This window comes from Neoarius graeffei, chromosome 7 (assembly GCF_027579695.1).
Source record: "Neoarius graeffei isolate fNeoGra1 chromosome 7, fNeoGra1.pri, whole genome shotgun sequence".
Classification (NCBI taxonomy): domain Eukaryota; kingdom Metazoa; phylum Chordata; class Actinopteri; order Siluriformes; family Ariidae; genus Neoarius; species Neoarius graeffei.
The window spans coordinates 8,116,504-8,188,592 of record NC_083575.1 but is presented as its reverse complement, the minus strand read 5'-3'; the positions used below and the strand labels follow the sequence as shown (position 1 = coordinate 8,188,592).

At 41.7% G+C, this 72,089-nt stretch overlaps 2 protein-coding genes across 2 annotated transcripts; one reads left to right on the top strand and one right to left on the bottom strand.

Annotated features, from left to right (window-relative positions):
• Positions 1 to 21,674: 21,674 nt before the first annotated feature.
• On the top strand, positions 21,675 to 58,269 carry sh2d4ba (SH2 domain containing 4Ba). Its single transcript, XM_060924589.1, has 10 exons — positions 21,675 to 21,813; positions 22,395 to 22,421; positions 26,791 to 26,814; positions 28,608 to 28,764; positions 29,002 to 29,149; positions 31,114 to 31,252; positions 38,838 to 39,132; positions 49,682 to 49,809; positions 51,831 to 52,051; positions 58,177 to 58,269. Exons 1-10 carry the CDS (start codon positions 21,675 to 21,677, stop codon positions 58,267 to 58,269), a joined length of 1,371 nt encoding a protein of 456 aa, XP_060780572.1.
• Positions 58,270 to 59,098: 829 nt separating this feature from the next.
• LOC132888545 (immunoglobulin lambda-1 light chain-like) lies at positions 59,099 to 61,850 on the bottom strand. Its single transcript, XM_060924588.1, has 4 exons — positions 61,747 to 61,850; positions 61,184 to 61,469; positions 60,874 to 60,911; positions 59,099 to 59,598 (listed from the first exon to the last, which is right to left on the bottom strand). The coding sequence occupies exons 1-4, from the start codon at positions 61,796 to 61,798 to the stop codon at positions 59,270 to 59,272; spliced, it is 705 nt and encodes a 234-aa protein (XP_060780571.1). The 5' UTR covers positions 61,799 to 61,850; the 3' UTR covers positions 59,099 to 59,269.
• Positions 61,851 to 72,089: the final 10,239 nt, after the last annotated feature.

Here is a 72,089-nt window from a genome sequence, read left to right as displayed (position 1 = left end):
CACACCTACGGTCAATTTAGAGTCACCAGTTAACCTAACCTGCATGTCTTTGGACTGTGGGGGAAACCGGAGCACCCGGAGGAAACCCACGCGGACACGGGGAGAACATGCAAACTCCACACAGAAAGGCCCTCGCCGGCCCCGCGGCTCGAACCCAGGACCTTCTTGCTGTGAGGCGACAGCGCTAACCACTACACCACCGTGCCGCCCGACATACCACTAACATTACTTTAATGAGTCAAAACGAACTCATCTGCCAACACAGCAGCTTCAGCGGCAGTTTTAACTTTCCGCTCAGTTAGACAAGTTGAAATTCGGTCAGGTATAGTATTTTTAAATTGTTCTAACAAGACCAAATCACAAAGCCCTTGGAATGTACTCACCCCCACAGCCGTACACCACCGATTGAAAAATGTAATGAGTTCGCGAACGAACTCGGTATGCAGCTGTCTATCTCCTTTCCTCCAATTTCTAAACTTCTGACGACAGGCCTCTGGAACCAGCTCATAAGCCTTCAGTATGGCTCCTTTAACAAAAGCATAGTTTTTTCGCTCTTCAGCACTCAGAGCAACATAGGCATCCTGAGCCTTCCCCGTGAGAACACTTTGCAACACCAAAGTGCGCTCCGAGTCTCCCCACCTTCAATCATCAGCAAGACTTTCAAACAATGAAAAAAAAAAATGTATCGAGGTAGCGATCGTTAAATCTAGGCAAAAGTTTAACCATATTTGATAAATTACCTTCCATAGATCCAACAACAACAACGGCAAAAGCCCGTTCTTCCAACTGCCTTCGCCTTTTAACCTCCTCACGGGTCCGTGTATCATCCGATCATTCAAGTATTCCATTCAATCTGGAAAACGAAAAACAAAAAAAAACACTCAATATTTCGTTTTCCTGTTTTTCTGTATGACCAAAAAATGAGGGATTGGTGTTTGTTTTCCTTTTTTCAACTCAAAACAGAACAAATAATAAACAGGGAAACCAAAACGAAATAATAGCTCTAATTTACGATTATTGATTTTCTCTATTCCCCACGCTACATTAGCCTTCCCATGATCCTCAGCGACAGTCCATCATCATCTCTGCGTCTATGAAACAGAAAAATTGCATGTGCATGTATATATCAAGTAATTTATTCATACATCCTATTCATTTAATATATTAAGCTGTTAATGTTAAGCTGATGATCTCTTAATTATTATTATCTCAATATAATAGTAATCTGTACTCGAGTTGAGGGGGGATGGAGGGGATGCCATCCCCCCTGGAATAAAAAATGGTCAAAATCATCCCCCCTCTAAAACGGGCATCCCCCCTCCCTTCCCTTGAGCAATTTTATCAATAAATGTGGACATTACTTCTATTTAACATTAGAATTAGAAATGCCATTCCACGTAGCTTTGCTGAAACTGAACATACAGTAAGCTACCGCGAGAGAGGGCGCGTGCAAGCGAAGCGTTTGAGGAGGTGACATTCAGTTGGGGTTGCGTTATTTTTGATTTCATTCGGCGTCAGTGACAGCAGCGGATTGCAGCATCATGGCCAAGCGGAGTGGACAGCAAGACCTAAGCAAGTTCGGATTTAAGATCGCAAGAAAAAAAACATTTCAGGGGGTAAGTCAAGAGTTACGAATATCAGTCCCACTTTCTGTGAGCCCACTATCACGCTGTAAAGTTACCGATATGTGGGCGGCGGATAACAACACAGCTATCATAATGAATGTTAGTTTGGAGTCTAGCCAGCTATCGATAGCTTACTCAGGTTCATGTTAGCTTTGATTTCTTGTATAAGGCCATTAATTTAATCAGCCTGGACGTTCGTTTGTTATTCTTCAGGCAACAAAAAGTGTTATTCAAGACAGGAAGGCTAAAATAAATGACACTAGCAGTTTTGAAGGCTTCATTGCCTCATTAGAGAGCCAGTCACAACATGTAAGGCAGAGCAGGATTGGTGTAGGACTCGACAAAGTGTCTGCTAAAATGCAGCTTTCTTTTTCTTCGTCAGGCTCTTCTTCTGTCTCCTCAATGGGCCTTTTCCAGAGGTGGAAAGAGTACTAAAATATTATACTCAAGTACAAGTACTGTTACTCTGATGAAATTTTACTTAAGTACAAGTAAAGTTACCAGACAAAAAATCTACTCAAGTAAAAGTAAAAAGTAGATCATTTAAAATGTACTTTGAGTAAAAGTAAAACGTTACTTTTAACAATGGGTGTTTTCTGCCTCCATTGTGTTGTGCAAAAATGAAAAAGAAGAGAAAACAAGGATATATGTACATCTCAACCCAGATGTTTTATTTAAAGGAAGTGTATCAAATTGAATGCTTAGGATAATGCTGCATTAAAACTGAGACAAACAAAAAAGGTCAATACACACAGTCATGTCGTTTACATCGCCTTGACCACACACAAAGCATTGTACACGAAATATGAAAGTGAAATGTTGCACCGAAATCTCGTAGCTTGCCTGTGTGCACTGTGTGTTATTGAACAATTCAATTCAAACATTATTTGTTTTGCTTAGTATTCCTTTCTGGCCTGTTGGATGTAGAATGGTAGGAGGACTGATCACGTCAGGTTGGCGAGCTAACTTGCTTGCATGATTAGCCAACCGAATAACAGACTAGTTACCGTTATGTTACAGTACCAACAGGTTGCTACTTCAACATTAGCAATGCCATCCACTATTTTTGGAATATAACCAGCCTATTGTCGGTTTTACTATGGAAAGGAAACATTATGATCAGGGGCGCAGATACGTTTTTTGAACTGGGGGGGACAAAAAACTGGGGGGACAAAGCTGCCAGCAAACCAACCCCAACCCCGATATGCCTGTCAAACTTGTTGTGGGTAACCATAGCAACCAAGCTCGAGCTCAAAACCTGTGCAGTCTGCGCAGCTCAACCAACCGAATATCAGTCTTTGTTTTGTTTTATGTGAGTTGTTGCAACTATGTATACACTGCTGTGCACCTCAATAAACCGAATGGTAATTAGTCTTTTGATTTTTCCGTGAGGTTTGCCTTATGCAAAGAAAGACGGCATAGACGTTTTTTCCTCCCTATAAGTAGGGGGGACCGAACGAGGTGAATTTAAATCTGGGTGGGACGAATCCCACCCGTCCCACCCTCTATCTGCACCCGTGATTATGATGCCAATGACAATACTTACCTCAACATGCTTGCGCAGATTAGACGTCGAATTTTTGTATGCCGCAATGGTTGTCTTCTTGGGCACACATAATCTGCATTGCATAATGAAACTGTCACCCCTTTTCTCTACGAAGCTGAAGTGATCATGTACATAGGGCCAGGGGTGCACTTCATTACTGGAAGAAATTGCGTTTTCTGCAGGGTCGTCCACCACAGGTTCCTCGGTCTCCTCCATGTCCGCAGGGGCGCTTTATCAACACCCGTGGCCCAGGGGCTAGGCCCCTCATAGGCTACCTGTCAACCCTACCCTTACCGTTGGCCAGGAAAACACTCTTATTTTATTTGCAATACGTGTCAAGCATTTACAGTGTAAGCACGTAATTAGCCTAGAAGCCTACGATAGGTTACATTTGGCTCAGCGTAGCTGCGCAAGGCCCACGCTCACATCGCTCAACACATCCGACCACAGAGGGAGAGAAGAACGCGCGCATTATCATTACAGAGCCAGTTCTGATTATTACCACGGACAGGACAGTGATACTGCGTAACTTTCACGCAGGGGCATGGCCAGAGATAACCACACAAGCGTGCGTGCGCTAATGTAGACCTATGTGTTGTAAACATAAAACACATACACCTACAGACAAGTCCTTTTAAAAAATAAAATACATAAAAATAGCTCGGCGGCATGAAAACAAACATTCACTGCAAGACAAGGTGCCCTAGAATCGGCATCAGTTTTTAAATATCTATATGGACTTTGTTGTCAGGATTGCACAGCATAAGATATCAAAACTGTACCCAGATACAGGCTTCAAATTCAGATATTGCATTCCAAATGAGGTATCCACAAGAGAAATGCGTACGAAAGCACAAGCATCAGGAGAGGGTTGCATAACAGAGATTCTATACGCAGATGATCAGGCCATACTCGCTGGATCCATTGAGGAGCTTCAGAATATTCTTCAGTTGTATGATAAGACCTACACCCACTTTGGTTTACAAATATCATATGTCAAAACAGAAACAATGGCTTTTAACGTCAATGAGGATATCAAATGTAAACCAAGTATCATTTCCCTTGGCGGCACTAATATTAAAAACGTCCGCACCTTTAAATATCTTGGTTATAATGTCAGCAACTGTGATGAATCCTCACACTTCCTGCATGCTAGGATAAGTGCTGCATTCATTAAATGGAATGAACTGAAACACATTCTAACCGACCACTGAATACTACTAAAAACCCGTATAAAGTTCCTAGTGGCATGCGTTCGATCTCGTCTCCTGTACAGCACACAGGCATGGCAACTATCATCCAGTGAAATTCACAAAATTGAGGTAGTGTGGCATGGCTTCCTAAGGAAAATGATTAAAGGTGGATATAAACAAATGAATGCCCCTGACCAAAAGAACACTACAAATGAAGATATAGACTGGAGCTACAAGATGTCCAATGCTGACCTCCGGAAACTGACAGGAACCCAGGATATAAAACTATCCTGCTACGTACAACAACTAAAATATATTGCTCACGTTTGCCGGATGGGCAATAACCAAGTGCAAAAGCAGCTCCTGTTTGACAAAAATGGTTACAAATGGATGAAATGGGAAAATCTGCTGGGCATAGACACCCAACAGATAAGACGTATGATGATGGACAAATCAAACTTTGAGCAACTGCTGCAACTGCTACAGCAGAAGCACCCCTAGAGAGTTTAACTTTTGACAGGGGAACATGATGATGATGATGATGATGATGAAGGTACTTGGCTCGGCGGCCACATGAAACGTAAACGCCATGGACAGCGGCCAAACTCATAACTCTACAGACCAAAATACACGAAACCAAGTCCTACTAGGGTCTATTTTACCGATCTATGTTCAAGCATCATGCAAGTCTTCCTTCTCCTTGAATAAGACCGTGCATTCAACTGCCTTTTTGACATGACTGCATCGAAATACCACTTGCAACAATATTTCACACACTCCATCAAGAAAAAAGTTAAACATGATGAACACGGGCATACTGTTTTGAGCATACAATTTTTTAAAAAGAAACTAGCTACATCAAAGTCCTTCAATAAACCCATCCTTTAGCGCAAATGAGCTTAACCTAGTTCAAAGCATGACGCTAGCAGTAGCTGCATAAGGCAAAATCGTGTGGGCCTTTCGTCAGCAACAAGCCACGGCGGGCAAACAATAATCAAGCGTCCTTACCTTAAAACGTTGTCTTGACCACTGAACTTCTCAAGTATTTCACTTAAATCCACACAGGTTAACAACACACCCAACACAGCTAGCGAGAAATGTGGATATGCGCTAGCTTTGTATTGCTATTCCCCTCAGTATGCTTACACTGTCTGCTGCCCGAACTGTGAAAATTATAGGCTACAATCTTTTCATCAATTTCTTCAGTAGATGCCGTTTTAGACATTTTATTATCCCCATCGAAATATGCTATTATACTTACAGGATTATAACTCAAATCACACGACACGTATTCAAATCACAACTGATTTATTTTACTGTTGGACAGATCATAGCATATCTAGCCTAGCTGCACATAGCCTAGTTGCTGGTAGGCTGATAACTGATAAGTAGCTGATATTCTGAACAGATTGGTGATCCTTACCTTAAAAAAGTCTGTGACTTTAGGCAACGATTCTATCATTACCTGCATCTCTCTCTTTTTTTCCTTTTATGCGCCCCGCTAACATGTGAACGCTTCATCTTTCAAAGTCTCTAAATTTGTGTCTCAGTAGTCTGCAGTCTTTGGCGCGCTTTCGTGCGTGACGTTACATTTTGTTACATTTTATTCTGGTCCAGTTGTGGGTGTTCGTTTCGCGAACCACATCCACCATGTCTCTTACAGCAGGCTACTGTGCGCTCATTTATTTCTAACCTTATTTCTATCCGTACATTAATGTAGGCCCACGATTCCGACAGTTTATTATTTTATTAGTATTACAAGGCCCCTGATTGGCTGTGGCCCAGGGATTTGAGCCCCCCGAAGCCCCCCCCCCCCCCCCTTAAAGCACCGGTGCATGTCCGCCATCGTCTGTGTGAGACTCGCGCGCGCGACAACTGTCCTTCCCGTGATTCATTTCCAGAACGCATTTCCCCAGGGGCGTCAGAAGCATTTTTAATGTGGGGGGGACACACTGGCGGGGGGTCCTCCGCCAGAAAAATTTTAATTAATTTTCAACAATAAGTCCTCATTCAACTAGTCCATATATTCATCAGCCTGTTTTTAAACCCACCGCTACGCCTAAGATAATGAGATGAATGTGACACAATTTATCACCAACAATGACTTTATGGGTGCATTTTACTTTTTATTTTGTGTTTTCTATTTAGTTTTAGATGTAACACAACATGCCACTGGGCCAAGCAATAGTGACACTCAACTGTATGTTTAAAAATAAGAATATTCATAATCTCACACAATGAACAGGCATGACATGGCATCATGCAAACTTCATAAGGGCAATTCCATGTAAATGTCAACCTCACCATGCAAAAATAAAGCAACATGTAATACATCAAAACCACTCCCAGAGAGATCACCTAGGCCTGTATTTTACAGATGTGAATAAGCTGAACCAATTTGTAACCAACCTAATATGTCACTGTCAGTCTTTCTTTCTTATAATGTAAACCCCAAGCTAAAATCAACTTTGATCATGTACAATTCTATATTATTGCCACAAGCCACAGAAATGTATGCTAAAATCCACAAAACAGCAAAACAATAGCCATCCTAAATATTATTTAAGAACTTTGATAGTTTTAGCTGATATTTAGAGAGTTTTTCAAAGGGTTATGGTGGTTAAATTGCTGATTTTCTAAACATATGCCATGTCTATTTCAGACGCGTCACATCCATAACGGAATTTCGTCACATCCATAACGCTGACTTTTCCTTCCGAAACTCTGCATGAAGTACAAAATATTTTAAACAAAGATTTTTTAATATTCACCTTGGACCCCTCTATCAAATGGATATCTCCATTTCGACATTAGGTTTACAATTTCACAGAGTTTGATAAAAATGTACAGTCACCCAAGAAAAGTGTTACTTTTTCTGTCACATCCATAACGCATCTTTTATTGGCGTTTTCTGGCATGCCCTAGATGTACTATGGGAATTGTTCTTGTTCTATCACTTCTCCAGTATGGTACAGCCTTAAAATATGCAACACCTGTTTAAATACTGGGAGACAATAAAACATGCACTGGGTCATTTGTTGCCATTTTGAGTTCAAGTGTCACGTCCATAACGCTGGAATTGCTCATAACACAAAATCACACTGTGTCAAGCAACGGTGACACAAAAAATAACTTCACACAATGAACAGGTGCAATTTTGTTCACCACCAACAGTGACTTTAGTGAGTGCATTTTACTTTTTTCCGATTTAGCGATACTCATAACAAAAATGGCATGGCGTCATGCAGTCTTCATAACACAAAATTACACTGGGTCAAGCAACGACACATAAAAGAGAACTTCACACAATGAGCAAGTGCAGTTTTGTCAACCTACACGCAATGGTGGTACTACAGTAGCATTTACAGATTAGTATAACAAATAGATTTATAGATAGAACTCCTTCTTACATTGGTGCCACCACAATTTCTACCACTTCTTAACTTTTATCCCCCTTTCCTTCACAATCCACGTGGAATAACATCCATCTCTCTCCATTGCTTTCCTTTCTACTATTCCTTCCCCATACACTGATTTCCCATCTTACTTTCCAGAAAACTGCCAAAGACCAGACAAAACAAGGAATCAATAAATATCATCAGAGCAGACTTGACCTTATTCTTGGCATTACAGTAAGGCAGGCCTACTGGGTTTGAATGAAATGAAAGCTAACGTTAAGCTAGGGCTTTGACCTTGGCCCAAAAATCATATTCGAAGTTCGTTTGGAAATTAATCTAGACATTCGAATAGTATTCGAACTTTTATTAATTATATTATTCTTAAATGCCTCACTAACACCTCGGCATCAAAATTAAATATGATATTCAGTCCACCAGGGGGCAGTGTCAAAAAAATCAGTCAATGTCAATAAGATTACGTGCAGGAAATATGAAATATTCAGGCGTGTTTTTACAACCACTACTAATGAAACGTGCAGTGTCGTAGTAATTGGCATTATATCGGCTGACACTTTTAACGTTACATAATCCACAAACTTCGTCGTTTGTCCGTTGCCTTTTTTGTGTGAAACGCTGTTCCTTCGGTTTCCTGGTTGCTTGTACTGATGAAAGCCTTTAAACTGTAGCCTCACTGACAATCAAAGGGGAACGTTTACAAAATGAGCAGGTACTGCTAGGCCTACACCTAATCTGTGAGTTTATAACACTGCCGTTCCGAGCCCATTCGTGTTGGCTTTTGAGAATGTTTGTTTTGAATGAGACCGGTGTCAGCGGTCATGTCACTGCTTCCTGCTCGCGTCTCTGATTCACAATTCAAACAAACACGGACACGATATGTTATAAGATCACAGATTAGTTTTACGTGCTCACTTCGTTAACTTATGAACTTCATGGTATGTAAATTCCACCATGTGTAGGCTAAATTAATTTAGGCCTATAGGCTACTTGCGCTAGTAAGCTAATAGTTTTTTTTTATTTTTTTTTTAGCAACTATCCCAAGTTGACAAAAATAACAGCGGATGAAAGCATTACTGCGCAGTGTCGCATAGTCTACGTTAGTAATTTCATTTCTTATGTTATAACATCAGGTGTACAAAAATCACAGACCCCTCTCGCAGCCCCCTCTCACCTTCTGGCGCTCCCGCGTGCAATGTCTTCAAGTGGGCCCTCAAGTTTGAAGTTGTTGATTGATAGGCCAATTTGTTTCCACATATTTTACAGGTAACCTTTTTTTTATCGCATTCTCCATCTTTTTTTTCGAATCCAAAATAGCGCCACACATCACTTTTTAAATTCTCCGGAGTGCAAATCTCCAACGTGCTAGCATCTGACTCCATTGTTCTTCAATGCGTGCCAGCTTGACGCTAACATCTACAGGTGCCCAGATAAGACAAAAGACAATGACCTTCGCGGGGCGGCACGGTGGTGTAGTGGTTAGCGCTGTCGCCTCACAGCAAGAAGGTCCTGGGTTCGAGCCCCGTGGCCGGCGAGGGCCTTTCTGTGCGGAGTTTGCATGTTCTCCCCGTGTCCGCGTGGGTTTCCTCCGGGTGCTCCGGTTTCCCCCACAGTCCAAAGACATGCAGGTTAGGTTAACTGGTGACTCTAAATTGAGCGTAGGTGTGAATGTGAGTGTGAATGGTTGTCTGTGTCTATGTGTCAGCCCTGTGATGACCTGGCGACTTGTCCAGGGTGTACCCCGCCTTTCGCCCGTAGTCAGCTGGGATAGGCTCCAGCTTGCCTGCGACCCTGTAGAAGGATAAAGCGGCTACAGATAATGAGATGAGACAATGACCTTCGCGATTCACATAAATTCCACAGACGTTAAAAAAAAAAAACCCTGCGACCTGAACTGAAAACGTTTACAACCACATTCACAAAAATAAAAGAATTATGCCTAATGATACCATATACAGGTTCGAATATTTAGAGCTGCCTAATATTCGTTCGAACATCTCTTTTTTTCACAACATTCGAATTGTATTCGAATATCGAAGTTCGAAGTCAAAGCCCTACGTTAAGCTAGCTGATACATCTCCTAACATTGACTAGCCGGCTAACTGCACTAACATTTCCATTGGGACAAAAAAACCCTGTCCTGTGGGGACATTCTGACTGACTTTCTGCTTCTTTGTAAAGAATGTCCTTATGTCCATTGTGTCTGGGGAGGAGCAAATACTGCAAACAATTCATCATCAATCAAGAATACCCCATTAGGCGAAGCTTATTTCACTGTTTAGTTGAATATTAATTTAACGTGTCCTAGGGTTAATTTTGAGGGCACATAACAAAAGAACAAGGTTTTAGCAAAAGCTAGGCATTGTGAGGTTGCAATGGGATGACGTCACTTCCTCCACTTTCCAGCAGCTGCACCAACATTTCTGTGCTCGCGCTGAGATTCACTTCCCTCGCGCGCGGTGAGCTGTTGTAGTGAACGCCCGGAAACCCCGGAGTGGATTTTCAGTGCTCTGTGTTTTCTCTTATCGATCAAGTGGAATGGATTCTTTCACGAAGCAATAGAAACGGCGCTGGGTGAACTCATATTTTATGTTAAATGTGGGCGGGTCCAAACGAAGAATTATGAAATGTGAGGGGGACACGCCCCCTTCACATTCAATGGTGGCGACGCCCATGCATTTCCCCTTCTCCGTTTTAGCCTTTTTTTTATTTTTTATTTATATTTTTTTTTACTCAGTAACGGTTGTGATGTAAAATGTACCGAAGTACACTACTTAAAAGAAAACATACTTAAGTAAAAGTACACTCTTTAAAAATTACTTGAAAAAGTATAAGTACGGGCGGCACGGTGGTGTAGTGGTTAGCGCTGTCGCCTCACAGCAAGAAGGTCCTGGGTTCGAGCCCCGTGGCCGGCGAGGGCCTTTCTGTGCGGAGTTTGCATGTTCTCCCCGTGTCCGCGTGGGTTTCCTCCGGGTGCTCCGGTTTCCCCCACAGTCCAAAGACATGCAGGTTAGGTTAACCGGTGACTCTAAATTGAGCGTAGGTGTGAATGTGAGTGTGAATGGTTGTCTGTGTCTATGTGTCGGCCCTGTGATGACCTGGCGACTTGTCCAGGGTGTACCCCGCCTTTCGCCCATAGTCAGCTGGGATAGGCTCCAGCTTGCCTGCGACCCTGTAGAAGGATAAAGCGGCTAGAGATAATGAGATGAGATGAGTATAAGTACACAAAAAAAGCTACTCAAGTACAGTAACGCGAGTAATGTAATTCGTTACTTTCCACCTCTGGCCTTTTCTCCTTTCCAAAGAAACTTTCCAAAGATGCCTGCTTTTAATTCATTTTGCTAGCTTGTATCCAGTATGTAACATTACCAGGTATGGTTGTAACACATTTTTCTTCAGCACATAAAACTCTCATTTCTTTTTAAACTACAGTTGTAGAACTTTTAGGCAAAGTACCCACATTTGTCTACTGCAGTTTGCAACCATTTAAATCTCCTCAACTACATCACAAAATGTGTCTGATTATGTCAAATACAGAGTGTACCTTTGTTACAACCTACCCCACTACTGGGGTAGGTTGCAACACGTATTGGGGTAGGTTGTAACAGGTAGTTAAAACACAGAAAAAAAACAACAGAAGTCCATTTCATATGGCGATTTATTGCATGAACATGGAAAATAGATTCACCAACTATGTTGTATGACATACAATCCACTCTCCATATTGAAAATTAAGATCATATTAATGTTATAAACAACATATAAAAAGCATAATGTTTACACTGTGTATGTGTGTGCGTGTATTTATTGAAAAGTCACACACACAAAGATGAACTGAATGAGCATGTCTGTTAAGGGTAACATGGCAGATGCCATGGTTTCTTGCCACTGCCCTTACAGATGTACCTTTCCTAATCTCTTCTGCTGCTCTTTTTAGTAGTTTAGCATCCACTCCACGAGTTGTTTTCCTCACCCATGTTCTAGGCATTCTGCAGATTATCAAAATCACAAAAAAATCTTTTTTGTATGTAAGGGGATGGTTGTAACACTTTCAAAAAACTTGTTACAACCTACCCCACCACTGTCATCCATTGCTTAGCTAGCTGTATTAACATGGTGCTTTGACATTAGCAGGGGATAAGTACACCATTCTTTACCTTAGAGACTGTAGTTTGACCTGATGTAACTCATACAACGTTACCTACAATGTGTAAAGCACTAGGAAAAAAAAATAATATTAAAAAAAAGTTACTTTCTTACCTCAGACTTTGTTTTTTTCACTTCTCTCCATGAGAACTTGCGCCAACGATTTCCAAATGTCCATGCGTGGTCAAAAAGGAACTATGAAGAGATTCTAATTGCCACATGACTTGTATCTTATCCCTGATTGGTGGAATTAGTGGCGTTACAACTCCCCCCGTGTTACAACCATACCCGGTTTCCTATCAAAGTGCTGCTACAGTGGTGCTTGAAAGTTTGTGAACCCTTTATAATTTTCTATATTTCTGCATAAATATGACCTAAAACATCATCAGATTTTCACACAAGTCCTAAAAGTAGATAAAGAGAACCCAGTTAAACAAATGAGACAAAAATATTATACTTGGTCATTTATTTATTGAGGAAAAGGATCCAATATTACATATCTGTGACTGGCAAAAGTATGTGAACCTCTAGGATTAGCAGTTAATTTGAAGGTGAAATTAGAGTCAGGTGTTTTCAATCAATGGGATGACAATCAGGTGTGAGTGGGCACCCTGTTTTATTTAAAGAACAGGGATCTATCAAAGTCTGATCTTCACAACACATGTTTGAGGAATTGTATCATGGCACGAACAAAAGAGATTTCTGAGGACCTCAGAAAAAGCGTTGTTGATGCTCATCAGGCTGGAAAAGGTTACAAAACCATCTGTAAAGAGTTTGGACTCCACCAATCCACAGACAGACAGATTGTGTACAAATGGAGGAAATTCAAGACCATTGTTACCCTCCCCAGGAGTGGTCGACCAACAAAGATCACTCCAAGAGCAAGGCGTGAAATAGTCGGCGAGGTCACAAAGGACCCCAGGGTAACTTCTAAGCAACTGAAGACCTCTCTCACATTGGCTAATGTTAATGTTCATGAGTCCACCATCAGGAGAACACTGAACAACAATGGTGTGCCTGGCAGGGTTGCAAGGAGAAAGCCACTGCTCTCCAAAAAGAACATTGCTGCTCGTCTGCAGTTTGCTAAAGATCATGTGGACAAGCCAGAAGGCTATGGGAAAAATGTTTTGTGGATGGATGAGACCAAAATAGAACTTTTTGGTTTAAATGAGAAGTGTTATGTTTGGAGAAAAAAACATTGTATTCCAGCATAAGAACCCTATCCCATCTGTGAAACATGGTGGTGGTAGTATCATGGTTTGGGCCTGTTTTGCTGCATCTGGGCCAGGACGACTTGCCATCATTGATGGAACAATGAATTCTGAATTATACCAGTGAATTCTAAAGGAGAATGTCAGGACATCTGTCCATGAACTGAATCTCAAGAGAAGGTGGGTCATGCAGCAAGACAATGACCCTAAGCACACAAGTTGTTCTACCAAAGAATGGTTAAAGAAGAATAAAGTTAATGTTTCGGATTGGCCAAGTCAACGTCCTGACCTTAATCCAATTGAAATGTTGTGGAAGGACCTGAAGTGAGCAGTTCATGTGAGGAAACCCACCAACATCCCAGAGTTGAAGCTGTTCTGTACGGAGGAATGGGCTAAAATTCCTCCAAGCTGGTGTGCAGGACTGATCAACAGTTACCGGAAATGTTAAGTTGCAGTTATTGCTGCACAAGGGGGTCACACCAGATACTGAAAGCAAAGGTTCACATACTTTTGCCAGTCACAGATATGTAATATTGGATCCTTTTCCTCAATAAATAAATGACCAAGTATAATATTTTTGTCTCATTTGTTTAACTGGGTTCTCTTTATCTACTTTTAGGACTTGTGTGAAAATCTGATGATGTTTTAGGTCATATTTATGCAGAAATATAGAAAATTATAAAGGGTTCACAAACTTTCAAGCACCACTGTATGTATCGAAGCAAAGTATCAAAGTATCCAAGGTGGCTCCTTGGTAACCGTCAACGTTAAGGTGTCACGTGACCTAGATAACAGCGGGAATCAACGTTACAGAAAGAATCCGGTCATTTTTCAAAGCTCAAATCCTCATCTCATCTCATCTCATCTCATCTCATTATCTCTAGCCGCTTTATCCTTCTACAGGGTCGCAGGCAAGCTGGAGCCTATCCCAGCTGACTACGGGCGAAAGGCGGGGTACACCCTGGACAAGTCGCCAGGTCATCACAGGGCTGACACATAGACACAGACAACCATTCACACTCACATTCACACCTACGGTCAATTTAGAGTCACCAGTTAATCTAACCTGCATGTCTTTGGACTGTGGGGGAAACCGGAGCACCTGGAGGAAACCCACGCGGACACGGGGAGAACATGCAAACTCCACACAGAAAGGCCCTCGCCGGCCCCGGGGCTCGAACCCAGGACCTTCTTGCTGTGAGGCGACAGCGCTAACCACTACACCACCGTGCCGCCCATTATAATTGTCACATCACATCACATTATCTCTAGCCGCTTTATCCTTCTACAGGGTCGCAGGCAAGCTGGAGCCTATCCCAGCTGACTACGGGCGAAAGGTGGGGTACACCCTGGACAAGTCGCCAGGTCATCACAGGGCTGACACATAGACACAGACAACCATTCACACTCACATTCACACCTACGGTCAATTTAGAGTCACCAGTTAACCTAACCTGCATGTCTTTGGACTGTGGGGGAAACCGGAGCACCCGGAGGAAACCCACGCGGACACGGGGAGAACATGCAAACTCCGCACAGAAAGGCCCTCGCCGGCCCCGGGGCTCGTCATTCTTGTTCTCTAGTAGGTATAGTTCTTTAATACACCTATATTGCAGCCTATAAGTTCTGTTTGTATTCATAAAAAAGGGAAAAAAATATTGATATAAAAATGTTCCATTGCTTCTATTAATCACACAAGTCCATGTAATGACAGGTCCTTTCCTTTTATCACTAGATGCAGATATGGTGCATAATGAAGCCCAACCTTTTTTTCATGTGTCTGTTTTTTTTTCATGTTTGACCCTCTGAATGTTTATGTGTGAGTATGGATCTCAACTTACACTACATTCCAAATTATTATGCAAATGACTTTTTCACTGATTTTCCTGAAGAGTCAATAGAAATGACAATCGTCCTAATTTTCAAGTCATCAACCGTCAGTGTACAAATCAACTGTTTTTGAACGAACCTTCCAATGCTAACTGTATTTTTTTTTTTATTAAAAAAAACTAAAAATGGACTGTTCCAAATTCTCATCTCATCTCATTATCTCTAGCCGCTTTATCCTGTTCTACAGGGTCGCAGGCAAGCTGGAGCCTATCCCAGCTGACTACGGGCGAAAGGCGGGGTACACCCTGGACAAGTCGCCAGGTCATCACAGGGCTGACACATAGACACAGACAACCATTCACACTCACACCTACGGTCAATTTAGAGTCACCAGTTAACCTAACCTGCATGTCTTTGGACTGTGGGGGAAACCGGAGCACCCGGAGGAAACCCACGCGGACACAGGGAGAACATGCAAACTCCACACAGAAAGGCCCTCGCCGGACCCGGGGTTCAAACCCAGGACCTTCTTGCTGTGAGGCGACAGCGCTAACCACTACACCACCGTGCCGCCCACTGTTCCAAATTATTACGCAAAATAGAGTTTCAAAAGATTTTTGTTCTTGTAAAGAACTAAAATGGCCATTTGTGAAATTGGAAGCATTAGTAGGTGATAATTACTGGAATCAAAACCTAGTTCAATCAAAACATCTTATAGTTCAAATTGCATTACTGGATTTGTAGCAGATTCAGAGCCCAGTGGGGCTACCCAACTCCCTGGGGTCAAGCAGATGATGATGGTGAGGACGATGATGATAAAAAGTAGCAAATGTCACAAGAGCAATAAACAAAACCTCTTCCAAGCAGTGCAGATTTCCCACCATTATGTTATTTTATCCATTTTGCTTCAACCAATCACCAGCAACTAAAATCTTTGTCCTATTAATTTGCTCATACCCGTCTGAATGCGCTATTAATCATGGGAAACACGTCTGATCACGAAAATGGGGGACTTATACACACATACATACACTACAATAAGAAATGTAATTTGTTGCCCCCCCAAATAAACAAAATGCCCACCCAAGCATGACATCCTGGCAACGCCTCTGGTCACCTCCTCAAATGCTTCGCTTGCGCGCGCCCTCTCTCGCGGTAGCTTACTGTATGTTCAGTTTCAGCAAAGCTACTGTACATGGAATGGCATTTCTAATTCCAATGTTAAATAGAAGTAATGTCCACATTTATTGATAAAATTGCTCAAGGGAAGGGAGGGAGGATGCCCGTTTTAGAGGGGGGATGATTTTGACCATTTTTTATTCCAGGGGGGATGGCATCCCCCCCATCCCCCCTCAACTTGAGTACAGATTACTATTATATTGAGATAATAATAATTAAGAGATCATCAGCTTAACATTAACAGCTTAATATATTAAATGAATAGGATGTATGAATAAATTACTTGATATATACATGTACATGCAATTTTTCTGTTTCATAGACGCAGAGATGATGATGGACTGTCGCTGAGGATCATGGGAAGGCTAATGTAGCGTGGGGAATAGAGAAAATCAATAATCGTAAATTAGAGCTATTATTTCGTTTTGGTTTCCCTGTTTATTATTTGTTCTGTTTTGAGTTGGAAAAAGGAAAACAAACACCAATCCCTCATTTTTTGGTCATACAGAAAAACAGGAAAACGAAATATTGAGTGGTTTTTTTGTTTTTCGTTTTCCAGATTGAATGGAATACTTGAATGATCGGATGATACACGGACCATGATGGCACAGTTTTAGAATTGTTGAAGTAAATGTGTTATGAGCCAAACTTACATTACAGGCAATGGTGAGAACACTCTGTTTCAGGCCCTGTCCACACGGCAACGGATTCAGGTGACTCCGATACAATTGCTTATCGTTTAGGCCTGGCGTCCACACGGCACCGGCGTTTTGGGTGCCCAAAACACAATCTTTTTGAGAACGGGTTCCAGAGTGGAAAGATCTGGCAACGTTGCCGTTGTGAAGTCGTCTGGATGAGTAGAACGGATTTGTTTACGATGACGTCACGACCACATGACTGTGAGTGCTTCACGCCGGGTAGAAGTGTAACGAATATCATCAGGAAAAAGCCTTACAGAGCACTAGTGAGAGTGAAACACGAGCTTGGATATTATTATTATTATTATTATTATTATTATTATGTTCAGTGTTAGTTCACAGTAGTAATGCAAGAAGCAGAAAAGTGACAGTAATAGTGAAGCAAAAACATGCAATTGTACAAACACTGCAGCTCTACAGCAAAATATTCATTTATGAAATGGTCTGATTCTTAACACCAGTAGTGCCAATGATCTTCTCATTGCGATGCGAGTTGTCAACAAATCCTATAACTTGGTTCATGAAATGCGCTTACAAAATATTTTCACTGTGAATATTTATTGTGTAATGGTGCAATCCCGCCAGCAAAAATAGGGAAAAAAAAGGAGCGATCTCACCTCTTCAGATGTTGATTTAAGTCCGACAATACATTCCTCAAAAAGGGCATAGAGGAGCAAATTAATCCAATTTATTCCGGACCATTAAAGACGCCTCCTTCCGCGTAGAATCATACGTCATCCTCGCCGCCATATTGGATAGGTCAAAGCGGAGAATAAAGATTCATGTGCTGCCTTTAACTGTACCAACAGGTTTACCGTCCAAACGAGATCACATGGGATTACCTTTCACAGGTGAGAAACAAATTAATCCATCAACGTGTAGTATTCAATTTATTCCGGACCATTAAAGACGCCGCCTTCCGCGTAGAATCATACGTCATCCTCGCCGCCATATTGGAGAGGTCAAAGCGGAGAATAAAGATTAGCTGCGTTTAACTGTACCAACAGGTTTGCCGTCCAAACGAGATCACATGGGATTACCTTTCACAGGTGAGACTGGAAAAATACTTTTCATTGTATTTGGTCATTATAATGTAATTTTACAAACAGATTTTCCTGACTTTGTGGCTAATATGAAGTCTCGCGCATTATGCGCATGCGTCCTTACTTCTCTTGTTCTGGTGTCTCCGAAGGGACCGTCTTACAGCGCCCCTAGAGGTGTGGCATGTGTATTGCATCGTTTTCAGCAAGCGTTGCGTTGCCATATGGACCTGATATTTTACTGATTGTTGCCCATTTGGACGCGATATATTTTTAAATAACATCTCGTTGCCGTTGTCGTGTGGATGTAGCCTCAGAGAATGCATGCAAATGGATCTCAATTCAAGACAGCCAGATAGACTGATGCCTTTACATTACTGCTCAGAATGTCTCTCCACATACAGACACCCACAAATAACACACAAACTCTCTCTCTCTCTCTCTCTCACACACACACACTCACACTATTATTATAAGGTGTAATACTAAAGCTTACAATTCAGCAGTTCACACCCTTTCTGTCATGTGTATGCTGCAAGGTAAATAATGCCAATACTTTAGGTAACTGGTACTTTAGGTATGTATACTCAGTTCAAGAGTTCACTACCTTTCTACTTTTATGTCAGATAAAACACCACAGTTATGGTGCCACAGTTGTAGAACTGTTAAAATACATGTGTCCACCACCAAATCTATCCTTGGTTTGTTATTTATTTATTTATTTATTTATTTAAGTTGTGCAGGGGGTGCTGTCAGCCATGCTTGACCTCGGTATTTGAAAAATCCTGGTTACGGCCCTGCCTATAAAAGGTCTCCCAAGAAGGCAAGAGGGAGCTTCCTCCTTCATTTTGGTTTGGTTAATTTACTTGTATTCACACTATAACACATTACACTTTTATTTTATGTATTTTTGACGTTCTTTCATTATTTAAATAAATATCGATATATCGAACGTACCTACTACTTGGTGTGGTCTCCCTTCATGTTGCACTTGCCTTGAGCCAGCAGGTGTAACACAACCCCTGATAATGTTCTACACCAAGGCTTTACTTACGACATAAAAATCAATCTTGACATTCATCCTGATTTAAATTCTGGATCGCTGCCTCTTTAAACATGGATTAAACTTGGCCCAGTCATAACCATGACCCCAGAGAACAAAAAGCTTTCATTGTTTCATTTTGTTTATTCTCCTGCTGCTGTTTTGTGGCTCTGTCACAATGCCATATATTTGGCTAAAGAGTTTTTATTGCCTTTGACTATGCAAATTGCATGCTTCTCTTTCATGCACATGTCCAAAGAAGGCAACAATGCAATGGTATCATCCTGAGTTACAGAAACTTGACCCAAGTTGGGACTAGGATCACAAACCCTTTCTTCAACTTGGGAAATAAACTTCATTGTTTTGTGCACGATTCCTGCCGCGTCATAACTGTCGTGCAGTGTCATGTTCAGTGGTTCAGGAAGACCAATCTGCAGTCTCTCTCATTTCGCTGCAGCTGAATATTCAGTGCATTTGGAGTTCACAGAAATCCACGTCATTCACATGATCCTTTGGCAACCGAAAGCATTTAGATTGAGACATAGCTCTCTGGAGTTTTTACACACAGACAAAACCAGACTTGTGAAATGAGAGGGGAAACTGTTTCACAGCAGATACACACTGCCCCCTGTCTTTCACAGTCCACACACAAACACACACCTCTGATCACATTACTTTCTCTCAAATGGGTTTCTTTTGGTGCATGAAATATAGAATTATTCAACTATTCTGTTTATGTAAATGTTTATTTACTAAATATATTATAATAGTGTAAATGTCATTATATGAGCCAGTAGTAGTAGTCGTCATCGTAAATAATTTTCTTCACATTAAAAATTATAAATGGATGATAAGTTAAAACATTATACATATATTATTAATGATATCTATAGTTACAATTTTAACAATCCATTATATTTTAAATAATTTTCGTTTATTAGAATTTAGTCGTCCTATTATTATTATTATTATTATTATTATTATTACAGTGGTGTAGTGGTTAGCACTGTCGCCTCACAGCAAGAAGGTCCGGGTTCGAGCCCCGTGGCCGGCGAGGGCCTTTCTGTGTAGAGTTTGCATGTTCTCCCCGTGTCCGCGTGGGTTTCCTCCGGGTGCTCCGGTTTCCCCCACAGTCCAAAGACATGCAGGTTAGGTTAACTGGTGACTCTAAATTGAGCGTAGGTGTGAATGTGAGTGTGAATGGTTGTCTGTGTCTATGTGTCAGCCCTGTGATGACCTGGCGACTTGTCCAGGGTGTACCCCGCCTTTCGCCCGTAGTCAGCTGGGATAGGCTCCAGCTTGCCTGCGACCCTGTAGAACAGGATAAAGCGGCTAGAGAGAGAGATAATTGTTATTGTTATATTTGGTATTTATATATCTAACTCCCTGGCTCCATCATCCACCAAGTTCCCCAGCTCTCTCTCTCTCTCTCTCTCTCTCATACATACACACACACACGCACCGATCAAGTTACAGAGACCTTTGGCTTCACTAGTGTGTGTTGATAGGAGCCTCTAAGCTCCATCAGTTTACCTGTACGTGTCCAGCTGTAGGATTCCTTCCATTTGGTGTTTTCCCTTCACTTTCATCTTAAAGCACTTTCAAGTCATTGTCGTATTAACAGCACTGATCATGGAGTCACTGCATCATGGCTGTGGGTCATCTGGTTCAGTGAGCTACGCCTGGCTCCTCTCCAAACCTCGGTGACATAGTGGGACAACGAAGAGATGAGACAGTGAGAGATGAGCCTACACACCTGCAACATGACTGCGATGGAGAAGGAGTGACTCCAATAAAATCTCTCAGGTGTGTTGAAAGAGTTTTCTCATTATAATTATTGTTAAGGGTTGGAAAGAATATCATACCATAAATGTATCGAACTGTGTGTTGTTCCATGAAGTGTTTCTGAGAGTTACTGTAGATACTGTATGTCCTCCATTTTGCTTCAATATGGCACAGAAACGCAAGCAGTTGGTGGTCTGTGACAACTGCAAGATAATAAACAATGAATAACAGCATCATGTTCATTTGTGATGATCCAAGGGATTTTGTCTGATCAACCTACCACACAGGTAACCTTGTGATTCTTGATTTGAGCCCATATTATTGAACATTGATGCAAGAAGTCTCAAGTGTCAGTGCACTGTAAATGTTGTACGTTTTCCGACACTGGAAAGTCTTCAAGTCAAAGGAGGTTCTCAGTTTCTTGCTTGTTTCAAAGACATTCCACAACAATAAACGTAAATTACTTCTTCTTCCCATCTCCACATGGGGTCAGTGTGGTGAAGATGAGCTGAGAAGGTTAAGGGCCTTGCCCAAGGGCCCAAAAATGGTAGCTTGGGGGTGCAGGCACTCAAAGCCCCAACCCTCTAGTCAGTAACCCAGAGCCATAACCTGCTGAGTGACCACTATCCATGACATGTTCTTTAATTCGTAAAAATTGTCATTGATGAGAACCTGCTGTGGTCGTAGGGGAGTCAAGTACTTTCAGGCATATGGTTATCAGTAAATAGTCAAATTCAGGGTGGGAATAGTAACTCTGCTTCATCAAATCAACCTTCCATTGATTGTTTTCCAATAACAACACAGCCCCAAGTTTTTTATTTCTAGAATCACTATACTGGACCAAGCCATTGAATCAGCTATCCTCGAGGAGTGAATTATTTTCAACATCATTGGTATTTTTAACATTCTCTCTTTGTCTATTTTTGTCTCCTCCTGGCTGACTAGTCCCGGAGGTCAAAAGTCATGATGATGCAAAGGATCCTCCACAACATGTACGTGGAGCCAGAACTGCTGGCCGAGCTGAACGAGGAACAAAAGCAGATCCTCTTCTACGAGATCCGGCAAGAGCAGGTCCGACGCTGGATGGAGCACGAGGCTCGAGAAGAAAGTTCAGAGAAGAACTCGGCTCCATCACTGAAGAAAGGTGAGAACATTCTTCTCCTTAATTTCTTTAATGTTCCCAATTGAAAGAGATGAAGGACACAATGAGCCAGATGATTTTTTAATGATATTTAGGTGATTTTTATTGTTTCCCAGAAATGAGATGATCTTCAGGTGCCAGTTTGCTGTGGTGGTCACTAGCACAGGTTAAATATAGAACCTTTAAGCGTCTGATGGCTTGTCCCTCTGGGGCAACCATTAAAGGTGCGATGTAGGATCCTCCATTGCAGTGTTTGCTGTTTAGAAAGCATTCCAACAAACCATTTTAGGAAACTATGAACCCTTGAGCAATCCATTTTTAAGATTGTTAGATCTAAAAGTCTGCATCCGCTGCTGAAACCTGATTTGCAAAGTATACTTGTACTGTTACCTCACACCTCCATAAATACAGTTAGGTCCATATATATTTGGACACTGACAGAAATTTTGTTTTTTTACCTGTTTACTGAAACATATTCAGGTTATAGTTATATAATGGACATGGACATAAAGTCCAGACTTTCAGCTTTCATTTGAGGGTATCCACATTAAAATTGGATGAAGGGTTTAGGAGTTTCAGCTCCTTAACATGTGCCACCCTATTTTTAAAGGGACCAAAAGTAATTGGACAGTTGACTCAAAGGCTATTTCATGGGCAGGTGTGGGAAATTCCTTCGTTATGTCATTCTCAATTAAGCAGATAAAAGGCCTGGAGTTGATTTGAGGTGTGGTGCTTGCATTTGGAAGATTTTGCTGTGAAGAAAACATGCGGTCAAAGGAGCTCTCCATGCAGGTGAAACAAGCCATCCTTAAGCTGCGAAAACAGAAAAACCCCATCCGAGAAATTGCTACAATATTAGGAGTGGCAAAATCTACAGTTTGGTACATCCTGAGAAAGAAAGAAAGCACTGGCAATAGGCAATCACCAACAACAGCAGTGTATGTAACCCCAAGCCCCTCTGTATCTCCTTCACCCCCCAGACTGCGTTTTCCTGAGAAAATGGAGAGACTATTGTCTTTAAGCCGAGTGTCTTTGGCAAGCCCAAGAGGACACTCAAATCAAGTACCGTACACAGAGCTGTCTCATGGTCAGGCCTTGTGTACCCCAAAATCTCTAATGATATATCCAACTGCCACAGCCCCCAAGAAACAGAGGGCACCACCTCCCCCTGTGATTACAGATAAGACTCAAGGACCATGTGCACAGCTACAGTTCACCAGCAGCAGTGAAGACCTTCATGTTGGAACGAACTGATATAATCTGGGTCCAGATGGTAGTTTTGAAAATAAGCTGGGACCCACGACGTACTTTTCTATTCCTGTGCTAACAAGAAGGAGAGGTGTTCTTATTCATCCTATCAATGGGGTAAACTCGTCAAATCTCTTTCCAGTTCCAAAACAACCACAGAACGCTTCTGTGGAAATTATCCCCACATTCACTGTAAAACTAGCTCTTCAGAATGTAAGATCACTTAATAAGCCTTTTTTAATTAATGACTTCATCGGTGGGTGGCACGGTGGTGTAGTGGTTAGCGCTGTCGCCTCACAGAAAGAAGGTCCTGGGTTCGAGCCCCGGGGCCGGCGAGGGCCTTTCTGTGTGGAGTTTGCATGTTCTCCCCGTGTCCGCGTGGGTTTCCTCCGGGTGCTCCGGTTTCCCCCACAGTCCAAAGACATGCAGGTTAGGTTAACTGGTGACTCTAAATTGACCGTAGGTGTGAGTGTGAGTGGTTGTCTGTGTCTATGTGTCAGCCCTGTGATGACCTGGCGACTTGTCCAGGGTGTACCCCGCCTTTCGCCCGTAGTCAGCTGGGATAGGCTCCAGCTTGCCTGCGACCCTGTAGAAGGATAAAGCGGCTAGAGATAATGAGATGAGATGAGACTTCATCGGTACACACAAACTGGATTTTATGCTTCTTACTGAAACTTGGCTTGAACAATCAAGCAGCTCTATTACTCTTATTGAAGCAACTCCCCCACTCTTTGATTTCATGAGTGTTGGAAGAGCCAATAAACGGGGAGGAGGAATAGCAAATATATACAAGGCATGTTTTCAGTACAAACAGACAACTCTTGGTGATTTTACATCTTTTGAATACCTAAGTGCAATCCTAAAATGTTCTTCTAACATATTAGTGTTGACTATTTACAGACCACCAAGACTTTCTGCACCACTGTTCCTAGAGGAGTTTGGGGAACTGTTGTCAAATATTTGTTTAGAGTTTGACAATCTTATTATTTCTGGGGATTTTAACTTCCATGTTGATAATCTAGATAACACGTATGCAAATGAATTTCTTACACTGATTGATGCCTTCAACCTAACACAACATGTACAAGGGCCAACACACTCCCATGGCCACACCCTCGACCTTGTCATCACTAAGGGTCTTAATGTATCTACTAGTGTCATGGACCTGGGTATATCTGATCATTTCTGTGTTTTCTTTGATGTTTCTATTTCCCCTCACTTTCAAAACAAGTCTGTGACTGTAAAAAAGAGGGTAATTACCAATGGCACAGCAGCTCTTTTTGAGCAGGCACTCTCAGAACTCCCATGTCAATCTTCAGATTGTGCAGATGATCTAATGGAAATTTTTAATTCAAGAATGAATCATATTATGGATGCAATTGCTCCTTTTAAAACCAAAAGAGTCATAGACAAAGGAAAAGCACCCTGGAAACTAAATCCAGCAGTTAAAATGTTAAAGAGGGAATGTAGAAAGTCTGAAAGAAAATGGCGTAAATCTAAACTGCAGATTCATTATCAAATCTACAAAGGGATGTTATGTAAATACAACTTAGAAATTTCTAAAGCAAGACAGTCTTTTTTTGCTGACATTATTAATCGGAATATCAACAATACCCGTGTGCTATTTTCTACAGTTGAAAAGCTAACAAACCCATCAAAACAAATGCCTTCTGAATTTCTCTCAGTTAATACATGCAACGACTTTGCATCTTTTTTCAAAGGAAAGATTGAAAAAATACGTATGAATATAGCCACACAGGTGCAAACACTTCAAAATCTGGAACCATTGGATAACGAGAGAGGGGGTCGTAATACAATGTCAACATTTAGTTTAATTGATGTTGAGACTCTGAGAAAAACAGTACAAAGTCTCAGCTCCTCCACATCTGAACTGGACATTTTACCTACAGTCTTTTTCAAATCTGTTCTTCACCTAATATCAGACGAGGTACTTCAGATTATCAACACCTCCTTACGAACTGGCATGTTTCCCTCATCTCTGAAAAAAGCGGTTGTAAAACCCCTACTGAAAAAGAATAACCTGGATGTCTCAGTACTCAACAACTACAGGCCCATATCCAATTTGCCATTCGTTGGTAAAATAATTGAAAAAATTGTTTTTAATCAACTAACTGCCTTCCTGACATTAAACGGATGTTTTGATAAGTTTCAGTCAGGTTTTCGTGCCAATCATAGCACTGAAACAGCTCTTACTAAAGTCATGAATGACCTACGTCTTAATTCTGATGCTGGTAAAACATCAGTCTTGGTGCTTTTAGACTTAAGTGCTGCATTTGACACGGTAGATCAGTCCATACTGTTACATCGACTGGAGCATTGGGTTGGATTTACTGGTATAGTAATCAACTGGTTAAAATCTTACCTACAACAAAGATTTTTTTTATGTGGCCATTGGAGGCCACAGTTCATCACCAGTGTCCTTGAACTGTGGGGTTCCCCAGGGCTCAATCCTGGGACCATTACTATTCAACCTTTTATATGCTCCCACTTGGACAAATTATTAAGAATAACTCAATAAACTTCCATAGCTATGCAGATGAAACTCAGCTTTACTTAGCTATGTCACCTAATGACTATGCCCCTCGAGTCTCTTCATAGATGCACTGACCAAATTAACAAATGGATGTCTCACAATTTTCTTCAGCTGAACGCAGATAAAACTGAAGCAATTATATTTGGCAAAAAGGAGGAAAGGCTTAGGATTGCCACTGTTCTTGAAACTAAGGGGCTTAAAGCAAAGGATACTGTCAAAAACCTTGGTGTCCTTATTGACAGCGAACTTAACTTCAACAGTCATATGAAAGTGGTAAAAAAGTCTGCATTCTATCACCTAAAAAACATTTCTAAACTCAGGGGTCTCATGTCAAAACATGATCTAGAAAAACTTGTTCATGCTTTCATCTCCAGTAGGGTTGATTACTGCAATAGCCTTTTCACAGGTCTTCCAAAAAAGACCATCAAAGAGCTTCAACTAATCCAAAATGCAGCAGCAAGGGTTCTTACAAGAACAAAAAGGGTCGTCCATATCACTCCAATCCTAAGGTCTCTGCACTGGCTCCCAGTGAGCTATAGAATTGACTTTAAAGCACTACTTCTTCTATTTAAAACATTAAATGGGATGGGACCCAGCTACCTACTGGATATGTTTCAATTATATGCACCAACTAGGTCTCTAAGATCACAAGAGAAAAACTTGCTAGTAATACCAGCTGTCAAAACGAATTGTGGTGAAGCAGCCTTTAGTTGCTATGCTGCTAAGCTTTGGAACCAACTTCCAGATGATATCAAAAATGCTCCTACTGTTGTTAGTTTTAAATCCAGGCTCAAGACAAAGCTGTTTTCAGATGCTTTCACTTGATTAATTTTTACCTAAGTAATTAATTTCCTTTAACATAATTTCTTTTAATTTTGATTTTAATGATTTTACTTTATTTTAATTTATTTTTAATCTTGGATTTTAATGATTTTACTTTTACTTTAATTCTTTGTTACTGTGATCCTCGTAGATTTTGTCTGCGGGACGATTTTATTTGGTGATCCTCGTAGATTGTGTCTGTGGGACGATTTTTGGTGATCCTCGTGGAAGAGCCACGGGAAGAGCGCGCTTTATGTGATATTTGTGATCCTCGTAGATTTTGTCTGCGGGACGATTTTTGGTGATCCTCGTGGAAGAGCCACGGGAAGAGCGCGCTTTGAGTTAAACCCATAATAATAATTAATCTCGAGGCTGATTAACTTTATTTCATTTTATTATTTTATTTCTACTATTGTTTAATTCTTATTATTTTTCTTCCCCAATTATTTTATGTAATTTTATTTTCTTTTGTTTACTGTTCTGCTTTTACTTCTGTAAAGCACATTGAACTGCCACTGTGTATGAAATGTGCTATATAAATAAACTTGCCTTGCCTTGGTGAACTCATCAATGTAAAAAGACCTGGACACCCACAGAAGACAACAGTGGTAGATGATCGCAGAATAATTTCCATGGTGAAGAGAAACCCCTTCACAACAGCCAACCAAGTGAACAACACTCTCCAGGAGGTAGGCGTATCAATATCCAAATCTAACATAAAGAGAAGACTGTGTGAAAGTAAATACAGAGGGTTCACTACACGGTGCAAGCCACTCATAAGCCTCAAGAATAAAAAGGCTAGATTGAACTTTGCTAAAAAACATCTAAAAAAGCCAGCACAGTTCTGGAAGAACATTCTTTGGACAGATGAAACCAAGATCAACCTCTACCAGAATGATGGCAAGAAAAAAGTATGGTGAAGGCATGGTACAGCTCATGATCCAAAGCATACCACATCATCTGTAAAACACGGCGGAGGCAGTGTGATGGCTTGGGCATGCATGGCTGCCAGTGGCACTGGGTCACTAGTGTTTATTGATGATGTGACACAGGACAGAAGCAGCCGGATGAATTCTGAGGTATTCAGAGACGTACTGTGTGCTCAAATCCAGCCAAATGCAGCCAAACTGATTGGTCGGCATTTCATAATACAGATGGACAATGACCCAAAACATAAAGCCAAAGCAACCCAGGAGTTTATTAAAGCAAAGAAGTGGAATATTCTTGAATGGCCAAGTCAGTCACCTGATTTCAACCCAATTGAGCAGCATTTCACTTGTTAAAGACTAAACTTCAGACAGAAAGGCCCACAAACAAACAGCAACTGAAAACTGCTGCAGTAAAGGCCTGGCAGAGCATTAAAAAGGAGGAAACACAGCGTCTGGTGATGTCCATGAGTTCAAGACTTCAGGCAGTCATTGCCAACAAAGGGTTTTCAACTAAGTATTAGAAATGAACATTTTATTTACAATTATTTAATTTGTCCAATTACTTTTGAGCCCCTGAAATGAAGGGATTGTGTTTAAAAAATGCTTTAGTTCCTCACATTTTTATGCAATCATGTTGTTCAACCCACTGAATTAAAGCTGAAAGTCTGAACTTCACCTGCATCTGAATTGTTTTGTTCAAAATTCATTGTGGTAATGTACAGAACCAAAATTAGAAAAATATTGTCTCTGTCCAAATATTTATCGACCTAACTGTATGCCTGTACGTGGATTGTCTACACTACAGTAAATTGCCCCCTGGGTGTGACTGCCTGGTACCCTGTGATAATCTGGCATTTCATCCAGGGTGTATTCCTGCCTTATCTCAAGTGTTCCTGGGATCCACCTTGACCAGGATAAAGTGGTTAAGATGAATTGAGGAATAAACAATAATCCTTTCATTTTTTTAATGAACCAGTGACTTGCTATATACTGTAAGTGAAGAGTGAGATTCTTGGGAAAAATAGTTAAGCCCCAGTTTCCAGGTAGTGGTGCAAGACTTTTGAACCATACTGTAATTCTTCCCTTTGCTCACTTGATGTCTTTGAGAATTTCCTGTAAAATTGCACGTCTTGGACTGCTGTAAAAAGTACAAATCACTAAGCTGCTGTCAAGTCATCATTCATGTGTGACGTTGTCCCCAGGAGAGAGAAAGCACATTCAGTGGCTCCGTGGCATTGATGGTGAGGTGTGGGTGTGGGTCATGGGTGAAGCTCCTGGAGATAGATCTTATGAGCAGATTATCAAAGAGCTGATGGAGGAGAAAGCACGCAGGCAAGCTCAACTAGAGGCTCAAGAGCTGTGGTGAGTATCTGTGGAGAGTGAACAGCAGCATATGGAGGGAATCGATCTAGGGAGTGGCTTCTAAATTGGCAGAATGTCAGTTTAGGAGCATTTACTGTATCACTATGATCAATTAAGCATCAACTCCCACTCTTGTAAGGTTGGAATATTTACAAAAAAGATTATCTTTAATCTGTATACATTTCATCATACGGTTGTTTTCGCATAACATCGGCAGCATATTTGTTTTTCTCTCAGGCAAAAGAAAGAAGCCGAGATCAAGCAGAAATTCAAGGATGCCATCGCTAAAGAGAAGACACGTCTCATAGCTGGGAAGTGGAAGGAGGAAGCTGAGGACAGGAAGGCAGCCAAACAGGAAGAAGAGCGCATACAGGAGGAGCTAAAGGTAAAGGGCAAAGGGTTTTTTTTTATGTTTTTATCAGAGCAGGACAAATCCTGCATTCATGAAATCTGAGAATATCTTGGGTATCTTCCAACTCTGAACTTTTTGCTTCTCAGCTTAGTGGTTTCTGGTCGGAAAAAATGGACACTCAGGATAAGCTGGTATTTTGTTTGGTTTCTGTTTGTTCACAAAAATCTTTCAGATGGGAAATCTCAGTAGCCTTTAAATGCAAGCACTTGCCTTTACTTGAGATAGAAAATGTGGACCGAATAAAGAAGTAGTTTTTTCTTTTCTGTCAAATGTAATACAGTGTAACATAAAAGCAAGAACTTAAACATTAAAAAAGGCTTCTATGATGAAGTAAATAAACATCTAATAGAAGTTAAGGATACGGCGAGCATCATCCTTGTAGTATTTATCATGTTAAACACTGAAAATGCAGAATGAAAGAATAATATGGCTTCTGCCTTCTTTATTCACTAGATTATAAAATGGCACTTGATCCAGCACAACCTAGTATTTTGTTTTGTATTTGTTTCTGTCGTTTGTCTGTAATTATGTTTGAGATCTAAATAACACTGAAGAATTACAGTGAAAAATAGCTCCTCACTATGCACACTTAACTCCGCTCTAATCTGGTTCAAGTCATGTGTTTTTTTGTTTTTTTTTTATCCGCAGCTTCAGAGTTTTGTTTTATCTTTGCCAACTTCAATCTGAGAAAAATAAGGAAGATTAGAAAATTTGCTTAGGAGCAAGGGCAGGCAATGTAATCATCACGTACTTTATGGATCTCCACTGAGTTCTTGATGTCCATCAGTGATTGAGGGCTCAGTAATTAGATCTCATCTCATCTCATTATCTCTAGCCACTTTATCCTTCTACAGGGTCGCAGGCAAGCTGGAGCCTATCCCAGCTGACTACGGGCGAAAGGCGGGGTACACCCTGGACAAGTCGCCAGGTCATCACAGGGCTGACACATAGACACAGACAAACATTCACACTCACATTCACACCTACGCTCAATTTAGAGTCACCAGTTAACCTAACCTGCATGTCTTTGGACTGTGGGGGAAACCAGAGCACCCGGAGGAAACCCACGCGGACACGGGGAGAACATGCAAACTCCACACAGAAAGGGAGCCATTTTGTGTTTAAACTTAAATTAGATTCAATATGAACTATAGGAGTACAGATTATGAGTTGATATGTTGGGTCTTTTATTTTGCCTGAGGACTTTTTAGTTTGATAGCCCTTTGGTAGGCCTTAAGGATAAGATGGCTGCCACTAACCTTTGACCTCAGTCTACTTGAACAAAGGAGTTGAAGACTTGAGCAGCAAAAAGGTTCTTGACAGGCTATACAGGTTATTTTTGACTTAATTAGATGTCTTTATCTTTGTTTGGATTATTGGAGTCCTCCAGTTTCTACTATTTGTTTGTCCTGCTCCTACCTGCCCGCCATATTCACCCGCTTGCCTGCCAAACTCACCTGCCTGCTTATCAACCCATCTCAACCAAAAAAGATACAATAAAAAATTTCTTGGATAGCCAGTCAAAGAAGCGTGATAATCAAGTCCAATTGAATGGCTATTTAACCAATTTGGAAATTTGAAAATACGCCATTACAGCTATCAATCATCACTTATTATCATCCCTTAATTACGACAGTATTATTCGCTCCATCTGTCAGCGTGTGAACTTAAACCATGTTGAGTTTCTTTTCCCTCTCATTATGTGCATCATAAAGTCTACAAAACTAAATTATGCCCCGAGGCTTCATTTATGTAATTATCCAGCCAGATAATTTCCAGTTAAATGTTGATGATGAACCATGCATTGTGTATTTAGCAGCGCTGTTTGTGAGCATTAATACATGATTAGCTTTCTCAAACAAGTTTACCTTTGTATGCGAACACATTCTGGAAACATGGATGTGTTAAAATAAGAATAAGCTTCATCTCGCACACAGAAACGTGAGGAAGAAGAGAAGCAGAAGGGAGAGGAGGAGGTTCGGTGTGCTGAGGAGAAGCGAGTGAAAGAGCTGTACATGTCGCTCCAGCAGGAGCAAAAACAAAGTGAACATGATGACAAGGACTGGGAAGAACAACGTGAGTATCTTCTCGCAAAATCTCCTTTTTTTTCAGTTTTCCCTTCTTCTTTTGTTTAAACCTAGTGTTTTGTTACAATTGTTAAATCAGCGTTTTGTATATTTTATTTTGGAATAGGAAATTACCTGCAACATGTCAGGTGACTTAAACCGTTTGTCATTTTTCCAATCCTTTTGAATCTGCCTGCATCTTATGCCCTTTGATAGCATCGTTGGTGTGTATTGATTTGTTTCATTGTTATTGATGATTTGTAGATGATGTTTTTGTGACAATTTTGAGTTTGGGAAGTTTTATGAAGAAAGTCTCTCGAGTTGTTACAGTTACTGTGTCTACTTAGCTAGGACTGTTGTTAAAGTTCATATGAGAGAATAAATACAATAAATATGAGTAAATAGTGGATATGTTAAAATACATTAAAATACAGTGGTTTACATGAACATAATTGATAAATAAGCCATAAATATATAAAAGGTAGCGGTTAAAAAAAAAAGTAATTTAGTTCATTTAAAAGTCAGTATATTCGCATTGTGTGAATGTGTAAGCATAAAAGAGAGCGTTTCATTTGTACTCATTATCCCTTTTGTGTGTTTTAGTTTTACTTACTCATTATGCCTTTTGTGTGCTTTAGTTTTACTCTTTCTTACGTCATTAAACCTGTGGATAATGGACAACTGTCTCCAGAGTCGTGATGTCAGGAAGGAGTTTGTCTAACTGCCAAGGTGTATCACAGCACATATACTGAGGGCAGCATAGTAAAACAACGGCTTTCTAACGGGCAAGATAACGCAGCAAACTGACAAATGCTACTAACATCATCACACGCAGCCAGTGGATGACCATCACAGCAGTGTCTAAACAGACGTACGTCACCAGACAACGCCATGTCCGAGAAAGCAACTTCATTAAAGACGCGGTCCCACGCTACACGTTCTGCTGCATCCAAGGCGAGAGCAGAGGCAGCAAAGGCACGCCTATTCTACACCGAAGAGGAAATGAACCTAAAGCTAGAAAAAGCTAAGCTAGAAGCCTCAATAGAGATGCTCAATTATAAAAAAGAAACAGCTGCTGCTGTAGCTGAGGCAGAAGCCCTTGAAGCTGCAGTAGATGCAAACAGTGAAAGACATAGTTTCATGTTAAATTTGGACTTTAGTCCTATGGAAGCTGCACAACGCACACAACAATATGTTCTTGACCAAGCCAAATCACAAAACACAGACGCTCGGCTACTAGACGAGGGTGTTGTAACAAGAAGAGAGCCAAGCCCTAGCTACAAAACTCCAGCTTCAACTATTAAATCGGAAGCCAGCTTATTCCATCAGGCTCAAGCCAACGCTGCTTCCCCTAATATATATGACTACAGTGCGGCTTCTCAACTAACTCCTCTCACCTCACAGCAGCCTCACATCTATGAAGATAAAGTCGATAGGACACGCAATGTTTGGTTTGACAACCACAATGCCATTCCTGAGTACGGTCTTGGACTTCAAAACGACAAAGGTCGTCCTGCTCTTAAATCCTATCCCACATCTTCAAACACCAATAATGACGACTCCAACATTAGTGACTTTGTGAGGTACTTTGCTCGTCGTGAGCTTGTAGCAACAGGCCTACCTCAATTCAACGACAAACCTCAGAACTATAGAGCCTGGAAACGTTCTTTTCAGAACGCAACCAGAGGTTTAAACTTGACGCCAAGCAAAGAGATGGATCTTCTGTTTAAGTGGCTTGGCAAAGAGTCAGCAGAACACATCGAACACATAAGAGCAATACACATCAATCATCCAGCAGCAGGATTGGCTATGATATGGGACAGACTTGAACAATTTTATGGCTCTGCAGAAGTGATAGAAGATGCTCTGTTCAAACGTATCGATGCCTTTCCAAAAATAACAAACCGAGATTATTCTAAACTAACAAAGTTGAGTGATCTTTTAATGGAACTAGAGTCAGCCAAGGCCGAAGGAGACCTACCTGGCCTCTCTTTCCTCGATACAGCAAGAGGCGTCAACCCAATTGTACAGAAGCTCCCCTTCAGTCTGCAGGAAAGGTGGGCGTCAGTTGGGATATCCTACAAGCGGCAACATTGTGTTTCATATCCCCCCTTTACCTGCTTTGTAGACTTTGTTTGCCATGAAGCAAGTGTCAGAAATGACCCAAGTTTCTTTGTTCTTCACTCAGACATATCTCCCAGGACAGAAAAAGCAGTTTGGAAGCCAAACAGACAGCGAGAAGTCTCTGTTCACAAAACAGAGATATTCCCCAAAGCCAACTCTGATCCTAGAGAGCCTTCAAAGAAATTAGATGACTGTGACAAACTGTGTCCAATACATAAAAAAAACCCACCCACTACGCAAATGCCGTGCTTTCAGAGAAAAGCCCATCGAAGATCGTAAGACATTCTTGAAAGAAAATAATGTCTGCTTCAAATGTTGTGCTTCGTCAACACACATTGCAAAGAACTGCACATTTAATGTCCAATGTTATGAATGCAAACGTGAAAAGCATCACACAGCGCTTCACCCTGGACCCGCACCCTGGGTTAAGGGCACGGACACGGCTCCAGAGCATGGCGGGGAGGAGGATACCTCTCCACAACCTCACGTCACCATCAAATGCACGGACGTCTGCGGTGGAGATGTGATGGATCGCTTCTGCTCTAAGCTATCTCTTGTAAAAGTGTTTCCAGCTGGCCATGCTGACAATGCAGTGAAGATGTATGTGATTTTAGATGAACAGAGCAACAGATCACTAGCTCGCTCACAGTTCTTTAAAGTCTTCAATGACCAAAGTCCAAGTGCTCCTTATTCATTAAAAACATGTGCTGGAGTAAAGAAAGCGACAGGAAGAAGGGCCAGTGGATACATCGTGGAATCTCTGGATGGGACTGTAAGCATCCCACTGCCCAGCCTCATAGAATGTGACGACATTCCAAATAACAGAGATGAGATTCCAACTCCCAATGCTGCTTTTCATCATACACACCTAAAGTCAGTTGCACACCTCATCCCAGATATCGACCAACAGGCCCCAATTATGCTCCTTTTAGGTCGGGATATTATCAGAGTACATAAGGTGCGCAAACAGATAAATGGCCCACACAACCTACCCTATGCTCAGAAGTTGGACCTGGGATGGGTCATCGTGGGTAATGTATGTTTAGGTAGCGTTCATAAACCGCCGACAATCAGCGCCTTCTACACGAACACCTCAGAACAGGGACGTCCATCCCTCTTTGACCCGTGTCCTGACGTGTTCCGTGTGAAGGAAAAATACAGTGACACCCAGGTCAAAACCATCTCCTAATACATTCTGAGGAGATATCAAACTGTGATGTCGACAGCCTTGGACATAACATTTTCAAGCAGACCAAAGACGACAGCAATGTAGCTCCGTCTATCCAAGACATCATCTTCATGAAAATAATGAAAGAAGGGCTAACAAAAAATGCAAATAACGGTTGGGTAGCTCCACTTCCCTTTAAATGCCCACGTCAACGGCTCCCCAATAACAGGCAAAAGGCATTGGACCGTCTCAGGTCGCTCAGGCGCAACTTTGAAAGGAAGCCTGAAATGAGAGACCACTTTCTCATTTTCATGGACAGGATGTTCAAGAATGGTCACGCTGAGTTAGCCCCTCCCCTCAGTGAGGACGAAGAACAGTGGTACTTGCCAATATTTGGAGTGTGCCATCCAAGAAAACCAAAACAAATACAAGTGGTCTTCGATTCCAGTGCCCAGTACAATGGTGTGTCGCTCAACGACGTGCTGTTGACTGGGCCTGATCTGAACAACACGCTGCTCGGTGTACTGATGCGCTTTAGAAAGGAAGCAATCGCCTTTACCGCAGACATAGAACAGATGTTCTATTGTTTTTCAGTAAGGGAAAATGATAGGAACTTCCTACGTTTTCTATGGTTCCAAGACAATGACCCCTCCAAAGACATTGTGGAGTACAGAATGACGGTCTTTGGAAACAGTCCCTCACCCGCAGTGGCTATTCATGGACTGCACCAGTCTGTTCAGGTCAGTGAGCTACACGTTGACCCTGATGTTCAATATTTTGTGATGCGTGACTTCTATGTAGACGATGGGTTAAAGTCCCTGCCCACAGTCGAAGCTGCAGTCAACCTGCTGAAAAGGACACAGGATGTTCTCTCTAAATCAAATCTAAGACTGCACAAGATTGCAGCAAACAACAAGGAGGTCATGGAGGCCTTTCCAGCTGAAGATCGTGCAAAAGATCTTAAAGACCTTGATTTCCATGCAGACACACTGCCAATGCAGCGTAGTCTTGGAATCAACTGGGACCTCCAGACCGACTGCTTCCACTTCAGCGTCTCTGATGAGATAAAACCCTATACTCGACAGGGTGTCTTGTCTACAATTAACAGCCTTTACGATCCTCTAGGTTTTGTAGTGCCAGTCACAATACAAGGCAAGGCCATTTTGAGAGAACTCGCTACTGAGAACGGTGACTGGGACTCGCCCTTGCCCCAAGAAATGGCGGAAGCATGGACGTCCTGGAGAGCTTCTTTGAAAGAACTGTCTCAGCTTTCTATTCCCAGAGCTTACACTACAACTTCACCCTCAGCAGCTATCAGAAGGGAATTGTGTGTTTTTTCTGATGCATCCACAAAAGCTATTGCCACTGTGGCATATCTAAAAGTAACTGACTCTGCTAGAAATAACCATGTGGGATTTGTAATGGGCAAAGCCAAGCTGACCCCTCATCCTGAGCAAACAATTCCAAGACTGGAACTTTGTGCAGCAGTGCTTGGAGTGGAGTTAGCAGACTTAACCTCGGCAGAACTAGACCTTCAGCTTGATGCTACAACCTTCCACTCAGACAGCAAGGTAGTCCTTGGTTATATCTTGAATGAAACCAGGCGGTTTTATGTATATGTAAGTAACCGGGTATTACGTATCCGAAGGTCCTCTCACCCAGATCAATGGCGCTACGTGTCAACAGAGCAGAACCCTGCAGACCATCCTACACGATCTGTCACTGCAGACCATTTGAACGACACAAACTGGCTGAGTGGACCCAAATTTCTGTACACACTGGAGACAAGTGCCTCGGAGAGCACCTACGAGCTTGTAGACCCGGGTTCAGACTCAGACATTCGCCCTCTGGTGTCCACTTTGAGTACTACAACAACATCCAAGCAACTTGGGTCTCAAAGATTCTCAAAGTTTTCATCCTGGAAGTCTCTAACTCGGGCTATAACTCGCCTCATTCACATAGCCCGTCTTTTCAACACGAACTTGAAAAAGGACAGTCCTTGTAAGGGCTGGCATCATTGCAAAACAGGATGCACTGTTGAGGAGTCTGATCAAGCGTCGCACATCATTATTCGAGCAGTACAGGAGGAAGTCTACAGTTGAGGTTAAAGGTATCCAAAAGCATGAGCAGATCCCTAGAAGTAGTCCTCTCAAAAATCTGGATCCTTTCATTGACGCACACTGCCTTCTGAGAGTCGGAGGCCGCCTCCACAATGCAAACTTTAGTCAGAGTGAAAAGACTCCAGTGATTATTCCTGGCAAACATCAGGTTGCAACCTTACTCATCAAACACCACCATGAACAGATCCATCATCAAGGCCGTCTGTTTACAGAAGGGGCTGTCCGTACAGCTGGCCTTTGGATAATTGGTGGCAAGAGAAAAGTGAGCAGCATCATTCACCAGTGTGTAACCTGTAGAAGGCTTAGAGCCCCACTTACAATTCAAAAGATGGCCAGTCTTCCAGCAGATCGTCTCTCGACAGAAGCTCCCTTTACAAATGTCGGGCTTGATGTGTTTGGCCCTTGGAGCGTCTCTTCACGTAGAACAAGAGGAGGCCTTTCACACAGTAAACGGTGGGCTGTAATCTTTACGTGTATGAGCGTAAGAGCAGTTCATATTGAAGTCATAGAATCCCTTGACACATCCAGCTTCATCAACGCGCGAAGGCGCTTTCTTGCTGTGCGCGGTCCAGTCAAACACATCCGCTCAGACCATGGCACCAACTTTGTTGGTGCCTGCAAGGAGTTGAAGGTACCCTCAAATATTGACGACATAACTGTGAAAACTTACCTGTCAGGCCAAGGTTGTTCTTGGACCTTTAACCCTCCGCACGCTTCCCATTTTGGCGGTACATGGGAAAGAATGATTGGTCTTGCAAGGAGAATTTTGTATTCCATGTTCCTTCAGCTGAAGGACAAACTTACCCATGAGGTGCTGGTGACTTTCATGGCAGAAGTGGCAGCCATTATCAATGGCAGGCCTCTTGTTCCTGTGACAACTGACTCTAAAGACCCATTTATACTCACTCCAGCTGCTCTTCTCACTCAAAAAGTAAACATCCTTTCTGCTCCTACCAGAGAGTTTGGAGTTTCAGACCTCTACAAGCACCAGTGGCGGCAGGTCCAGCACCTGTCCAACACCTTCTGGGACAGGTGGCGAAAGCAATACCTCCCAACACTACAAGCACGCAAGAAGTGGCAGTTCACTCATCCAAACATCAATCCAGGAAGTGTTGTTCTCCTCAAAGACAGTCAAGTACCAAGAAATGAATGGCCTCTTGGACTGGTAACACAGACCTTTCCTAGCGAAGACGGGAAGGTGAGAAAGGTTGAGGTCAAGGTCACAAGGACAGGGGTTACCAAACTCTTTCTTAGGCCTGTTTGTGAGATAGTACTTCTCTTCCCCCCCAGAGGCCCAGTGAAATAGACTGTCTAGGATTTATTTAGTGGCCTGTATTCATGCCAGGCGGGGAGTGTTTTGTTACAATTGTTAAATCAGCGTTTTGTATATTTTATTTGGAATAGGAAATTACCTGCAACATGTCAGGTGACTTAAACCAGGAAGTAAAAAGAAGGGCAGGGCTCAAAGCCATTGTTTGTCATTTTTCCAATCCTTTTGAATCTGCCTGCATCTTATGCCCTTTGATAGCATCGTTGGTGTGTATTGATTTGTTTCATTGTTATTGATGATTGTAGATGTTTTTGTGACAATTTTGAGTTTGGGAAGTTTTATGAAGAAAGTCTCTCGAGTTGTTACAGTTACTGTGTCTACTTAGCTAGGACTGTTGTTAAAGTTCATATGAGAGAATAAATACAATAAATATGAGTAAATAGTGGATATGTTAAAATACATTAAAATACAGTGGTTTACATGAACATAATTGATAAATAAGCCATAAATATATAAAAGGTAGCGGTTAAAAAGAAAAAGGAATTTAGTTCATTTAAAAGTCAGTATATTTACATTGTGTGAATGTGTAAGCATAAAAGAGAGCGTTTCATTTGTACTCATTATCCCTTTTGTGTGTTTTAGTTTTACTTACTCATTATGCCTTTTGTGTGCTTTAGTTTTACTCTTTCTTACGTCATTAAACCTGTGGATAATGGACAACTGTCTCCAGAGTCGTGATGTCAGGAAGGAGTTTGTCTAACTGCCAAGGTGTATCACAGCACATATACTGAGGGCAGCATACCTAGACTTTTCTTAAATATTTCTCGAGCCAGTGCCTGTATCACTCTTTCTACTTTTCTCCCTCGATTATTCAGTACTATGAAATCTTTCAATGCACATGAATCTCCTTCAGTGCAGCGGTCCAAGGCAGCAGATGAGGAGATGATGATGAGAGCACGCTGGGCGAGGGATGAATATAAGCGCCAGTCCATCCGAGCAATGGAAAAAGGCCATTTCAAGCAGCATATACCTGTAAGCAGGAGACACAGTGCAATCAGAATCAAGCCATCGGACAAACCACTGGATAAAGTCCCACCTTGTGGGAAAGAACGTCCTCGGCCCAGCCTCCAGCCTGCAGATCCTCCACTGTACCGCCGAAGGCAGAGCCGCAGATCCAGCAGCACTCCAACACAGCCACTCGTTGATAGGTGAGTTTACTTTAAACCATGCAAATTACTTTTTTTGGAAATGGTATTCATGAATTGAATCTAATGGTTAATCTAAACCCGCTAACTCTGCCTCTCATGGTAAGGTTAACCACTGATAACTTTCCATCATCGGGATTAAAAAAAAAAACATAATTGCAAAAGGTTCTGGTTAGTAATCAAGTATCAGGAGAGCTGGACGATACCAAGCTGTTAATAAGACAAAAAAAAAAGTAATAATAAAAATAAAAACTTGTAATATTTCCGAAAAACCACTAGGCATAAACTCTTCTGTTCTGCCTTGAAGACTTTCTCATGCTACAGCTTTGTTTGACTGTTCCTGGAGACTCCTTCCATAAACATAAATGTTCAAAATATGTCTCCTCACAGAGCACTTTGCCATAACAATTATGATTTTTTTTATTATTATTTCTAACTCAGAAAATATTCGTAATCTGTTTATTGAACTTCATTTATTTTCGTAAACTGTTAATGTAAGCCAAAGTAAAATGTTCCACTAGATTTACAAAAAGTTTGCTGATTTACTTTGTACTCATAGACACAGCTCATTTGAATGGGGTGACGCCCACAAAACTCCATAAAAGGTCATGTGTACAGGCAGCTGGAAGCACAAAATGAACAATCAGGGTAAGGATAAAGCCTAAAAAGCAGAAGCAAATTTTATTTTGACACAGTTTTATGGCAATAAAAATATTTATTTTACAATGATCTTTATTCATATTAATTTATTAATTTAGGTGTGTATTGGCTCATTTTTTTTTATATATATTCTTTATTTAATGTAAACAATATGAAATGACCAGGTTTGGATAATGGCGTGTAATTGTAATAAAAACAAGCCATTTAAAAGTAGACGGCCTTTCGATTTCATAAACTCAGTGAAATTTAGTTCCCTCTGAAATTTGGTCATTGTGATGTATGTTTATTTCTGTAATATCTAAAAAAAAAAAAAAAAAGGCCATTCTGTGGCTGGGAAGTTATTTCATTTGAAGGGATTCCTGAGCAAATAATGTGCATGAAATCCCTTGCTTCACACAGTCAAGCAGACAGAGGAAGTCCATGTGCACATGCACAGATTTCCCCTTCATCTTCATCTTTTGGGTTTTACGGCAGCTGGCATTGTGTCGCATTACTGCCATCTACAGGTTTACCTTGGACCGTGCACTGACAGTTCTATCATTCTGTCGCTAAACGAACAGCTGATCACACCGAGGTGCTCGCTGACCGCCAATATTTATTAGATTGGTCCTGCATTTCCTTTCCTTCGCAACATAACCTCTCACTTTCCATTACTGTAGTTGGTCTTTCATGTTTCATTCTCACACTTGTGTCCTCCATTGTTCACTCCTGTATCAAATTTGTATCCCACAGTGCCTTGTGTGAATGGGGAAAGCCCACCACATGATGCATGACGTAGTATCTTGTATTGCATCATGGTGAAGCAGGGAAAAATAGCAGAGAATTTAGGGCCACGTGGTTCTAAATTCATTAATTGTTCTATTTTTAAAAAAAACTAATAAAATTGGAATTCTGTGATTCGAATTCAGTAGCTTTCGGTCCACTAAACAAAAAATAATTGGGTCTCAGGGAAAATTCTTTTTATGACCTACACTTGAAAAATCTGAAAGGCAGTCTACCTTGAAACTGGATGGAATGTTCCAGATATAAAAGTACAGTCTTCTTCTTCTTTTGGCTACTCCCGATTAGGGGTCGCCACAGCGGATCTTTCATCTCCATTGCTCCCTGTCTTCCGCATCCTTCTCTACCACACCTGCCACTTTCATGTCCTCTCTCACCACATCCATGTATCTCCTCTTTGGCCTTCCTCGTTTTTGTTTGCCTGGCAGCTCCATCCTCAGCATTCTCCATTCCAACATGCTCTGCATCTCTTCTCAGGATGTGCCCATACCATCTCAGTCTCATCTCTCTTAGCTTCATTCCCAAGCTCTCCACATGTGCTGTCCCTCTGATGTGCTCATTCCTTATCCTGTCCAACCTTGTCACTCCCATTGCAAACCTTAACATCCTCAACTCCGCCACCTCCAACTTTGCCTCCTGTCTCTTCGTTAAGGGTATGGTCTCCAATCCATACATCACAGCTGGTCTCACTACTGACTTGTACATCTTGCCTTTCACTTTTGCTGGGACTTTCCAATCACAAATGACTCCCAAAATCCTTCTCCAACTGCTCCACCCTGCCTGCACTCTCTTTCTCACCTCACTATTGCAGCCCCCATTTTCCTGCACAGTTGACCCCAAGTACTTGAATTCACCAACTTTCTTTACGTCTACTCCTTGCATCTTCACTACACTCTCATCCCCATTTTCATTGATGCACATGTATTCTGTTTTGCTACTGCTCGCCTTCATTCCTCTTCGTTCCAATGCATACCTCCATCTCTCCAAACCCAACTCAACCTCCTTTCTACTTTCACCACATATCACTATCATCCGCAAACATCATGTTCCATGGTGACTCTTGCCTCACTTCATCCGTCAAGCTATCCATCACTATGGCGAACAAAAAAGGACTCAAAGCAGATCCTTGATGGAGTCCCACCTTCACCTTGAATCATTCAGTCGTTCCAACTGCACACCTCACTGCTGTTTCACTGTTCTCATACTGTACATGTCTTGCACCACTCTAATATACTTCTCATTCACTCCACTCTTTCTCATACAATACCATAACTTATCTTTCGGCACTCTATCGTATGCCTTCTCCAGGTCTACAAACACACAATGTAGCTTTCTCTGGCCTTCTCTGTACTTCTCTATTAACATTCTAAAAGCAAAAATTGCATCCGACGTGCTCTTCCTTGGCATAAACCCGTACTGCTGTTCACAGATTGCTACCGCTCTTCTCAATCTCGCCTCCAATACCCTTTCCCATAGCTTCATGGTGTGGCTCATCAATTTTATTCCTCTGTAATAACTACAGCTCTGTACATCTCCCTTATTCTTGTATATTGGGACTAGCACACTCTTTCTCCCTTCATTTGGCATTTTCTCATTTTCTAGGATCTTATTAAACAATCTCGTTAGGAACTCCACAGCCATCTCACCCAAACATCTCCAAGCCTCAATCCAGATACCATCTGGTCCAACTGCTTTCCCAGTCTTCATTCTTTTCATGGCTGCCCTCACCTCATCCTTACTAACCAACTCTACTTCCTGATTTGCTGTCTCCAACGAATCTGACCTTTTCTCTCTTGGACTCTCCTCATTTAATAAATCCTGAAAGTACTCTTTCCACCTTCTTAATACACAGTCTTTGTTTGTCAGCACATTTCTATTTGCATCTTTCATCACTCTTACCTGCTGTACATCTCTCGCTTCCTTGTTTCTCTGCCTAACTACAACCCCGATTCCAAAAAAGTTGGGACAAAGTACAAATTGTAAATAAAAACGGAATGCAATAATTTACAAATCTCATCTCATCTCATTTCATTATCTCTAGCCGCTTTATCCTTCTACAGGGTCGCAGGCAAGCTGGAGCCTATCCCAGCTGACTACGGGCGAAAGGCGGGGTACACCCTGGACAAGTCGCCAGGTCATCACAGGGCTGACACATAGACACAGACAACCATTCACACTCACATTCACATCTACGGTCAATTTAGAGTCACCAGTTAACCTAACCTGCATGTCTTTGGACTGTGGGGGAAACCGGAGCACCCGGAGGAAACCCACGCGGACACGGGGAGAACATGCAAACTCCACACAGGAAGGCCCTCGCTGGCCTCCGGGCTCGAACCCAGGACCTTCTTGCTGTGAGGCGACAGCGCTAACCACTACACCACCGTGCCGCCCAATTTACAAATCTCAAACTGATATTGTATTCACAATAGAACATGGACAACATATCAATAGTGCTGTCAAGCGATTAAAATATTTAATCGCGATTAATGTCGCGACTGTCATAGTTAACTCGCGATTAATTGCAATTTAATCGCACATTTTTGTCACATGAAAAACCATTGTAATTCTCTTATCAGCATAGTGAATGGGCTTGCTTTGTACCAATTTTTTTTTTTTTAATTGCAGAGCATAACACGTCTTGTCACAGCCACTGACATCCATAACTTCCATATTAGATGAGAAAACCAAGGGATGAAAAATAAAGTGCATATCACTGTGAAAATAAAGTGTTTTATTTTACTCTTCATTAGTTTCTTTTGAAGAGAAGTATTTGCCATAAAAGAAGAAAAAAACAGATAACAAAAATAAAAACATTCATCATACGTTCAAAAACGTTCATCATAGTGTGGCACTGTATTATCTAATTCTCACTGCTTATAACTCTACACCTCCCCGGTGGAGATGAGCTGGGAAACTGAAGACTGAAGGAACAGTATTGAAAAGTATTTTTCCAGTCTCACCTGTGAAAGGTAATCCCATGTGATCTCCTTTGGACGGTAAACCTGTTGGTACAGTTAAACGCAGCACATGAATGAGGCATCTTTATTCTCGGCTACTGTCTAGACGCTATACCAGAGGCGGTTGAAGAATCTCCACTTTGCCCCATCCAATATGGCGCTGAGGATGTTTATATGTCTGTGCCTTTCTCCATCACTCACACGTACTCTTATTGAAGCAGCGCGCGACAAGCCTCAACAGGAACTACGGGTGACTCGCAGGGCCAAATTAGAATTTACGTTAACAGCACTATTTTTTTTAATCGCGTTAAATTGAGATCGCGTTAATGCGTTATTATCGCGTTAACTTTGACAGCACTACATGTCAAATGTCGAAAGTGAGACATTTTGAAATTTCATGCCAAATATTGGCTCATTTGAAATTTCATGACAGCAACGCATCTCAAAAAAGTTGGGACAGGGGCAATAAGAGGCTGGAAAAGTTAAAGGTACAAAAAAGGAACAGCTGGAGGACCAAATTGCAACTCATTAGGTCAATTGGCAATAGGTCATTAACATGACTGGGTATAAAAAGAGCATCTTGGAGTGGCAGTGGCTCTCAGAAGTAAAGATGGGATGAGGATCACCAATCCCCCTAATTCTGTGCCGACAAATAGTGGAGCAATATCAGAAAGGAGTTCGACAGTGTAAAATTGCAAAGAGTTTGAACATATCATCTACAGTGCATAATATCATCAAAAGATTCAGAGAATCTGGAAGAATCTCTGTGCGTAAGGGTCAAGGCCGGAAAACCATACTGGGTGCCCATGATCTTCGGGCCCTGAGACGGCACTGCATCACATACAGGCATGCTTCTGTATTGGAAATCACAAAATGGGCTCAGGAATATTTCCAGAGAACATTATCTGTGAACACAATTCACCGTGCCATCCGCTGTTGCCAGCTAAAACTCTATAGTTCAAAGAAGAAGCCGTATCTAAACATGATCCAGAAGCGCAGACGTCTTCTCTGGGCCAAGGCTCATTTAAAATGGACTGTGGCAAAGTGGAAAACTGTTCTGTCGTCAGATGAATCAAAATATGAAGTTCTTTATGGAAATCAAGGACGCCGTGTCATTCGGACTAAAGAGGAGAAGGACGACCCAAGTTGTTATCAGCGCTCAGTTCAGAAGCCTGCATCTCTGATGGTATGGGGTTGCATTAGTGCGTGTGGCATGGGCAGCTTACACATCTGGAAAGACACCATCAATGCTGAAAGGTATATCCAGGTTCTAGAGCAACATATGCTCCCATCCAGACGACGTCTCTTTCAGGGAAGACCTTGCATTTTCCAACATGATAATGCCAAACCACATACTGCATCAATTACAGCATCATGGCTGCGTAGAAGAAGGGTCCGGGTACTGAACTGGCCAGCCTGCAGTCCAGACCTTTCACCAATAGAAAACATTTGGCGCATCATAAAACAGAAGATGCGACAAAAAAGACCTAAGACAGTTGAGCAACTAGAATCCTACATTAGACAAGAATGGGTTAACATTCCTATCCCTAAACTTGAGCAACTTGTCTCCTCAGTCCCCAGACGTTTACAGACTGTTGTAAAGAGAAAAGGGGATGTCTCACAGTGGGAAACATGGCCTTGTCCCAACTTTTTTGAGATTTGTTGTCATGAAACTTAATCACCTAATTTTTCTCTTTAAATGATACATTTTCTCAGTTTAAACATTTGATATGTCATCTATGTTCTATTCTGAATAAAATATGGAATTTTGAAACTTCCACATCATTGCATTCCGTTTTTATTGACAATTTGTGCTTTGTCCCAACTTTTTTTGGAATCGGGGTTGTAGTCTGTACAGGTCTCTCTCTCCTTCTTTAGTCTCCAGTCTTGCGTACAACTCCTGGTATGCATCTGCTTTCACCTTCGCTACCACTCTTTTTGCCTTCTGTCTCATCTCTCTGTATAACCACCTGCTTTCCTCGTCTCTCTGATCGTCCCAATTCTTCTTTGCTAGGCTCTTCTCTTTTATAATTTCCTGCACTTCTTTGTTCCACCACCATGTCTCCTTATCTTCCTTCTTCCTTCCCGATGACCACCCTAGCACCTTCCTTGCTGCCTCTCTTACTAGTCCAGCAGTAGTATTCCAATCTTCTGGCACACTTCCATGACCACTCAATGCTTGTCTCATTTCTTCCCTAAACTCCTTCTGATGTTCAACCTCTTTTAGTTTCCGCCACTGAATCTTTGGCTCCACTATTTCACGCTTTCTCTTTTTCACTTTCAAGCTCATCCTGCACACGACCACTTGATGTTGTTTAGCTACACTCTCCCCTGCCATCACTTTACAGTCTCCAATCTCCTTCAGGTTACCCCTTCTGCAGAGTATGTAGTCCACCTGTGTGGTTCTTCCTCCGCTCTTAAACGTCACCCTGTGCTGCTCTTTCTTCTCGAAGTATGTATTGACTATTGCCAAATTTGCCCTCTTTGAAAAATCAACCACCATTTGCCCTTCCACATTTCTCTCTCACACCATATCTGCCCATCACATCCTCATCTCCTCTGTTTCCCTCACCAACATGTCCATTGAAATCTGCTCCTATCAGCACGCGCTCCTCCCTCAGTATACTTTACCACTTCATCCATCTTTTCCCAGAAAGACTCTTTCTCTTCATTCTCACATCCAACCTGTGGGGTGTATGCGCACACAACATTGATTACCACTCCTTGAATCTCCAACTTCATGCCTAGCACTCTATCTGACACCCTCTTCACATCAATCACACTGTTGACCAACTCTCCCCTCAAAACAATACCAATACCATTTCTCTTTCCATCGACTCCATAATAAAACAACTTGCATCCATCTCCAATGTTCTTGGCCTTGCTTCCTTTCCACCTTGTCTCCCGCACACACAATGTCCAACTTCCTTCTTTCCATCATACCTGCTAACTCTCTCACTCTGCCAGTCAATGTTCCCACATTCAGTGTTCCTACCCTCAATTCTAAGCTCCGTCCCTTCCATCTTTCACACTCTCTCCTAATACGCCTCCCTCTTCTCTTTCTCCTTCTCCGTTTTGGCTCAACAATAGCACACTTTCTACCGGCACGCTGTTGACCAACAGTAACAGAGGCGGTCGTTGTTAACCCAGGCCCCGACCGATCCCGTCTGGTATTTCTCTCTTCATTCTGCATGTTAGATTTGGTACAGTTTTACTCCGGATGCCCGTCCTGATGCAACCCTCTCCAATTTATCCGGGCTTGGGTCCGGCACCAAGAGTACGCTTATGCACCCCCAGTGGCTGGATTCCAGATATAAAAGTGCAGTAATCTATTTAAATTATATGATTTGAAGTCAATCAATGTGTTTTCTTCTTATGTGTAAAGTTCCACACCCTCAGGAGCACAAGTAGGACACTCACGTTTTTTTTTTTTTTTTCTTGAACTGACAAGATTTTCATAAATACCGAATTTCTTCTCTAAATACAGTACCTGTATGAGCAATTTATGATTAAATACGAATAAAACAATGACATCACACTTTTCCATTCAGAGGGCAGTCCCTCGACTTAAAGTGCATATCACAGGTAAATTCAGGAGCGAGATCAATGTAATTCTCCTATTTTTATATTAAACTTTGGTAAAATATCTGTCACACTTTGCATTTTGTGCAATTTTTTTACCTTGCACAGTACCAGAAAAATTCAGTTGAAATCAAGCCATTTGAGGCGAATTGGTCCGCCTCTGAAAAAACTTGGCATTTGGATTTCCTGGCAAACATGGATTTTCGTGATGTCGCATGCGGGACGCCTCCTTCTGAATCCTACGTCAGTGCTGGTTTGTTTATGAGAAAACGACCTGGTGGTTTTCTGCAAATTTCTTCATTATTGCGTAATTATTAAAATGGTTAACAGATGTATCGTAGGAGGGTGTAGCAACACCAATCTTGATGGGATTAGTACTCATCGCTTTCCAAAAGACCGGACAATGAGAGAGAAATGGGAGCGCTTGGTCTACACAGGCTGTGCACTGAAACCATGCAAAGCTCGCGCAGCCTGCTGGCGCTTCCGCAGGTAACGTCATGAACCTGGCTCCAGACTCCCTTGGGATTTTTCCAGACGTTTTTTTTTTATTTATTTTCTGCTGTAGATAGATGGCTTTGTGCAAAATTACCCTTCTGGATGAGCATGTAAAGGGACATACTTTCATATTAAAAAAAATCTAAATTGGTCCAGAATATGCACTTTAAAGCATTTTCTTATAGCTATGTTTTATTTTGAACAAAAAATTGATGACAAAGGAAAAGCGGTTCATTACAGCTCCGCCCATAACATACTAATTGGTTGACATGTTGGTTTGTTGTGCTTTAAAAGGTTTGGCGATGATGTAATGCTCAAATCTGAAACACTCAGGAAAAAAAGATTTATTTTTGACTTGACTAAACTTCATATTATGAAATCATGAATTACAGTTAGGTCCATAAATATTTGGACAGAGACAACATTTTTCTAATTTTGGTTCTGTACATTGCCACAATGAATTTTGAACAAAACAATTCAGATGCAGTTGAACTTCAGACTTTCAGCTTTAATTCAGTGGGTTGAACAAAATTGATTGCATAAAAATGTGAGGAACTAAAGCATTTTTTAAACACAATCCCTTCATTTCAGGGGCTCAAAAGTAATTGGACAAATTAAATAATTATAAATAAAATGTTCATTTCTAATACTTGGTTGAAAACCCTTTGTTGGCAATGACTGCCTGAAGTCTTGAACTCATGGGCATCACCAGACGCTGTGTTTCCTCCTTTTTAATGCTCTGCCAGGCCTTTACTGCAGCAGTTTTCAGTTGCTGTTTGTTTGTGGGCCTTTCTGTCTGAAGTTTAGTCTTTAACAAGTGAAATGCATGCTCAATTGGGTTGAGATCAGGTGACTGACTTGGCCATTCAAGAATATTCCACTTCTTTGCTTTAATAAACTCCTGGGTTGCTTTGGCTTTATGTTTTGGGTCATTGTCCATCTGTATTATGAAACGCCGACCAATCAGTTTGGCTGCATTTGGCTGGATTTGAGCACACAGTATGTCTCTGAATACCTCAGAATTCATCCGGCTGCTTCTGTCCTGTGTCACATCATCAATAAACACTAGTGACCCAGTGCCACTGGCAGCCATGCATGCCCAAGCCATCACACTGCCTCTGCTGTGTTTTACAGATGATGTGGTATGCTTTGGATCATGAGCTGTACCACGCCTTCACCATACTTTTTTTTTTTCCATCATTCTGGTAGAGGTTGATCTTGGTTTCATCTGTCCAAAGAATGTTCTTCCAGAACTGTGCTGGCTTTTTTAGATGTTTTTTAGCAAAGTCCAATCTTGCCTTTTTATTCTTGAGGCTTATGAGTGGCTTGCACCGTGCCATGAACCCTCTGTATTTACTTTTATGCAGTCTTCTCTTTCTGGTTTGGATATAATTTGGATATTGATACGCCTACCTCCTGGAGAGTGTTGTTCACTTGGTTGGCTGTTGTGAAGGGGTTTCTCTTCACCATGGAAATTATTCTGTGATCATCCACCACTGTTGTCGTCTGTGGGTGTCCAGGTCTTTTTGCATTGATAAGTTCACCAGTGCTTTCTTTCTTTCTCAGGATGTACCAAACTGTAGATTTTGCCACTCCTAATATTGTAGCAATTTCTCGGATGGGTTTTTTCTGTTTTCGCAGCTTAAGGATGGCTTGTTTCACCTGCATGGAGAGCTCCTTTGACCACATGTTTTCTTCACAGCAAAGTCTTCCAAATGCAAGCACCACACCTCAAATCAACTCCAGGCCTTTTATCTGCTTAATTGAGAATGACATAACGAAGGAATTGCCCACACCTGCCCATGAAATAGCCTTTGAGTCAATTGTCCAATTACTTTTGGTCCCTTTAAAAACAGGGTGGCACATGTTAAGGAGCTGAAACTCCTAAACCCTTCATCCAATTTTAATGTGGATAACGTCAAATGAAAGCTGAAAGTCGGGACTTTATGTCCATGTCCATTATATAACTATAACTTGAATATGTTTCAGTAAACAGGTAAAAAAACAAAATTTCTGTCAGTGTCCAAATATATATGGACCTAACTGTAGTTTTCTCCTCCTCTCTTACATTGTAGCCCTGCCTGGGTTCGTGCTCCCTGTTCCAGCTCAAGAGAATCAGTCATTCTGTGGTTCTCTGAGGACCAGAAGCCAAAGAGGGCTGGATATGAACGAACAAGCAAAACCATCGCCACGTGGTTTCATGGTAAACTAGGTCACAGATGTGACAAAGGCACAGTTTTCAGCAGGGAAAATCTGTGTTTTCATGGGTTTCGAGGAGGCAGAGTGGTGTAGGTGAGGCTCATTTTGGGTTTCAATCAAATACAGATAAAGGTATGGAGATGATGAGATATATATTAGACAGGATGCTAAATACACGCTAACCTTTTTGACCTTCTGCTCATGCTGTCACTCCTGAGCCACGAAAAGAGCCAAATGAAAGCCACCCGTTCCTGTTTGTAAACCGAGACCTCCTCATGGACAGTTGGAGAGCAGCTGTGGAGGTGTGCGTGTGTTCGCGAAATGACGGGATTCTTAAATAATTCAGCTCTTTCACTCAGCTAATTGCTGCCTAAGTCCTCCTGCTTTTGTCAAGTGCAGATGGCTCGTAGAGTGTGACTCTCGTTTAATCGACAATAAAGCTAATGAATGCACTCCTGAGTGTGTGAAATTCCATCAGAACGTGCAGCATCAACATCAAAGCACTCCTTTCTTACCTTGATCATGAGCCCTCGAGATAAGGACATACACACACCAAGATACACGAATCACCGAGTCGAGGGTTTGAGTTACACCAACACACCTGGTTCATGTGTTGGACATCGGAAACGAGGTAACTCGAGTCTTCACCATGATACACTCAAGGAAGAGATGACAAGATTATGGTGTGCAGAGATATTTTTGTGGAGATTTCGCCCTATGAGCACAGGATTTGGTTTTCAGGAAACCGTTACCCTAACCCAAGTTATCTGGAGTAAAATATATGTATTTAATTGCTTTTTTTTTTATCAGTTTGATGGATTGTGTATATTTAGTTCGGGCTTTTTTTTTTTTTCCCAGTGAAGGACGAACAAGCATCTCATCTCATTATCTCTAGCTGCTTTATCCTTCTACAGGGTTGCAGGCAAGCTGGAGCCTATCCCAGCTGACTACGGGCGAAAGGCGGGGTACACCCTGGACAAGTCGCCAGGGCTGACACATAGACACAGACAACCATTCACACTCACATTCACACCTACGGTCAATTTAGAGTCGCCAGTTAACCTAACCTGCATGTCTTTGGACTGTGGGGGAAACCGGAGCAGAGGGAGGAAACCCACGCGGACACGGGGAGAACATGCAAACTCCGCACAGAAAGGCCCTCGCCGGCCCCGGGGCTCGAACCTGGACCTTCTTGCTGTGAGGCGACAGCGCTAACCACTACACCACCGTGCCGCCCCATGAACAAGCATAATTTTTTAAAAATGTAATGTGGAATTAACCCAGTTTAGGGATTTTGAAGGAAAAATATCAATGTTTGAGTCATAAAAAGAGTAATAAAAAATTTCCCAAAGTAAATAGAAATTATTTATCACGGTTACCACTTACCTGGAAAATTCAGAAATCTATAGATTAGTTTTACAGCCATGTAGAACATTAGTAAATGTATTAATTATAATATAAGGAAGGTCCATTCAAAGTATAAAGTTGGATGATGTAATTCACCTTGCCTGACTCTCCTTTTTTTTTGTTTGTTTGCTTGTTTGTTTTAAATTCCATTTTTAATTTTGAAAATTTCCCCATTAAAATCTCATTATCTCTAGCTGCTTTATCCTTCTACAGGGTCGCAGGCAAGCTGGAGCCTATCCCAGCTGACTACGGGCGAAAGGCAGGGTACACCCTGGACAAGTCGCCAGGTCATCACAGGGCCCATTAAAATCAATTCCAATTTTTTTTTTTTTATTTACTTAACTTAGTTAGTTACTTAGGAGGAGGGCAAGGTCTTCAGTTTACATGTTGCTTTGAGACTGATGCTTAGTTTTACTACATTTTTATAAGAAAAATTCCTTCAAAAGTGGAAGAATTTCGAAATTCCTCAATGACTATCGATTTAAAATGTTTGTTTTTCCCCTCATCAAACAGAAGTCATGCGACTGAAAAATGTATGTTAAACCAAAAAGATGTCTCTTTATAGATATATATATATTTTTTGTTCGTGGCTAAGTTTTGCTCGTTTTCCCTTTCCAGGAATAATTACACGTGAGGAATCTGAGAAGTTACTGATGAACGAAGCTGAAGGCGCCTTCCTGGTGCGAGTCAGTGAGAGAATTTGGGGTTACATCCTGTCATATCGCACAGCCACTGGCTTCAAACACTTCCTGATTGACGCCTCGAGGGATTCTTACAGTTTTCTAGGAGTGGACCAGAACCGCCACGCCACTCTCGCTGACCTTATCGACTTTCACAAGGTGGGCTAATAGGAGAGAATCTTCTCTTGAATATTGCTGAAAGTGAAAATCCACCAATTGAAAATCCAATTGCTTGAAATGCAAAAACTGTTTCAAAGTTTGATTGTTGAAAATTGTCAATGCCATTGAAACTGTGCTGTTGGTAACAGTGTCCTCTTCTGAGATCAGAGCAGCACACAACAATTCATAACTTAAAGGAACACAAAAAAACCCAGCACAATCACTGAACACATCACAGATGTGAATCACAGTACCAAGTAGCTGAATGCTTGAATCTGATTGGTCAGAAGGTATACATTATGTAAGTGATAATGTACAGCGAGCCAGTCATGATCATGAAATAAATCCTGATAGGGTGATGCAAGGTGTTGAATCAGCCTGAAGGGGTTTATTTTGTTATAATGACCAACTCGCTGGACATTATTCTGCTCATTATACTTATGAAAGAAGTCAACAACATGACACAAACTACTGATTTAAAAATGATTTTATTGCTTCCACTCATGATGTGGTTCATAGCAACACCAATACATTGCTGTAATTGGCCAATCAGAATTGAGTATTTGACAAAGCCATGGAATAATTTTGTAGTTCCAGTTTATGTTCAAGAGCTCATTCTGAGATTATTGTTTCCATCGGAAAAGTTAATGCAGAGGGATTTGTAAAATAATGGGCTATGGTTGTTTTGGGATCAGGACACTTCAGCCAATGAAAATTTTGTCAAATGCCATTTCATCTGCGAGGTGGCCTAGTGGTTAGCGTGTCCGCCTCTCGATCGGGAGATCACGAATTCTACTCACTGTTGGGTCATACCAAAGACCATCATAAAAATGGTACCTACTGGCAAGGCACACTGTAATACAGGTGCGAGTGGGGAGTCAAACTCTTGCGGTCACCAGAGGACTAGCCCCTCACTGTAACCCTAGCTATGTAATAGGCGAGAGGGCCAAGGGCTACGAAAATGCACCGCTCTATGCACCACATGGCATCGGAAGGGATTTGATTGACCATTCTGTCCAATGGTTGAGACATTTCATCCAAAGCCTTTTTCACATGCACTATCGATTATTTTATATGTGGTGACAATATGTGCAATAAGATTGAGATATAAACAAACCATAATTCATTTAAGGGAGTGCATAAGCAGGTTTATGACTGCATCTCCCTGTGATAAATGGAAATAAACTAATTTTGTAAAGCAAACGAGTGCCGTAGTGTCAGGGTGCAGGCACTTACAGATGTATGTGCAGGGGAAAGCAAACAGGAAATGAAGCCAAACCGCTAGATGAGAATCGTGGTCAAAAGGCAGGCAGGGGTCGGTCAATCGGCAAACGGAGCAATGCAGGCAAGACTAGAGAATAACAAGGTATGAACGAGGGTCGAAGAAACTAGAGACAGGCAGAAAGGAAACAGCTTGGTATGACATGGAAAACACTGAACGATACTTCGCAATGGAAGTGAGTGAGAGAGGGGATTAAGTAGCATGACTTGAGTGGAGAATGAGAGACAGGTGTAGTTAATAAGCAGGTGATAGAGGGCACTGTGGTTCTTGGGCTTTGTAGTTGTGAGAAGCAATGCTTGTAGTCTGTTTCAAGCTGTTGCTCTCAACGCCATTACTGACATACAGTACGGACGCTTCAACACAAAAGAGTGCTGTAAGGGGCATAAACAAGTAGACCCTTACCATTACAGGCTGCTCTCCAAGCTTTGAGTCCAGTGAAGCCGTTTAATTCATCATATAGCCAGTCTTAAGGCCAACACAGCCTCATCTCATCTCATTATCTCTAGCCGCTTTATCCTGTTCTACAGGGTCGCAGGCAAGCTAGAGCCCATCCCAGCTGACTACGGGCGAAAGGCGGGGTACACCCTGAACAAGTCGCCAGGTCATCACAGGGCCGACACATAGACACAGACAACCATTCACACTCGCATTCACACCGACGGTCAATTTAGAGTCACCAGTTAACCTAACCTGCATGTCTTTGGACTGTGGGGGAAACCGGAGCACCCGGAGGAAACCCACACGGACACGGGGAGAACATGCAAACTCCACACAGAAAGGCCCTCGCCGGCCACGGGGCTCGAACCCGGACCTTCTTGCTGTGAGGCGACAGCGCTAACCACTACACCACCGTGCCACCCTCCAACACAGCCTTAATCAGTAAAATGGTTCAATAAATATTTTATTTAAATAGTATTTTATTCATTTAAGGGAGTGCATTAAGCAGGTTTATGACTGCATCTCCCAATAATAAATGGAAACATGTGCCTAATGATAGTGAGGTGGCAATATGTGTGACAAATTGGTGTATATTTTTAAACCAATCCAAAAGAACAATTCTCAATAGAATTTGACCAAAGTGGAAAATATTTATGTAAAGCAAACCAGCAACCCTTACCATTACAGGCTGCTCTCCGATCTGGGGTGATCTTTACTCACCATTAGATTTCACAACTCGTGTTTGGTGGTTAAACTACACGCTGCAAAAATGTGTTTTGCTTCGGTCAAATTCCATTGAGAATTCCTCCTTTTTTTCCAAACAAACAAATACCTGGGCAGCACGGTGATGTAGTGGTTAGCACTGTCGCCTCACAGCAAGAAGGTTCTGGATTCGAGCCCCGTGGCCAGCGAGGGCCTTTCTGTGCGGAGTTTGCATGTTCTCCCCGTGTCCACGTGGGTTTCCTCCGGGTGCTCCGGTTTCCCCCACAGTCCAAAGACATGCAGGTTAGGTTAACTGGTGACTCTAAATTGACCATAGGTGTGAATGTGGGTGTGAATGGTTGTCTGTGTCTATGTGTCAGCCCTGTGATGACCTGGCGACTTGTCCAGGGTGTACCCCGCCTTTCGCCCGTAGTCAGCTGGGATAGGCTCCAGCTCGCCTGTGACCCTGTAGAACAGGATAAAGCGGCTAGAAATAATGAGATGAGATGAAACAAATACCTGAAATATAAAATAATTGATAGTGTGTATGTAAAAGGCTTTGGACGAAATATCTTAACTATTGGACGAAATGGTCGTTGGAAGAAGTGTCCTGTATCCATTGTTTTGAGACAGAGAGGAAGTAAAAGGGAGAAATGAGAGCAAAGCTAGTGAATGATTTGCTATTAATCGCAGCTATGCTATAGGTGAGAATAGGGAGAACAGGAACTAACTTTTACTTGGTCTTGTGCTTTCTGCAACAATAAGTGTGTGAAATGTTGTGAAATTTTAACAGTTTATAGTAAGATTTCACACATTCATTCATGAAACATGGTAAACATTTGAAATCTCTCTAGTATAAGTGGAATAACACACTCCAGATTGTGATATTTCCAAAAACTAGCACTTCAGAGCCTGAGCGGCGCTTCACTTGCATGTTGTGCTGCATCACACCACCCCATCATGTACTTTTTTTTTACACAGTTCTGTTTTACACTGCATTTTATGATCTGCTATTTCTACATAAGACTGTTTCTATGAACCCCGTCATTAGTGGAAGCAATACAATCATTTTAAAATCAATATTTCATATCACGTTCATGATTTATTTCATAAGCAGTCATGTCATCATTTCGTGTTATCACATGACTGCTTGCCAATAATGAGCAAATTTGAGTGCCACATCGTTGGCCTCTGCCAGGTTCTTTACAGTGCACGTGTCATGCAGCATGCCACAGCTCAGATGTTCCATAGTCTGGGGGCCCTGTCTACACTTTCAGTCTGCCATATCTTTAGTGTATCCCCATTTTGCCATATTAGATTTACATTTCCCCATGCGTGCCTGCAGTCTGCTGAGACTGCGCCATGGAATCCATGGTTGGTCAGAACCAGGAGGGAGTTTCTCTGAGGGATCAATCAATAAAAGACTGTCCTCTGGAGATTTCTCGAGTCTCTCTTCTAAAGAGTTTAACCCTTTTGGATGATGCACTGCAGTCCAGGGGTTGGACAGAAGATGGAAAGCTTCTGAGTGATTTCAAATGCTGGGGTGGCAAGGGGTGGTCATAAGGGGGTGTTTTTCATCCTCCGATTGCCCGAGTTGTACTTTTTGGCTGGCTAGAGCTCTTCTGATATCAGGAGCTGTGAAACCAGACAATAGATACTGTAGATGTTGTCAGTCTTGGTAGGTTTCATGCACCCGTTGATGCAGCGACAACTTGTGTTCAGTACAGAATAAATCTTCACATGAGTTGAGTGTTCCCATACTGGGCAGCCATATTCAGCAGGAGAGAAACAGAGTTGTTGATCAGATGGTCATTGAATTTGCTCCCCATTTTGAGGTACTCAACTTTTGAAGAAGAGCATTCCTGGAACTTAGTTTCCCCTTAAGATTGGAAATATGTCCTTTGAATATCAAGGAACTATCAAGAGTAACACCAAGGTAGACTGGATTGTCACAGTCCATAAGCAGTCATGTCATCATTTCGTGTTATCACATGACTGCTTGCCAATAACGAGCAAATTTGAGTGCCACATCATTGGCCTCTGCCAGGTTCTTTACAGTGCATGTGTCATGCAGCATGCCACAGCTCAGATGTTCCATAGTCTGGGGGCCCTGTCCACACTTTCAGTCTGCCGCATCTTTAGTGTATCCCCATTTTGCCATATTAGATTTACATTTCCCCATGCATGCCTGCACAAGGTGGATGCCAGGACATTTCCTTGAGGGAGGCCATTTTTCTGCCTCCACCAGCAACTTTTCAGCAGCCATGTCATAAGAAGGATAATGTCCCTTCCATAACACCTTGATTTTTGTGCTGTTACTTATTTCATGTGTTTCAAGGTGGAGTTTTCTTTTAATCTTGTATTTGGCTGAAAATTATGACGTTACTCGAACATTTCTGACGGGTTTTTTTCTTTTTTTTGTTCATTGTAAATAAACAAAAGCATCTTGAGTCTGTCACATCCTCTTAGGCTACGTTCACACTGCAGGCTGAAGTGACTCAAATCCGATCTTTTCGCCCATATGTGACCTGTATCCGATCTTTTATTGACAATATGAACGACACAGATCTGATTTTTTTCAAATCCGACCCAGGCCATTTGGACATGTGGTCCTAATTCCGATTCCTATCCGATCTTTTCATATGCGACTTCAGTCTGAACCGCCAGGTCGCATTCATCCGACTTACACGTCATCAACAAGCCACAAACGTCACTATTCTGCGCTGAAGTAGGTGGCGGGTCTCTCAAAAAAGTTACAACAACATGGCACATAATCACGGGCGCAGATAGAGGGTGGGACGAGTCCCTCGTTCGGTCCCCCCCACTTATAGGGAGGAAAAAACGTCTATGCTGTCTTTCTTTGCATAAGGCAAACCTCACGGAAAAATCAAAAGACTAATTACCATTCGGTTTATTGAGGTGCACAGCAGTGTATACATAGTTGCAACAACTCACATAAAACAAAGACTGATATTCGGTTGGTTGAGCTGCACAGACTGCACAGGTTGTGAGCTCGAGCTTGGTTGCTATAGTAACCCACAACAAGTTTGACAGGCATGTTGGGGTTGGTTTGCTGGCAGCTTTGTCCCCCCCAGTTTTTTGTCCCCCCCAGTTCAAAAAACGTATCTGCGCCCCTGCGCATGACATCAATGCGAGGGACGCTTCAGGCTGTGAAGGTTCTGAATCTTCTCAATGGAAGGACGCAGAGGTTAGGGAGCTGATTTCCATTTGGGGGGATACAGCTATTCAAGCTAGATTGGATGGGTCATACCGCAACCGGGCGGTTTTACTTCCGTAAACACTGGCCATGCTCACTGCGTGTGACGTCGTCGTATCCTGCAATGCGCATGCGGAACACTTTTAGGTCGCTTTTCGTTCATACTGAGGATCACATACAAGTCGCATATATTTGTTAATGTGAACGACCTCACAAAAAATCGGATTTCACAAAAAAATCGGAATTGAGCATTAAGCCTTGCAGTGTGAACGTAGCGTTAGTTTCCTGCCATCAGGAAGCGTGGAGATGGACAGGGCTTTTCCATGGTTCCTTCTGCTAATAATTGAGAAGTGCAAAGTAAAGCGTAAAATACTGTATGTTGAGTGGTTTTAGATCATGTACGTACAATTGTGTGACTTTAAACTCAGAAGAGATAATGAGGTTCAAAAGTAAACTTGAGATTCCATGGATCATCTTTGCTTTCAGGAGGAAGTCATTACCACCACTGGAAATGAGCAGTTAAAGCAGGCGTGCAGGCACACTACGCCCCCTGGAGACTACGGGGGACTTTTCCCATAATCGCAAACCTTCCTCTGAACTTTCACAATCATGATTAATTCATTGTTAGGTCTTAGTCTCGATAAGCTCATGTATTTCAAAGGGAATAATTGGAAAGTGCTCTCTTGATGAAGATAGGAAAACTTTTTGTAAATATCTAGACTGCAGCAGAACATGGAACTGGAAATTGGACCCTTGAGAGCTTCAGCGCCAGCAGTGAAACCTGACAATGAATGCTGCATTCGACTCAATTTCATAACTCGTAATTTCCGACTACTGACTCGGAAAAACTCCACTTTAATTCAGAATTCCTCCACAGGACAGTCTCCACAAGTGACATCAAATCAACAAAAACTGAAAAGGAAACACAGAAATAATGTTTTTCTCATCTTAGTAAAGCCTGTTTCTCATGTCATGATATGTTTTATTCCTGTTCCACGACAGAAATTTGATAACAATTACAATTTTTATTTATTAAAGAACTCGTACTGTTTGTTATCCATTTTCAGTTACATTTAATCTTGTGGAACATCCACAAACCAAGTTCAGTTTCTGATTCAAATTTGATTAGATTGAATTGTTGTTGTTGTTGTTGTTGTTGTTTTGTCAGATTACAGCAAAAACGTCATAAACTCTGATGTGAATATCCTGATTACATTCTCAATTAATTCTCAGTCCAAAAAAAAAATTGCTTTCTTCTTTGCTTCATTATTCATGCACTGATGAGCAACCATATGCAAATCAGATCTCATGAGAAAAGCTGAAAATGAAACTTCTGTTGAAAAGTCGATATATCCCAAGGGTACAATAGTGAAAAAAGGGAATATACGGTGCAAAAGAAAGGGTCTCATTTGGAAATTTTAAATGCTTTTATTTTTTAAAGGAATAGATTTGAAACAACTGATTAGACAGCCATGAGACTCAACACACAATAACAGAAGCAATTGTTGAAATGGACAGCACACTCATTCTTAAAAACAGGGTTTTGTTCCCCCCACTTGGGTGTATTTTATATATCTCTCTAAATGCACTGGTCCAGGCTGGTGCTCTGACTCAGTGCTGTGGAAAGCGCCGGGTGACTCAGACGGCACGTGAAGGTTTTCCCAGAGCTCCAACGCTGCTGACTGAGCTTCAGAATGCTGGTCTGGGAGAACGTGCCGTCGGCCTGACGCTGATACAGACCCGTCTGCACCTCATCGCCTGTCACGCTATTGCTGTTCTCAGACCAGGATATGGTCACACTGTCAGGGTAAAAGCCTCGAGCCACACACACCACACTGACATCACCCTCAGAGAGCGGAGAACCAGAGGGAGCGAGCAGGAGCAGGGATGGAGGAGACGACGGACGAGCTGTAGACCACAACAACAATTTGGAACGAGGTTTAAAACTGAAGTTTTAAAACTAGAGACCATTCAGAAGGTCAGTGAAGAGGCCATTTGTGTTGACATGGACAGTACAGTTCAATTTTACATGAAATCAAATTTCAATGCGAAGTGTTGAATAAATAAATAAATGTATTCTATTAATTTTATAAAAAAGGAAGACAAATAGAAACAAAGTTGTTATCCAAAGTTGCTTTTTATAATTTTTATGATAAAACACGAGTTTGTTAGAATTCATTAATTATGAAAAAATTAATAAATAATGTCTAGTTAGCTGTGAAAAATGTCATTTTGTTAATTATGTAATAATTTTATTATTTAAAAATAAAGATAGGACTATATCTTAACCTAATTTATTAAATGATTACTGAGTCATGACTAGATGGTTATTTAATTAATAATTACTGAATTATTAAAATTTACATCATAGTAATAAAATATTAGTAATTAGTAATAGTACTCGAAGAATTAACAGCTTTAAGATACTCTTAAACTATCCTAAACATTTACAAAATGATAAATTTAAGTGTATTTATAACTTTAAGAATGTTTATAGTATAACTTTGACTTTCCATGACTTTGTAAAGATAATGAAATGCTGTTAAAAAGGATGTTTAAGATGCCATTTAAAGTTACTAAATTTAACATTTAAATGGACTTAAAGTCATGACTACTTTTAAGAAAACCAATAAAGGGTCTTAAAGTTACTAGTATATTTAATGAATTTAAAAAAGTTGCATTACGTTAATGGCATTTAGCAGACACTCTGATCTAGAGTGATGTACAACATATCCGGAGCAGTTGGAGGTCAGGTGCCTTATTCAAGGACACGTCAGCCATTCCTGCTGGTCGAGGGAATCAAACCGGCAACCTTTTCAACCCAAAGCTGCTTCTCTAACCATGAGGCCATGGCTTCCCTCAAGTTCAGTAAAGGTACTTTAAATGTACTATTAAATTTAAGGGCTAGTGTTAAAGCTAACTGAAATACACAACTAAATTAAAGGTTCCTTTAAGGTTTACATTAAAGGCAATTAAATTCAGAGTGTAAATAAAAATGAATACATTTAATACAAATCCAGTTTAATAAAGTTATTTGATTCCAATGGAATATTAAGGCTGACATTAAATTATATTTGGCTCAAATCTATCCATAGTCCATCAATGATGTGTGCTTATGAAAATGTAAACTGAAAATGAACAGTCATTGTATTTTCCAAGAATTACAAAAAGATTGTGACTCACCGATCCTTAACTCAGTGCCTCCACCGATGCTGCCATGGCACTGTGTAACAGCGTCGTACAAAAACCTGATCTCCACAGCCCACTGCTCCTGCCGAGCCTGAACACTTCAACGTTCACAAAACTGCAACTCAGACTGATAAATCGGCAGGAATTTCTTCCATGTGACCATGAGAAATCATCAAGAATCTGTTTTGTAACATTTCCTGACTGGATTGGAGCTCCTGGACTGAATGGTAAAGATCTTCAGGATGACTGAAACACTCAGGAGGTTTTTGTACGAGTGGCTCATTGAAATGCAGCACTGTGATGGTTCTCACAAATGATGCAGCCACAGTAGTACACCGCTTCATCCTCAGCCTCCACTCGGGCGATGTTCAGGTACTCGTCATTACCGTTGTCTGTGTAAGTGAATCTACTGGACAGGCCACTGGCTCTGGTGCTATCAGCAAGTAAGAACTTTGGAGCATCTCCAGCTTTCTGCTGGTACCATGAAATGAGCCAGCTACCACCATTCCTCCTGCAGAGAATCTGTACATCCTGTCCAACATTGACGTTCATGATCTTCTCCTGGGTCAGCTGTACAATGGCCTCAAATCCTGGGAAAACACAAAAATCCCAAATATGATTGAAAGTTCTCTGGATGAGGATTTCCCAACAGATCTGATCCCTTCGACAGATTTCAGAGCAATCCAACTGTGATAATTTTATAGCTTTGTTTCATCTCTGGATTTTTTTTTTATTTCAACATCAACAGCACTTCTCATGAACAGATTGAAGACATTTTTTTAAAGTGCTTTTCCATTTTTACTGGACCAGAAGTCAGACATAAGGACACTTTATCTTTTTTTTTTAATTCAATTGAAAATATCTTACCTGAGAGAGAGAGCAGGAGTCCAGTGAGAGCCGTGATGCTCAGGATCTTCATGATTACTGCTGGAGGTGATCAGAGAGGAGAGACGAGTGTGTGATTTCTTCAAGACAAGTGATGCGTTGACGCTTATAAAGAGAGGCAGCACACTTGGACTCATACACACACAATTTCACCACATTCCTGCTTCGCCAAATTTGCATGACGGGGTTGTGCGGGCGTGGCTAATACAAGCAGAAAATCAAACGGTTTGGAAAATAAATATGATTTGTCTGACATTGCCTTGAGAGTGGATTGTTTGCTGCTTCACCACAGCGCTGTTGAATTCTCAATTCTGAGTGGCCAGAAGGTGTTGATTAATTTTCTAGAACATCAGCTCGGACAGTCATGCAGCTTCAAATCACAGCTTTATAATGTATTAATGCACTCAGTGTGATACGTTATCATCTAATACAGAACTGAATTGTCATTTTGGTATGAAGAAGAAGGAAAAAAAGAGATTCACAGACTTTATATAACATAAATGGGTATATCAAGATATACACTACCGTTCAAAAGTTTAGGGTCACCCAGACAATTTTGTGTTTTCCATGAAAAGTCACACTTTTATTTACCACCATAAGTTGTAAAATGAATAGAAAATATAGTCGAGACATTTTTCTGGCCATTTTGAGCATTTAATCGACCCCACAAATGTGATGCTCCAGAAACTCAATCTGCTCAAAGGAAGGTCAGTTTTATAGCTTCTCTAAAGAGCTAAACTGTTTTCAGCTGTGCTAACATGATTGTACAAGGGTTTTCTAATCATCCATTAGCCTTCTGAGGCAATGAGCAAACACATTGTACCATTAGAACACTGGAGTGAGAGTTGCTGGAAATGGGCCTCTATACACCTATGGAGATATTGCACCAAAAACCACACATTTGCAGCTAGAATAGTCATTTAGCACATTAGCAATGTATAGAGTGGATTTCTGATTAGTTTAAAGTGATCTTCATTGAAAAGAACAGTGCTTTTCTTTCAAAAATAAGGACATTTCAAAGTGACCCCAAACTTTTGAACGGTAGTGTACAGTATTGTCCAAAAGTCTTAGGCAGGTGTAAAGAAATGCTGTAGACCAAAAATGTCTTAAAAATTAATGAAATGAAATGTTTCAACGTTAAAAAAAAAACCATAAACAGTAACCAGTAAGCCATAATAAATGAAACAAAGTCAATATTTGGTGTAAAATGACCCTTTGTTTAAAAAAAAAAATAGTAGTCTCAGGGACAGTGAGTGCAGTTTTATAAGGAAATGAGCTGTAGGTTTTACTGAGTATCTTACAGAACCAGCTACAGTTATTCGGGACACTTTGACTGTCACACTCGCTTCTTCATTTTGCACCAAACCCCAGTAGCCTTCATTATATTTTCTTTTTTAAATCTGAAAAGTGAGTTCTTGTGTGGGCAGCACGGTGGTGTAGTGGTTAGCGCTGTCGCCTCACAGCAAGAAGGTCCGGGTTCGAGCCCCGTGGCCGGCGAGGGCCTTTCTGTGTGGAGTTTGCATGTTCTCCCCGTGTCCGCGTGGGTTTCCTCCGGGTGCTCCGGTTTCCCCCACAGTCCAAAGACATGCAGGTTAGGTTAACTGGTGACTCTAAATTGACCGTAGGTGTGAATGTGAGTGTGAATGGTTGTCTGTGTCTATGTGTCAGCCCTGTGATGACCTGGCGACTTGTCCAGGGTGTACCCCGCCTTTCGCCCGTAGTCAGCTGGGATGGGCTCCAGCTTGCCTGCGACCCTGTAGAACAGGATAAAGTGGCTAAAGATAATGAGATGAGATGAGTTCTTGTGTAATATGCTGCTCAGATACAAATGTTTTTTTTTTTTTTCTGTAACATATAATTTTGTGCTGGAAAAAAACGCATGTTTGGAACTCTAAAATGTTTTTTGTAATGTTTTGACTCGATAATGTAGAAGTCATAAAATAGAAATCTATAACAAAGTTCGTATGAAAAAATAGGGGGACTAATACTTTTGCACAGTACTGTATGTTATCGAATATAAGAACCAATCAATAACCAATTGTCATTTTTAGCCTTTGATGGATATTTAGTCCTCACAGGTTTTGTGACTTCAGTCAAAGCAGAACTCTATTAATAGAGTTTCATCTGGCAGCTGTGAATTTGCATGCACTTTCTGTTCTCGATCTTTTTTTTGCTGAGGACGGTTGACTTTTTCCGCCAGTGCGCTTCAAATCACCGAACCTTAACATACAGGACATTAAATAGAGAACCATTTTAACTCCTCAGCTTCTCAACAAGCTCGCAGTTTCATGAACTGACCTGATTTTTTTGGGGGGGAAATAAATAACGTTCGAGAGCAAAAACGTTACCCAAAAAATTGTGATTTTTTTTCAGTCTTTCACTCAAGGCAAAAAATTAGAGGACTTACAGTTCATAAGTCGCTTTATCAAGAAAGAGTATCACCAATAAAGAGTGTTCCAGTGAAGTATATTTTCTGTGTATGTTATTTTAGGCCATTCAAACCTAGCAACAGGAATAACAGTGACTGAAATTGAGGGACGAGTGAGTTCGCATATTGTATAGGGAGTGTCCATGTTTTGTTCATCATGCCAGCATGTTCAGCCATTTTAATCGTCTTAATGATTATAGTTTAACCTGATAAGGTGTGAGAGCCAGTATCTGTAAATGTGTGAAATAATCTGAAGAGGCCATCATGAATAAATTGTGTAAATTAGATCCTCAAAAGACAGTTTTTTGCGGTTTTGTTTGTTTGTTTGTTTGTTTGTCTTTTATCTATTACACAACATTGGTTGGAACACAGTTCCAGAATAATGCATTACTAGAAATTTCCGATGTGAATGCCAGAATCATCAAGAAGCTCAACTTTGAAAATTATAATCATTTCATATCAAGAGACAAGTTTCATGGTGAAAATGATTTTACTCAGTACTTAAAGGTCAAACAAGATCAGACTGTGATTTATTTTTGCTCAAACATTGTACTTCTATGAATATAATCTGCATATTATACTGTATATCCTGCATTATAAATACCCTCATAACATCTCATCTCATTATCTCTAGCCGCTTTATCCTGTTCTACAGGGTCGCAGGCAAGCTGGAGCCTATCCCAGCTGACTACGGGCGAAAGGCGGGGTTCACCCTGGACAAGTCGCCAGGTCATCACAGGGCTGACACATAGACACAGACAACCATTCACACTCACATTCACACCTACGGTCACTTTAGAGTCATCAGTTAACCTAACCTGCATGTCTTTGGACTGTGGGGGAAACCGGAGCACCCGGAGGAAACCCACGCGGACAACATGCAAACTCCGCACAGAGAGGCCCTCGCCGGCCACGGGGCTCGAACCCGGACCTTCTTGCTGTGAGGCGACAGCACTAACCACTGCACCACCGTGCCGCCCTCATAACATGTCATATAGCATAATGTTATAACTGACCGTGAGTTGGCCTAGTGGTTAGCGTGTCCACCTCTCGACCAGGAGATCACAAGTTCTACTCGCAGTAGGGCCATACCATCATAAAAATGGTACCTATTGTCATCTGGCAAGGCACGCTGCAATACAGATGTGAGTGGGGAAGTCAAACTCTCACAGTTACCAGAGGACTAGCCCCCTGCTGTAACCCTAGCTGTATAGGCGAGAGGCCGAGGGCTATCGAAACAGAGATCGGCGCTGCACCAGACACCTTAAAGAGCTGTTTAGTACTGGGACAGGAGACTGCCTGGGAAGACCAGATCCTGGCATGGAAGGGACCTCGACTTGACTTGACTGTTATAATAACTTACAATACCTGACATACAATGGTGAATCGTTACTATTAGAGCTGGGACTTGAGCTTAGACAAATCTTAGCCAGACACCAAAAAAAGCAACAGGGCAAAGGATATTGTAAGGGATTAGCAGCAGGCTGCCAGGTCCCTCCTTTGTGTGTAGATGTTGATGTTGATTTTAAAAGTAACTCAGTAAATTACACAGGGAAATGAATACTTAAGTCTGAGTGAAAAATACTGTGTCCGAGCATGCAGCATGAAAGAAGAGCCTGGAGGCAGAAATCTTAGTTTCTCTGTCGTTAGCCTGTGCTACTTGCTCTCGATAGCACTGGCTTGACCGCTTTATTAGCATTCACGAACACTACTGATGAATGCTACACCAGCTGGAAGGTGACTTCACTGCTGCACTGATGGCACCGACTCGCGGTTGGCCTTCAAGAAGGATGAGGGCAATAAATTGTTGGTCCCTCCCACTATAAATCAAAATCTGATTGGTTAATTCATCTGTCACTTCCTACATAAACATACACTGTCATGCCTTCTGTCCCAGCAATGAAGTCCTAACCAATGAGTGAGCAGTTCTAAACTCTTCTCAGTAAAGAGATAACAAACAAAAAAATCTCCTTGGATAACTCTGTTTTAATGTTTTCAGGACAGTAACAAATTTCTGAAGCAAATTTGGTAGAAAATGAGGCCAAATTAGAAGAGAATAATTATCATGAAATTATGAAAGAAAATAAATATAACATTTGAAATGCTGATATGTTTGGGCTTCTCTGAAGGCCAAGAAGGCCCTGATGGTTCCCCTCTGCTGACATATGTTGTCATGGTTACATGACCTGCTAATGGTTTCAGGAATGGTAGATTATATCATATTGGTATAAATATGGATGTGATTATAGGAAATTGTGCGTGCTGATTGGTTGAGAAATTCAGACTGTTTCTCGATAATCACCTCAAGTGACTCGGCAAAATGGCGATCAATCACTTTGTCACCGTAAGTGAGGAAGAATTACAGTATAATTGATGAAAGAAAATGCTGTTCCTAAAAGCAGTAAAGATGCTATGAAGTTTGGGCTAAAACTATTCAAAGGTAAAGTGGATATGTGGTTTATTTGGTTGATTTGAAAACAAAGGATTTTATGTGACTCGGCGTAGATGTGACACAAGTCTGCGCCGCGCCGTTACGACATTTGCATGCCGCTTTTAAAGTTTGAAATAATTTTTTTTACAACTGTAATTATGATCTTTTTATTTATTTTTTTAAATAATCACCTGTGTATTTATACTAATACAATTATCCACCTCAAGCTCAGTGAATATCAGTGAATAATCTGTGGGTGGTAGAAAAGGGCAACTGGACTTGCTTGAAGATTCTTAAACGTTTCACCTCTCATCCGAAAGGCTTCCTTAGTTCTGTCTGACTAATAGATAGTTTTCACAAGACGTCACAGAGTCGAGGATTCCCTGGTGGCGGCCATCTTGCGGGGCAAGCTTACCGTACGGGTCACTGAGCACACATTGTAACACGCGAGTTACATTTATTTATATATTATTTACATTTATAGTTACATTATTACTATTTAAAGCTAGGAATGGTGCACACCTGTTGTATTCACGGCTGTCATAATAGGTCAGATGATGACGTCAAGCGGAGCTTTTATAGAATTCCCACTGTACGGGAGCACGAAGGCGAGCAAACAAAGAAACTCAGCATACAAAGGAGAAATCTATGGTTTGCAAGAATCAACCGAAGGATTATTAGCCTTCCAAACACAGCAAAGTCTGCTCCGATCATTTTATAAGTGGTAAGTTGTTTAAATAGGAAGTATAAGGATGAGAAAAAAACAGTGAATCGGAAAGCTGCGCACATTTGCGCGAAGCTGCGCAAATGTGCGCAGCTTTCCGATTTAAATCAATTCCGATTTAAATCAACTTGATATTATACACACACATATTTATATATGTGTTGAGAGCTCTAAAATTCCAATGTTTACATACCTTGGCTGTAATTAGGACACGGCTCTCACTTGTTTTTATATGGTGGACTTCACGGACCCAGCCACAGACAAAATAATTGTATGATTCCAGCGACTTGTATGCTTTGAGGTCGTCAAGTGTGTAGGCGCTTTTACTATTCACAAAATAGTTCACAATATCAGGGTACGATATGGATGGCAGCCCTGCATAGTCACTTGAAAATGCTTCTTTGTCCACTTCGTAGGGGTCAATGCCCCCAATCAAGGCCAGTTTGGCTGCATACCATCGTCGTGAGATGTCGTCCAATGTATCCATATTAGTGCTGTCAAGCGATTAAAATATTTAATCGCGATTAATGTCGCGACTGTCATAGTTAACTTGCGATTAATTGCAATTTAATTGCACATTTTTGTCACATGAAAAACCATTGTAATTCTCTTATCAGCATAAAAAAGTGAATGGGCTTGCTCACTGTTCGAACTACGGGGGTACTCGGGGGATCCGAGATCCCCTGAAACAGACATGAGATCCCTTGAAAACATGATTTGGGAAATGTTGGGGGGTCTCTAAAATATTGGCAAAATGATGTTTATTGACATAGCAATCATGTGTAACGGAAAGCATTTGCATATCCGAAGTGAGCGCGCGATGGAGAGCCGCGCTCTGAGACAAGTGCAAGCACCCCCTCCCCCCCCCAAGGGAAAATAAGGGACCCCCCCAAAAATATCGGCATAGTTCGAACACTGGTTGTACCAATGTTTTTTTTTTTTTTATTGCAGAGCATAACACGTCTTGTCACAGCCACTGCAAAGTGGGGCTGGAGCCGCCAATGGGAAAACGAAACTTAAGCCGAGCACCGTGGCTCTTCAGGGGAGGGCAGAGGACTCTGGCTGTGCGGGGCGTGGCATCATGTCAGAGCGTCAATCTCGCGATAAAAAAATTATCGCCGTTAAAATTGAGTCAAGTTAACGCGTTAATAACGCGACATTTTTGACAGCACTAAGCCATATACTTCCGTTTGCTTGATTTTGCCGACATTGATCTTTATTTTAGAAAACTGACTATATAACTTAATAAATTCGTCCGAGATAACGTAGCCGGTAGTGGCGATGGTCCGTTTTGTTTGCCCCGCTCAGAATCAGAATCAGAATTCTGATGACGAGCTCAACTAAGGTGTCGTTGAGGCATCATGTTGGTGTGGGTCACTGGAGGCTGGGTGTGAACGGCGAGTCATTAGGGTGATCAAGCTGACTCTCTCTGTCCTCCTGTGAGTCACCGAAAACAGCTGGGTCCTGGCGTACACCCAGCCGTCTGGGAAGAGTGTCCAAGACCGCATTGTAGATGGTTGATAAATGATGTCTTAGACCCCCACCTCTGTTCAGTGATGGCCGTTCCAGGTTGACAAAAATGGCTTCTTTAACTCCTCACTCATACCCACGATCCTCTCTGGCTAAAATGCGTACGTTACAATCCTGAAATGAGTGTCCTTCGTTGTTAAGATGAATGTTGACAGCCGAGTCCTGGCCTGAGGAGCTGGCTCTCCTGTGTTGAGCCAAGCGCCTGTATAGCGGTTGCTTCGTTTCCCCAATATACGAGTCCATGCATTCCTCACTGCACCGAATTGCATACACTACGTTGTCCTGTTTGTGTCTGGGTATTCTGTCCTTAGGGTGGACCAGTTTCTGCTTCAGGGTGTTACTGGGTCTGAAATGTACCAGAATGTTGTGTTTGTAGAAGATCCTCCTGAGTTTCTCAGATAGACCAGAAATGCAGGGAATGACAATGTTCTTGCGTTTGTTCCTGTTATCATCCTTGTCATCACCGGTGTCCCCTGTTGTGGCCAATTTATACATGGAGGAAGTGGAACATATAGCATTGACCACTTTTGCAGGAGTTGCTCCCAGCCATTGGTTTAGATACGTGGATGATACCTGGGTTAAAATCAAAATCCATGAGGTGGAAGCTTTCTCGAAACACATCAGTGCAGTGGATAGCAACATCAACTTCACTCGGGAGGATGTCAGTGGGAATAATCTAGCCTTCTTGGATTGTGATGTACACATTAGACAAGACAGAAGCCTTAGTATTGAGGTCTACCGGAAACCCCCATACACAGACCAGTACCTACTTTTCGACTCTCACCACCCACTGGAACATAAATTGGGGGTCATTAGGACCTTGCAACACAGGGCTCAGAACATTCCTACAATGATAGAGGGAAAAGAGAAGGAGTATAATCATATTAAGAAAGCACTTCAGAACTGTGGGTATCCCAACTGGGCTTTCCTAAAGAGCATAAAAAGGAACATAACGGACAAGGATGATAACAGGAACAAACGCAAGAACATGGTCATTCCCTACATTTCTGGTCTATCTGAGAAACTCAGGAGGATCTTCTACAAACACAACATTCCGGTACATTTCAGACCCAGTAACACCCTGAAGCAGAAACTGGTCCACCCTAAGGACAGAATACCCAGACACAAACAGGACAATGTAGTGTATGCAATTCGGTGCAGTGAGGAATGCACGGACTCGTATATTGGGGAAACAAAGCAACCGCTATACAGGCGCTTGGCTCAACACAGGAGCGCCAGCTCCTCAGGCCAGGACTCAGCTGTCTACATTCATCTTAACAACGAAGGACACTCATTTCAGGATTGTAACGTACGCATTTTAGCCAGAGAGGATCGTTGGTATGAGCGAGGAGTTACAGAAGCCATTTTTGTCAACCTGGAACGGCCATCACTGAACAGAGGTGGGGGTCTAAGACATCATTTATCAACCATCTACAATGCAGTCTTGGACACTCTTCCCAGACGGCTGGGTGTACGCCAGGACCCAGCTGTTTTCGGTGACTCACAGGAGGACAGAGAGAGTCAGCTTGATCACCCTAATGACTTGCCGTTCACACCCAGCCTCCAGTGACCCACACCAACATGATGTCTCAACGACACCTTATGCTGGGCATACACTGTGCGATTTTTGGCCCGATTTTGACACGATTTTCACTCGTGCGACTATTTTGGAGATCGGGCCGAGTTTTGGCTCAATCGTGCGTCTCGGATCGTGTAGTATACATGGGGTAACGACAAGCGATTAACACCTCACGACCTCCTCCCGATCGATCGGATGAAAATCAAACGTTTGAAATCCTGGTCGCCCATCGTGAGGCTATCGCACTGTTGAAGCAGTGTCACGAGCTGATTTACCTCAACCTGTCACACTACACATGCGCGAACACAGATACGGAAGACAAACATTGAGCAGGCAGCAGCAGCACCGCGCGTAATTTGGACCCAAGAAATGGAGGCTCGACTTGTGGAATTGTGGCAGGCACAGCCGAGCCTTTTTGACATGTCCTCTGAGAGCTACCACGACCGCAATAACAGAGAGAAGAGCTGGGTGGAGATTGCGGCACAATTGCAATTGCCTGGTAAGTTTTTGTCCGGACTAGCATTTTAGCAAAGTGGATATGTTGTTGGTGGCTGTTGTTGTTGTTGGTGGTGGTGGTGTGTGTGTGTGTGAGAAAGACAGAGAGACGGATTGGATGTAATTTATTTGCTCCAATAATTGGAGATAATGCTGAATGCTATCGAACTAACAATTGCCTAGATTACGAAGTGTGTGCGTGTGACTGAATTTCTTTCTAGTGGAACTATCAAAAAATGTTTGATTACCAAATAGTAGCAGTAGATGTAGTAAATATACATCATACAGTACATGTTAATGTTTCATTACAGTGAGTGAGGTGAAAACCCGGGTCACATCACTGCGGACGCAGTATGGCAGACTCCTTAAACCCAAGGCCAGTGGCAGTGGCCAAAAACCACTTATGCCCAAACAGAACTGGATTCTTCAATACTTGGACTTTCTAAAGGCCCATGTCACTCACAGACATACAGAGTCCACTCTGAGAGTAAGTTTATGATCAAGTTCTTTTAAAATACACAAACTCATACCATATGAAAATGAAGGGATATTTGGGGGGAAATCATAGGAGTGATATTGAAGTCCAAAGAAAATTCCCAGTGTGTCTGTAGATTCTCGTTCATCCAGGTCATGGTAGTCAAGTTGTTCTCTATAGGCAGCTGGACTTTTGTAGCTTGAAACTGTTTCACCTTTCATCCAATTCGAAGTACACGTTTAGTCAAATAAATGCCACAAATTTAAACTATAGTCATGATCATTTTTCCGTAGCAGCACTATATCTAATGTAAGTTACTCCCCCTGACAGTCTAGGTTTAGTGATAATACAGTGAGAAATTGGTATCTGACCTAAAGAACACTATTAAGATCTTGTGTGTAATCTCTTTGCCTCTGTCTGCTTTCTCTACTGTGTCCTACAGCTTGGGTCGGAGTCAGAGGACACGGGTGCAACGGAGGAGGGAGAGGAGGATCAGAGCACTGTGGATATCGAAGGCGATATCTTCGCTTCTTCAAATACCAGTAGCCCGGTTTCGGTGACTCATGAATACCCCTCAAACCCTGTACCAGTCAAAGAGCCCAGTGGTCAATCTGTGAAAAGACCAAGAGCACAGAAGCCAAAACCAAAATCTGCGGAACACAA

Excerpts from the sequence above, each read along its gene's own strand:
- sh2d4ba (XM_060924589.1), top strand. The coding sequence starts at position 21,675 with ATGATGCAAAGGATCCTCCACAACATGTACGTGGAGCCAGAACTGCTG. Across the intron at positions 31,253-38,837 it reads CAAGGACTGGGAAGAACAAC|TGCAGCGGTCCAAGGCAGCA; the intron begins GTGAGTATCTTC and ends AATCTCCTTCAG. Across the intron at positions 49,810-51,830 it reads CATCGCCACGTGGTTTCATG|GAATAATTACACGTGAGGAA; the intron begins GTAAACTAGGTC and ends TTCCCTTTCCAG.
- LOC132888545 (XM_060924588.1), bottom strand. The coding sequence starts at position 61,798 with ATGAAGATCCTGAGCATCACGGCTCTCACTGGACTCCTGCTCTCTCTC. Across the intron at positions 61,470-61,746 it reads ACTCCTGCTCTCTCTCTCAG|GATTTGAGGCCATTGTACAG; the intron begins GTAAGATATTTT and ends GTGTTTTCCCAG. Across the intron at positions 60,912-61,183 it reads GGCTGCATCATTTGTGAGAA|CCATGGCAGCATCGGTGGAG; the intron begins CCATCACAGTGC and ends TGTTACACAGTG.